Source organism: Oncorhynchus clarkii, chromosome 28 (assembly GCF_045791955.1).
Source record: "Oncorhynchus clarkii lewisi isolate Uvic-CL-2024 chromosome 28, UVic_Ocla_1.0, whole genome shotgun sequence".
NCBI classification, from domain to species: domain Eukaryota; kingdom Metazoa; phylum Chordata; class Actinopteri; order Salmoniformes; family Salmonidae; genus Oncorhynchus; species Oncorhynchus clarkii.
The window spans coordinates 34165708-34237796 of NC_092174.1; the positions used below are offsets into that span (position 1 = coordinate 34165708).

Here is a 72089-nt window from a genome sequence, read left to right on the forward strand (position 1 = left end):
TGAGGGTAAATTGATGAAGAATTCCACATGATTCATGGACATGAGAGTAATTGGAGTGTAACTAGAGGGACTTTGTCTGCTGTCAGGAGGAAGCTGTACCACATTTTCACACTCATTTGAACAAAGAACAACATAGCAATTTAGATGTGGAGTAAAAATTACCTTAGACTTATTTGAGCTCTCAATCTGAAGCACTTTTCACACAAAACAGTTTACAGACTGTGAATTAGTGCAGTTTGGGTTCAGATTTCTTCGCAGTGCTGTAAGTAAAATGACGCTTGTACTTATCACATGAAACACACCCACTGTATCCCAGAAAGCAGATCAACTTGATAATAATTGACATGGAATGTATTTTCACTTTAGAGACTGACAATCTAACATCAAAGAGGACAGGTGATGAATGCCGGGTGTCATAAGTAAAAAATGCATCGTTACCGCCTTCCTGCTCCACAAACCCTTATCTAAATCTTGATCTCGATCTGTCACATTGTGTTGAGTCACATTTGAGAAGTAGAGCATGACACGGGTAGTCTGACTGACATCTAACTTGAAATCCTCCTGACTTCAGAGTCTGGAAAGGCTATTTACAGTTGAAGTCGGAAGTTTACATACAGTGGGGAGAACAAGTATTTGTCTTAGGTCAGTCAGGATCACCACTTTATTTTAAGAATGTGAAATGTCAGAATAATAGTAGAGAGAATGATTTATTTCAGCTTTTTTTATTTCTTTCATCACATTCCCAGTGGGTCAAAAGTTTACATACACTCAATTAGTATTTGGTAGCATTGCCTTTAAATTGTTTAACTTGGGTCAAATGTTTTGAATAGCCTTCCATAATAGGTTGGGTGAATTTTGGCCCATTCCTCCTGACAGAGCTGGTGTAACTGAGTCAGGTTTGTAGGATCCTTGCTTGCAAACGCTTTTTCAGTTCTGCCCACAAATTTTCTATAGGATTGAGGTCAGGGCTTTGTGATTACCACTCCAATACCTTGACTTTGTTGTCCTTAAGCCATTTTGCCACAACTTTGGAAGTATGCTTGGGGTCATTGTCCATTTGGAAGACCCATTTGTGACGAAGCTTTAAATTCATGACTGATGGCTTGAGATGTTGCTTCAATATATCCACATAATTTTCCATCCTCATGAAGCCATCTATTTTGTGAAGTGTGCCAGTCCCTCCTGCAGCAAAGCACCCGCACAACATGATGCTGCAATCCCCGAGCTTCACGGATGGGATGGTGTTCTTCGGTTTGCAAGACTCCCCATTTTTCCTCCGAGCATAACGATGGTCATTATAGCCAAACAGTTCTATTTTTGTTTCATCAGACCAGAGGACATTTCTCCAAAAAGTACAAGCTTTGTCCGCATGTGCAGTTGCAAACCGTAGTCTGGCTTTTTTTAATGGCAGTTTTGGAGCTGTGGCTTCTTCCTTGCTGAGCGGCCTTTCAGGTTATGTCCATACAGAACTCGTTTTAATGTGGATATAGATAATTTTGTACCTGTTTCCTCCAGCATCTTCACAAGGTCCTTTGCTGTTGTTCTGGAATTGATTTGCACTTTTCACACCAAAGTACGTTCATCTCTAGGAGACATAACGCATCTCCTTCCTGAGAGGTGTGATGGCTGCGTGGTCCCATGGTGGTTGTACTTGCATAATATTGTTTGTACAGATGAATGTGGTAAAGTCAGGTGTTTGGAAATTGCTCCCAAGGATGAACCAGACTTGTGGAGGTCTACAATTTTTTTAGAGGTCTTGGCTTATTTCTTTTGGTTTTCCCATGATGTCAAGCAAAGAGGGCACTGCGTTAGAAGGTAGGCCTTGAAATACATCCACAGGTACACCTCCAATTGGCTCAAATGATGTCAATTAGCCTATCAGAAGCTTCTAGAGCCATGACATCATTTTCTGGAATTTTCCAAGCTGTTTAAAGGCACAGTAAACTTAGTGTATGTAAACTTCTGACCCACTGGAATTGCGATACAGTGAATTATAAGTGAAATAATCAGTCTGTAAACAATTGTTGGAAAAATTACTTGAGTCATGCCCAAAGTAGATGTCCTGACCGACTTGCAAAAACCATTTAGTTTGTTAACAAGAATTTTGTGGAGTGGTTGAAAAGCGAGTTTTAATGATACCAACTTAAGTGTATGTAAACTGGCGTGGCAGGCACCCCCTTCCAATACAACTGTTGGATTTTCAAATCCAAACGAGAGGTCAATACCCCAGGAAAATGTTTTTACATTTGAGAAAACCATTCAAAGCTCAAGCCAACTTCCGCATGAATACTGCACTAACAAGGGACTCTTGTCCAGACCAGTGTGTCACAGCTCTCCCTCACTGTGTATCGAGTCAGCCAGGCTACAACACAGGCACACAAAAAGTCACTGTAGCCAACAGAATAACACAACTACATTGAATTTATCAATCATACCTCTCAAGTACGGTGACATCGTTCTTTGGTTTATTTGACAGCCATCTTTGTTACTTGTGAGGATTCTGTGTTATGCACTATAGCCCGTTACCATATATGTGATTGAATATTATCTGCTGTTGGCTTGTGTGGATGTATGTGTTATGCAACATAGCTGACTTGAGACATTGTTAACAGTTTCAGGGCCATGGGCCTTTCTCGTGATGGAAAAATACAGAATAACATGAAGACAGGACCTGTGCAATGAGTTGTGGGGGCACATTCAGAATGTAGTGTTGCGGGAACAAACGGTATTTTGTTAGATAACAGGAACCAGGTGTGAGATAACTGTATTGAGTGTGTGAAGCATAGACATTCTACACAACTACAACGACTGACCGCTGAAGCGCTTAGGGGGCTGGGACCAGCTCGGGCGCCAACAATCAGGCTGAGTGAGTTTAAACCACGCCCAGTCTCTACTCTGATAGGCCGGCTCGGAAGCAGGAACTACTTCTGTCAAGAGTATATTATAATATCTTTGTCAGGAACAAGTCAGTTCTCTGTTTTGCCCTGCGAGGTGTGATAATTTTTGCATTTACAAAAAAATTGCATTTACCACTTATTGCTTAACTAATAAAAAATACATAGCATACAATGCGGTGACTCATTGTCATATTTATCCTGATACCAGATTCGATTGACAGAACCCTAACATATTAAACGTCGTATTTTTAAACCAATGATTAAAAACTGTAGTAAATTTGAGTTACAGCTAATTAGTCACTGACACCTTGTTAGTAGTCTGAAAATAATGACCAACAAGGGAGCCAAAATGTCCTTTAAATCAGGGAATTTGGAAAGTGGGTGACTGATGCATCTGCATTGCTTAGAGATTATAAAGTTTAATAGTCACATGTACAGGGTTGCAGATGTAATTACAGTGTACAGTGAAATTCTTAATCTCAGAACTCCAACATTGCAGGACAATGTGAATAAAAATAATAACTAAAATGTAAATCGTATATACATATTAACAACTGTAGCAATGAAAAATGACCATTGGGTTGGGTGAAGGGTAAATGTCTGATGACAGAGAGAGGGGGGCGGGGGTCCATAGAAAGAGCAGTAGAGGGGAGGGGGGGTGTAGGAAGGGGGTCCCTGATGATCTTCTTGGCCTTCCTGCAACAACCTGGTGCGACATAGGTGTCAGAGCTACAGTGGCTTGCAAAAGTATTCACCCCCTTGGCATTTTTCCTATTTTGTTGCAACCTGTAATTTAAATGGCTTTTATTTGGATTTCATGTAATGGCAATACACAAAAAAGTCAAAATTGGTGAAGTGAAATGAAAACAATTCATCATTCTCTCATTCACAGGTTAGCGTTTTTCGTCATGATTCTTGTTCTGGAGGTAGCTCTGCATAGTGGTCACTAGCTGACCAAGCCAAAAAGTCCAAAAAATCTAACCCAATCCTAACCTTTACCCCAACTTTTACCACACTGCTAATACCTAACCCTAATGTTAAATTAAGTCCCAAAAGCTCATTTTTGTTTACATGCATCTTTACAATATAGCCAATTTTGACTTTGCAGCTGGACCAACTAGCGTAAATCGCTAGATTCTGCCTCCAGAGCAAGATTCATCACAATAAACATTGACCTGCGTCTTTTTCTGTCTTTTCAATAACCCTCTTTACCTCTTTTCATTTTAAAGGCTAGCTGGTGATCACAAAATAAAAAAAAGGTTCCTTGGGATGTCCCCACCATAAACCCTAACCCTAATCTTAAATAACCCCTAGCCTAAACCCAACCCCAACATGAACCCTTACCAAACCTTACCGTTACCTTAACCTTTTATATTTCAATTTCATTGAGATGACGTCAGAGGTGGGACGTCCCAAGAAGTTTGAAAATCAAATCTAATTGTTCTATTTAATTGTTCTTTGTCACGCCCAGAATAATTTCCAAAGGCCAGACTGCAATCAGTGTGTACCTTACCAGAAACATGTTAATGTGATGATTCCTTACCTGAAATAAGTTAATGTGATGACATTGAATCAACATGAAAACTGATTGGATTTGCAGAAAGTAATCAACAAGGGAATTTAGTATTTTTTTCATGACATTTTAACCTAAATTCAATTACATGTTGACATTTTGTTTATTTCATGTTAAATTCATGTTAGTTGACAAATCAGCCAAATGTGAATGAAAACTAGACGTTGAACTGATGTCTGCACCCTGTGGGCTTAGACCATTCCTCCATACAGAATCTTTTTAGATCTTTGATATAATTTCTCTGCGTTTATGAACTGCCCTATTCAATTCAAACCACAGGTTTTCAATGGGGTTCATGTCTGGAGACTGAGATGGCCATTGCAAAATGTTGATTTTTAGTGACTTAATAAACTACTTTTAAATTTGGTGGTGGATCTTTGATTTCATGGGGCTATTTTGGATCCACTGGTCCTGGGCACATTAAGGTCAACGGCAATTGGGCGGCAAATGGGGTTTCAGTTGGGTGTTGTTTTCAAGGTACCACTCAACTTTGAACCCACAACTTGATCCACCCCCAGGCAAATGTGGCACCACAGATCTCAGAGTTCTGGGGCAATTCATTTATTATTTGATGGTAAACAGGTAAAACCTAGCTGTAGCAAGGACCTGAAGGGTTGAGCCTGCTCTAAATGCTCCAATGAGGGTAAATTGATAAAGAATTCCTCCTGATTCATGGACATGAGAGTAATTGGAGTGATTTGGTGTAACTAGAGGGACTTTGTCTGCTGTCAGGAGGAAGCTGTACCAAATTTTCACACTCATTTGAACAAAGAACAACATAGCAATTTAGATGTGGAGTAAAAATTACCTTAGACTTATTTGAGCTCTCAATCTGAAGCACTTGTCATTCACACAAAGCAGTTTACAGACTGGGAACAAGTGTAACATACTGTACAGTGCAGTTTGACTGCACAGCCTTGCATTGATGCTACTGCAGCTTGTGTTCAGATTTCTTGGCAGTGCTGTAAGTTAAATTATGTTTGGGTTGGCCGTGGCGGAGATCTTTGTGGGCTATACTCGGCCTTGTCTCAGGATGGTAAGTTGGTGGTTGAAGATATCCCTCTAGTGGTGTGAGGGTTGTGCTTTGGCAAAGTGGGTGGGGTTATATCCTTCCTGTTTGGCCCTGTCCGGGGGTGTCCTCGGATGGGGCCACAGTGTCTCCTGACCCCTCCTGTCTCAGCCTCCAGTATTTATGCTGCAGTAGTTTATGTGTCGGGACCTAGGGTCAGTTTGTTATATCTGGAGTACTTCTCCTGTCCTATCCGGTGTCCTGTGTGAATTTAAGTATGCTCTCTCTAATTCTCTCTTTCTCTCTTTTTTTCTCTCTCTTGGAGGACCTGAGCCCTAGGACCATGCCTCAAGACTACCGGGCATGATGACTCCTTGCTGTCCCCAGTCCACCTGGCCGTGCTGCTGCTCCAGTTTCAACTGTTCTGCCTGTGATTATTATTATTTGACCATGCGGGTCATTTATGAACATTTGAACATCTTGGCCATGTTCTGTTATAATCTCCACCCGGCACAGCCAGAAGAGGACTGGCCACCCCACATAGCCTGGTTCCTCTCTAGGTTTCTTCCTAGGTTCTGGCCTTTCTAGGGAGGTTTTCCTAGAGACTGTGCTTCTACACCTGCATTGCTTGCTGTTTGGGTTTTAGGCTGGGTTTCTGTACAGCAGTTTGAGATATCAGCTGATGTATGAAGGGCTATATAAATACAATTGATTTGATTTTGTACTTATCACATGAAACACACCCACAGTCTCCTAGAAAGCAGATAAACTTGATAATAATTGACATGGAATGTATTTTCACTTTAGAGACTGACAATCTAACATCAAAGAGGACAGGTGTTGACGAATGCCGGTTGTCATAAGTTTAAAAAATGCATCGTTACCGCCTTCCTGCTCCACAAACCCTTATCTAAATCTTGATCTCGATCTGCCACATTGTGTTGAGTCACATTTGAGAAGTAGAGCATGACACGAGTAGTCTGACTGACATCTAACTTGAAATCCTCCTGACTTCAGAGATTGGAATGGCTATTTACAGCTGAAGTCGGAAGTTTACATACAGTGGGGAGAACAAGTATTTGGGTCGTTGTCATGCTGGAAGACCCAGCCACGACCCATCTTCAATGCTCTTACTGAGGGAAGGAGGTTGTTGGCCAAGATCTCAGGATACATAGCCTAATCCATCTTCCCCTCAATACGGTGCAGTCGTCCTGTCCCCTTTGCAGAAAAGCATCCACAAAGAATGATGTTTCCACCTCTATTCTTCACGGTTGGGATGGTGTTCTTGGGGTTGTACTCATCCTTCTTCTTCCTCCAAAAACCTCTATTGTTGTCTCATCAGACCACATGACCTTCTCCCATTCCTCCTCTGGATCATCCAGATGGTCATTGGCAAACTTCAGCAGGGCCTGGACATGCGCTGGCTTGAGCAGGGGGACCTTGCGTGCGCTGCAGGATTTTAATCCATGACTGTGTAGTGTGTTACTAATGGTTTTCTTTGAGACTGTGGTCCCAGCTCTCTTCGGGTCATTGACCAGGTCCTGCCGTGTAGTTCTGGGCTGATCCCTCACCTTCCTCATGATCATTGATGCCCCACGAGGTGAGATCTTGCATGGAGCCCTAGACCGAGGGTGATGGACCGTCATCTTGAACTTCTTCCATTTTCTAATAATTGTGCCAACAGTTGTTGCCTTCTCACCAAGCTGCTTACCTCTTGTCCTGTAGCCCATCCCAGCCTTGTGCAGGTCTACAATTTTATCCCTGATGTCCTTACACAGCTCTCTGGTCTTGGCCATTGGGTTGGGTTGGGTGAAGGGTAAATGTCCGTTGACAGAGAGAGGGGGGGCGGGGGTCCATAGAAAGAGCAGTAGAGGGGAGGGGGGTGTAGGAAGGGGGTCCCTGAAGATCTTCTTGGCCTTCCTGCAACAACCAGGTGCGACATAGGTGTCAGAGCTACAGTGCCTTGCAAAAGTATTCACCCCCTTGGCATTTTTCATTTCATGTAATGGCAATACACAAAATAATCCAAATTGGTGAAGGGAAATGAAAAAATTACTTGTTTCAATTATAATTTTTTTATGTAAAAGTGGTGGGTGAATATGTATCCACCCCTTTGCTATGAAGCCCCCAAATAAGATCTGGTGGAACCAATTACCTTCAGAAGTGACATAATTAGTTAAATAAAGTAATCTGTGTGCAATCTAAATGTCACATGATCTGTTACATGATCTCAGTATACATCCACCTGTTCTGAACGGCCCCAGAGTCTGCAACACTACTAAGCAAGGGGCACCAAGAAACTTTGAACATCCCACGGAGCACCATTAAATCCATGATAAAAAAATTGAAAGAATATGGCACCACAACAAACCTCAAGGACCAGGCATGGAGGGCATTAATCAGAGGCAACAAAGAGACCAAAGATAACCCTGAAGGAGCTTCAAAGCTCCACAGCGGAGATTGAATAATCTGTCCATAGTACCACTTTAAGCTGTACACTCCATAGAGCTGGACTTTATGGAAGTATGGCCAGAAAAAAGCCAATGCTTAAAGAAAAAATATAAGAAAACCCATTTGTTGTTTGCCAAAAGTCATGTGGGAGGCTCCCCAAATATATGAAAGAATGTACTCTAGTCAGATGAGACTAAATCTGAGCATTTTGGCCATCAAGGAAAATGCAATGTCTGGCGCAAACCCAACACCTCTCATCACCCTGAGAACACAAATCCCACAGTGAAGAATGGTGGTGGCAGCATCATGATGTGGGGATGTTTTTCATCGGCAGGGACTGGGAAACTGGTCAGAATTGAAGGAATGATGGATGGCGCTAAATACAAGGACATTCTTGAGGGAAACCTGTTTCAGTCTTCCAGAGATTTGAGACTGGGACGGAGGTTCACCTTCCAGCAGGACAATGACCCTAAGCATACTGCTAAAGCAACACTCGAGTGGTTTAAGGGGAAACATTTAAATGTCTTGGAATGGCCAAGTCAAAGCCCAGACCTCAAACCAATTGAGAATCTGTGGTGTGACTTAAAGATTGCTGTACACCAGTGGAACCCATCAAACTTGAGGGAGCTGGAGCAGTTTTGACATGAAGAATGGGCAAAACTCCCAGTGGCTAGATGTGCCAAGCTTATAGAGACATACGCCAAGAGACTTGCAGCTGTAATTACTGCAAAAGGTGGTTCTACAAAGTATTGAGTTTGGGGGGATAAATAGTTATGCAAATTTCTTCAGCATCCTGAGGTTGAAGAGTCGCTGTCAATCCTTCTTCGCCAAGGTGTTCGTGTGTTTTGACCATTTTAGCTCTTCAGAGATTTGTACGCCGAGCAACTTGACGTTTTTAACCATCTTCACACTGACCCCGTTGATGAGGATGGGGGGTGTGCCTAGCCTGGTTCCTCTTGAAGTGCACATTCAGCTCCTATGTTTTGCTGATGTTGAAGGAGAGGTTGTTTACTGTACCTGGCACAACGCCGTGAGAGTGCCTACCTCCTCCGTGCAGGCCGTTGAGCTCGTTGTTGGTAATCAGTCATACTACTGTTGTGTCGTCAGTGAACTTGATGACGGAGTTGGAACTGTGAGGCCACACATTAGTAGCTATGCAGGGAGTACAGGAGGCGACATAACAATGCACTTTGTTTTGTTTCTAACACACTGTATTGGAGGGGTTGACTCTCTGCCCTGACGACGACTCAAATTATTACAATGGATCTTAAATAATATGATGAATTACCAGTATGCATCGACATGCATCTTCAATAGAATCTACAAATCTCAGCCGATATATTTTTCTCATGAAAACCTCAGGGATGATTGATTCACTTGGCATATAATGGTGTCCGCCTGGGTTTCCTTGTTTCTATCTCAACATGTTCTTTCAATTCTCCCCACAGTTCATAACAGTGAGTTGTGCAGGTTGTACTTCAATGGGAAAGGTGGAGAGACTACCCAGCTAGCGCATAACATTCTGAGAACCATATATTTATCAGAGCTTGGTGAGAGCGTGTTCGTCCTGTAGTTATTTTGAGTACAACCTTCCAACAAATATCTTGGAACGGTGCAGGATAGATGCTTGGCTTTGGAACATTCTCAGCACAAGATAAATACATTTTTTGGGGGTATTTCATGACTTTAACAGAAGGTTTCATAAAAGTTCACATTTAAATTTTATTTCAATTTTGGTAGTATTCTATGAACGTTCTGCAACTGGTTCGACATTGGGAATGTCCTAAAATAGTTCTGAGAACGTTAAGAAACAATGTTCTTCTGTGGGACTTTCAGTACTTCAGCATAATATTTTCTACAGGCAGAGACGTAACCAGGGTTTGAGTTCTAGTGAGGGCCGGAAAGAATGCTTCTTTTGAAGCTGGATAGTTTTTCTTCTGAAGAAAGAACATGCTTTTATCCAGATTCCCCCAATCTATATTTGCATCTATTCAGTCAGGTTGCAAATAAAGTGCCATTTTAGATGTATTTTGTCTGGAGCAATTGTACTGTTTAAAACACTATGATGAACTGTATTCCAAATAGCCTACTGTTAAATCATGTCACTTTATCTAGGTTGACTGGTTGTGTCACTATGAGGGGCGGCAGGTAGCCTAGTGGTTAGAGCGTTGGAGTAGTTCTGCCCCTGAACAAGACAGTTAACCTGCTGTTCCTAGGCCGCCCCTGTAAATAAGAATTTGTTCTGAACTGACTTGCCTAGTAAAATAAAAATAAATGAGGTCCAAGTTAGTCTTTCATTAGGTACTGCATATCTTTCCTGGCAAACCTCACCTAACTTTCTGCTTTTCAAATGGGTGTTCTTTTTACAGTATTACACAACTTGAAAGCCCCCAAGCCTATTGAAAAAAGGAGGCGTGTTTATCGTTTCTAGTTGAGGTGTACGACTGAATAAAATGAGGGAGGATGGGAGGCTGAGTGCACAGGACGGAGAGGTGAAGACAGGTGCAGCTTCAAGGTAAGAGGAGTCTGGCATTCATGCAAACAGACATTTATGGCACAATATACCCTGCTTTTAAGATATGACATGTTTGAAGTGGCACACACCTCATTGACTAGGCTGGGCTAAGAAGTAACATCTGTTTTAATGCATTTATGCCATTTAGAGTCACATCAGGGAAAACAGTCAAACAAAAAAAAATGTCTATTTACTCACGTTTGCTGCTGGGACACACGAAGGAAACTAAAACAATTCATTGAGTTTTGCACTAGAAGCTGGAAGATACCCAACAACAGGTGAAGGTGGAGTTTTAATGCCAGCCTTTCCCGACAAACATTGTGGCCATGTTCCACTGTTAAGACGTGGCATGCATCAACCAATGATTGGGTACCACATCTACTGTGTCATCGATGTGGATAGCTGATACATAAAATACCTATCAAGGCGTTGTAAGAGCTGGCATGCGTCAGCAATGCCTGGGCGGAGGTACAGTACATGCCGATTAAGTCATAGGAGCATTAGCAGCTCTTAAAGTGCCAGAACCACATTTTGGCCTTTGTAACACAGGCTCTGCTGAGTTATACCTACTATAATACGCTTAACTTGCTATAATAACTAAATCATTTTAATTGATTGCATTTATATATTGTCTTTCCAGCTGCTCAAAGTGCTGTAATGGGGGGCAAACTCACCTCATCCACTATAAATGTGTAGCACCCACTTGGGTGATGCATGGTAACCATCTGTGCCAGAACGCGCACCGCACATCAGCTATCAGGTGGAGAGGTGAGGAGGGTTATTTGCCAATATGGAATGAGGGGCATGATTAGGTGGCCATGATGGAAATGGGGCCATGATGTGATTTTACAGACAGGATCTACATTTGATCACCCTGTTGCAGGAGATTGAAACCTTTGTAGTGTATTTGAGGTTTAAAAAGGCTTCTAAAGTTTGGAATTTCCACTTTGAATGTTTCATTTATATTTTTGTTCGGTATATACTGAAAACATACTACCGTTCAAAAGCTTGGGGTCACATAGAAATGTCCTTGTTTTTGAAAGAAAAGCAATTTTTTTTGTCCGTTTAAAATAACATCAAATTGATCAGAAATACAGTGTAGACATTGTTACTGTTGTAAATGACTATTGTAGCTGGAAACGGCTGATTTGTTTATGGAATATCTACATAGACGAACCAAGGCTCATTATCAGCAACCATCACTCCTGTGTTCCAATGTACGCTGTGTTAGCTAATCCAAGTTGATCATTTTTATAAGGCCTTTCGCAATTACGTTAGCACATCTGAAAACTGTCGTTCTGATTAAAGAAGCAATACAACTGGCCTCCATTACACTAGTTGAGTATCTAGAGCGTCAGCATTTGTGGGTTCAGTTACAGGCTCAAAATGGCCAGAAACAAAGACCTTTCTTCTGAAACTCGTCAGTCTATTCTTGTTCCGAGAAATTGCCAAGAAACTGAAGATCTCATTCAACGCTGTGTACTACTCCCTTCACAGAACAGTGCAAACTGGATCTAACCAGAATAGAAAGAGTGGTGGAAGGCCCCGGTGCACAACTGAGCAAGAGGACAGGTATATTAGAGTGTCTAGTTTGAGAAACAGACGCCTCACAAGTCCTCAACAGGCAGCTTCATTAAATAGTAACCTCCAAAACACCAGTCTCAACATCAACAGTGAAGAGGCGAATCCGGGATGCTGGCAGCAGGGGTTCAAACTCTAGAACCCAGTTCCTACATTTGAATATAAACATTTATTTTATCTAACAAAACTATGCTACAATTTATCTCTGGGACCCTCAGGATGACAAATCAGAGTAAGATTACTGAATGTAAGTACATTATTTACTTTCAGAGGTGAATGTATCAAACCAGTTGCCGTGATAAATGTTTTTTGTTGTTGTGCACTCTCCTGAAAAAATAGCATGGTATATTTTCACTGTAATAGCTACTGTAAATTGGACAGTGCTGTTAGATTAAAAACCTCTTTAAGGATCGGACCCTTTGTTTCAACATTCACCTAAAATGACATACCCAAATTTAACTGCCTGTAGCTCAGGACCTGAAGCAAGGATATGCATATTCTTGATACCGTTTTAAAGGAAACACTTTGAACTTTATGCAAATTTGAAACGAATGTAGGAAAATACAACACATTAGATCTGGTAAAAGATCTGGTATAATACAAAGGGAAAAAAATGTTTTTTTATCAGATTTTTTCTATCCTCTTTGAAATGCAAGAGAAAGGCCACAATGTATTATTCCAGTTTAGGCACCATTTAGATTTTGGCCACTAGATGGCAGTAGTGTATGTGCAACGTTTTAGACTAATCCAATGAACCATTGAATTTCTGCCCAAATGTGCCTAATTCGTTATTTAATACATTTTTAAGTTCATAACTGTGCACTCTCCTCAAACAATAGCATGATATTATTTCACTGTATTATCTACTGTAAATTGGAAAGTGTAGTTAGATTAACAATAATTTAAGCTTTCTGCCCATATCAGATGCTTCTTACAACCTCATGCTAATCACGTTAGCTCATGTTAGCTCAACCGTCCCATGGAGAGAATTGTAAAAGTTTCTAGCAATGATTGTATCTAAGGAAGGAAATATATCTATTCCCAAATACAGTATTTAAAGTAGAAATTTAGTCCTCCATCTGGGTCTTATTAAGAGGCAGTAGGGCAGATTTGGTTGGATTTATTTTATAACTTGAGATGGAACTGAATTTGAACCAGCGTTTGGGTGGGATTGAGATATATTGTATAGATAAAGTAAGATATCATCGCTGTATAATGAGATAATGTGATCTGCAGAATTGAGAGATATTAGTGTAATTTCTTTCGATTGTCAAATTTGCCTAGGCCAGCGGTTCCATAGACAATAAAAAAACAGTGGTGAGATGGGATGACCTTTCCTGCTACTTCTAGTTATTTGGAACCGAACAGAGCAGGTATTGCCTGTTATTACTATGGCTGAGGGATTGGCATACAGTATTGTAATCATATCAATGAAATTGGAGCCAAGTCCCATACTGTACGTTCCAAAACTGACCAAAGATGTGACCATTCTAATTCATCAAAAGCTTTTTCTGCGTTGAGAGAGAGAACTGCCCAGGGAGCTTTGGTTTCTGATGAAGCATGTTAGATATGTAATAGACAACAGAGGTTATCGGGGATAATCGTTTTTTACAAACCCGCTTTGGTTCGGATGTACCAATTTGGGTTTTGAGTTTTGAGACGGGACGGCATGACTTTAGAAAATAGTTTAATATCTGTTAAAGGGAGATAGTGAGAGCACTTGTTGGCCTCCTTACCTTTTTTTATGAAAGCGAAATTAGTGCTGTATTTACATCCCTTTGTGAACGGCTATGTTAATCATTTCAACTAACATTGGACCTAATTGGTTCCAAGATTTTAAATAGACCTCAGGAGGAATACCATCCAAACCAGGTGATTTGCCTTTATTCATGTTATCCAATGCCCTTTTGAGTTCAAGGTGAGAGGTTCAGGCTCCCAGCAAGCCGTTAAAATGTGGTTGTTTATCTACCTTACTTGAATGCAATGACTGTAAGTCACTTTGGATAACGTGTCTGCTAAATTACCAAGATGGAAATGTAAAAATGAACACTTGCAAAGCAAACTGGGTATTATACTAATGAGCTTCACCACTAAACAAGACCAAATTTGGTCAGTCTGGACCAAATCTGAACCAATCATAGACGTCCATGTTTCACAAGTTTAGAAAGCATAGTACAGCACAGTACAGTACAGTAGAGCCTAGTAAAGTATAGTGGAGTACGGTAGATTCCGAACATGTGAAATGTAGACGTCTACTTTTAGGTCAAATCAAGGCCGGTTGGACCGGGACAGATCTGAACCAATCATAAACATCTATCTTTGTGGACGTTGTGACGTTGAAGTCAAGGCCGGTCCGTACCGGACCAAAAATCTGCCTTTGAAGATGTTCAAATCAAAGCCAGGGCGGACTGACCAAATTTCAACAACTTTTTAACATCCATGGACATCCAGCGTCAGTCGCTGCTCAGTGGGCTCTCCATTCATAATTGCCTTCATCTCGCTTTCAGATGAATCGACTTGTGGTTATCATTGCGACTATCCTTGTCCCCACTGGATACAGTGCTGCAGAAGTTTGTAAGTGATTATTTTGTTATTTTGTTGGCCTGTGACTGTCTTCTGCTATACATTTTGTGACTCTGCATAACTTTTCCCCTTTTCAATTTGAACAGTGTGGTGTTACCATGATCCTAGTTGTAGTAAGTATTGATTTTAACCCCATGGTTACAGTGTACACTGAGTATACCAAACATTAGGAACACCTTCTTAATATTGAGTTGGACAGCCTCAATTCATCGGGGCATGGACTCTACAAGGTGTCGAAAGCATTCCACAGGGATGCTGGCCCATGTTGACTCAGTTGTGTCAAGTTGGCTGGATGTCCTTTGGGTGGTGGAACATTCTTGATACACATGGAAAACTGTTGAGCATGAAAACAAATCAGCTTTGCAGTTCTTGACACAAGCCGGTGCTCCTGTCACGTACTACCATACCCTGTTTGAAGGCACCTCAAACTTTTGTCTTGCCGATTCACCCGCTGAATGATACACAATCTCAATTGTCACAAGGCATAATAAACCTTCTTTAACCTGTATCTTCCTTCTTTAACCTGTCTCTTCCCCCCATCTACACTGATTGAAGCGATTTTAACAAGTGCTATAAATAAGCTTTCACCTGGATTCACCTGGTCAGTCTTTGTCATGGAAAAAGCAAGTGTTAATGTTTTGTATACTCAGTGTAATTTTTATTCACAAATTGTACATTAAGCATTTGCTTGAAGTGATTGTAATGGCAGTGGATAAGAGACTATAGAATGTATGTATTAGCATATTATATGACCCTTATAAAACGATGGTACATTGACACCATGGTATGATTGATTCCATGTTAAGATGACACCACCTGGTCCACCATTGCCAGTGAACATTGCAACGGATCCCGTCAGTCTCCCATCAACATCATCTCCGCGTCGGCAGTGGGCGACGCAAACCTGGCTGAATTCAACTTCACCAAATACGTAGACAAGTCTACAATGAAGAATATCAAGAACACTGGCGAAACTGGTGAGGAGATTGAATGGATGCCTTGCCTTCTCAATCCATCAGTGGTGGAAAAAGTACCCAATTTTCATAGTTGAGTAAAAGTAAAGATACCTTAAAAGAAAATGACACAAGTAAAAGTGAAAGTCACCCAGTAAAATACTACTTGAGTAAAGTAAAGTCTACAAGTATTTAGTTTTAAAGTATAAATCATTTAAAATGTCTTATATTAAGAACCAGACAACACAATTATTATTATTTTTTTAATTTACGGATTGCCAGGGGAACAGTTCAACACTCAGACAAAATTCATAAAGGAAACATTTGTGTTTAGTGAAGTGCTTGAATTAGACAATTTTCCTGTCCTGCTAAGTATACAAAATGTAACAAGTACTTTTGGGTGTCAGGGAAAATGTAAAAGTAAAAGTACATTATTTTCATTAGGAATGTAGTGGAGTAAAAGTTTAAAAAATACATAAATAGTAAAGTTAAATACAGACTTTACAGACCCAAAAAACAGACCCCAAAAAACTACTAAAGCAGTACTTAAAAGTATTTTTTATTTAAGTACTTTACACCACTGCAATCCATACACAGTCCCACTTGAGGATAATGTACAGTACCAATCAAAAGTTTGGACACACCTACTCATTCAAGGGTTTTTCTTTATTTTTACTATTTTCTATATTGTAGAATACGTGTTGACCTCATAACTATGAAATAAACCATATGGAATCATGTTCTTACCAAAAAAAGTGATAATCAAAGAAAAATATAATTTATGTTTAAGATTCTTCACAGAAGCCACTCTTTGACTTGATGACAGCTTTGCACACTCTTGGCATTATCTCAACCAGCTTCATGAAGTAGTCACCTGGAATGCTTTTCCAGCAGTCTTGAAGGAGTTCCCACATATGCTGATCACTTGTTGGCTGCTTTCCTCCACTCTGCAGTCCAACTGATCCCAAACCATCTCAATTGGGTTGAGGTTGGGTGATTGTGAAGGCCAGGTCATCTGATGCAGCACTCCATCACTCTACTTCTTGGACAAATAGCCCTTACACAGCCTGGAGGTGTGTTTTGGGTCATTGTCCTGTTGAAAAACAAGTGATAGTCCCACTAAGTGCAAACCAAATGGGATGGCATATTGCTGCAGAATGCCGTGGTAGACGTGCTGGTTAAGTGTGCCTTAAATCACAGACAGTGTCACCCGCAAAGCACCCCCACACCATAACAACTCCTCCTCCGTGCTTCACGGTGGGAACAACACATGAAGAGACCATCTCTTCACCTACTCTGCGTCTCACAAAGACACGGCGGTTGGAACCAACTGCACTTGAAGAAAACTTCAAAATTATTTTCTTAAAGTAATGATGGACTGACATTTCTCTTTGCTTATTTGAGCTGTTCTTGCCACAATATGGACTTCGTATTTTACCAAATATTGCTATCTTTTGTATTGCACCTCTACCCGGTCTGTCACGGTCATCCTCCTCTTCATCTGAAGAGGAGAGGCGAGATGGATCGGAAGACCAAAATGTGGTATGTGTCCATGGTAAATCTTTAATCAAGAAAATACTGACACTGCATACAAAACAATAAACAAATGACGACCGTGAAGCTACAAAATGAGACCTGTGCTGACACAAGCCACTGACATAGACAATCACCCACAAACAAACAGTGCAACCCAGGCTACCTAAGTATGATTCTCAATCAGAGACAACTACTGACACCTGCCTCTGATTGAGAACCATACTAGGCCGAAACATAGAAATGCCCCAAAACATAGAAAAACAAACATAGACTGCCCACCCAACTCACGCCCTGACCATACTAACTAAATACAAAACAAAGGAAATAAAGGTCAGAACCCAACCGATTGGCTCAAATGCATTAAGAAGGAAATAAAGTCCACAAATGAACTTTTAAGAAGGCCCACCTGTTCAATGAAATACATTCCAGGTGACAACCTCATGAAGCAGTTTGAAAAAAGGCCAAGAGTGGGCAAAGCTGTCATCAAGGCAAAGGGTGGCTACTTTGAAGAATCTCAAATATTAAATATATTTTGATTTGTTTATCCCTTTTTTGGTTACTACATGATTGTGTTATTTCATAGTTTTCATGTCTTTACTATTATCCAACAATGTAGAAAATAAAATAAAAACTGGAATGAGTAAGTGTGTTCAAACTTTTGACTTGTACTGTATGTACCAAACCAGGAACCTTAATGTTCGAAATGTAACCAATTCCTCTCTTTTTGTTCCTCCTCTCTTTCTTTCAGTCAAAGTGACGCTCACGAGTGGTGTCCAGGTTACAGGTGGGGCACTGTCTGAGGCCTATGACAGCCTGCAGTTTCACCTCCACTGGGGGAATGGTACCTCAGTACCTGGGTCGGAGCACACAGTGGATGGAACCCGCTACCCCATGGAGGTATGGAAAGGTTCAACGCAACCCACCCCACCACCCTTCATGGATTGGAGCATGCATGGCTGGAGGGAGTTTCCACCATATTCCAAACACTAGTCCATTACATTTGTTTGTTTATTTGAGTCACCATTAGCTTTTCCTGAAGCAGCAGCTACTCTTCCTGTGGTCCTTTTAAATTCACAAGGAGAAATGTATGAGTGTACTTCATGCGAAAAGTAGAGAATCTGAATGTAGCCCATGTTACATGTGGTGAATTTGTATACTGATGCAAATATACCACACTGCAATGGGTCAATATCAAGGTCTTAGTGACCTTTGAAGAGCTGTATATTATGGTCGATTAAGTCTACCTTTTTAAATGTATTATTACAACGTTTGAATTTCCCAGTGGATTCAGATAACTTTTTATATCAACTGTTATGCTCCACCTTTCAGTTGCACATAGTAAATACCAAGTCTTCGCTCAATGGTAACACGACTGCGGCCGTTGCAGACAGCACGGGACTCGCTGCTCTTGGCTTCTTCATAGAGGTGAGAGGATGCTTTAACCTTCATATAAATGGCATTCATTTTTCCACAGTAGATTAGGCATTTAAATGTTTTATTTTTTTAAGTTTTTTATGACTAAAGTCTTTGTTTTTCAAACAGGCCATGCCGGGTAATGCAACTGGTTCACCAGCAGCCTGGAATACTCTGACATCCTACTTGGCCAACATCACACTAAAAGGTGAGAGGAGAGATTTAACTGGTTCAGATTTGATCAAGAACTACTTTCTCAAAATAAAGTTTGTAAGGATTTTTTTCTCTATGAATTCAAAATTAGTCATTTTCTTGTTCAATAGCATATGATTTTAGAATACGTTTTTTCTTTCTCTCTTCCTCAAGATGATATTGTAAACATTACTCATGCTATTTCATTGGATGAGCTCCTGGAAGGGGTGGACCGTAGCAAATACTACCGTTACCTTGGCTCCCTGACCACTCCAAATTGCAACGAGGCTGTGGTTTGGACCGTGTTCAAGGACCCTATCAAAGTCAGCCAGGACTTGGTGAGTTTGTACAATAATTATACCATAAACTCAACACCATGGACTATAATCCCATATCAGTAACACTTTAAAATAAGGTAGGTTCCATTTGTAAAGAGTTTAGAAAGGGGTTATAATTATGTTATTAACAATTGTTGAATAATTTGTAAATACATCATAAACCAATAAAAAGTTATATCGAATTGGTCAAAATAGTGCAATAACTGGTCAGTGTTTGCAAAATATTGAGCCAGTATTTACATCCAGTTATTAACCATTAATAAATGCACTTAGAAAATGCTTATAAGATTAACCCTTATGTGTTATCATATAACCTCATTTTCAATATTTGCACAGTTGAACAGTGATTTTCTAACTTTTGGGTGTGATGCATAGGTGCTCTGTCCAAGGAACATAAGAGGTTTCTTTTAATGATGTGTCTAGACCACAAGGTTCCCTCGGGGACTGCTGCCCAGAAGAAATATCAGCATGTGCAGAGAAGCACGAGATTGAACTTCACTCAACTTTCTAGAATTTTCCCTTTAGTTAACACTATCAACGTTTCCCTTTACTGTGGGAATTGTGATAGAATCAACGCAATATTAGCCACTTTCAATGCAACATACCGAAACATAACGAACTATGCAAGACTTAGTATGGAAAATAAACTATGCAAAATATTTTGTTGTAGGCAGAAGGCAGAAGGCATCGGAGTAGAATTCTATTGCATTGACAGGCACGACTCAGGCCCATACTCTAGGTGTGGTCTGGTGCGCCATAACCAATCAAAGCTGCAGTAGGCCTACATGAAAATGGACCAATGCCATTTACTTTGAACGGGACTGTTTTTACAGCATGAGCGGTTGTGAGTCGATGTGCTTGTTTTGAGATCAAAGTGAGAGCAACATGTAGCAACCTGTGCACATTTGTTAATATCCTTTGTTAGTTAGTGAGTTATTAGCCCATTTATAGATAGTTTGTAGTCAGCAATGGGGGAGTGATTGCTTCTTAGAAGAGCACACATGTCTGCATTTCTAGACATCTTTGAAAAGAGAGTCAGGTAAAGAGCATTTTTTTTGCCTTAACATTCTCTGAATTATTTGAGAACATTCCGAATGTCAAACCAGTTGGAGAACATTCCTAGCACATGACCAACATTTAAATGACATGTAACCATGTTTGAACTTTTAACAAACATTCTGTTAAAGTAATGAAATACCTAGAAAATAAAGGTTCCTTAAATGTGCTGAGAATGTTCCAAATGCACTATTCCCAGAACGTTGTGGGAAGTTTGTATGTAAAATAATCATAGGACAACCACACTCATGCTGTCAGAGTCATGTGTATAGGTGGCAGGGAAGTCAGGCGCAGGAGAGTCAAACGGAGTGTCTTTTAATATAAGTCCACTTAACATGCTCCAAACACTAAATATGTACATACACAAACGAACATGGGTACGAGGACCCGTCGCGCACCTCAAAATCAAATCAAATCAAATGTATTTATATAGCCCTTCGTACATCAGCTGATATCTCAAAGTGCTGTACAGAAACCCAGCCTAAAACCCCAAACAGCAAGCAATGCAGGTGTAGAAGCACGGTGACTAGGAAAAACTCCCTAGAAAGGCCAAAACCTAGGAAGAAACCTAGAGAGGAACCAGGCTATGTGGGGTGGCCAGTCCTCTTCTGGCTGTGCCGGGTGGAGATTATAACAGAACATGGCCAAGATGTTCAAATGTTCATAAATGACCAGCATGGTCGAATAATAATAAGGCAGAACAGTTGAAACTGTAGCAGCAGCACTGCCAGGTGGACTGGGGACAGCAAGGAGTCATCATGTCAGGTAGTCCTGGGGCATGGTCCTAGGGCTCAGGTCCTCCGAGAGAGAGAAAGAAAGAGAGAAAGAAAGAATTAGAGAAAGCACACTTAAATTCACACAGGACACCGAATAGGACAGGAGAAGTACTACAGATATAACAAACTGACCCTAGCCCCCCGAAACATAAACTACTGCAGCATAAATACTGGAGGCTGAGACAGGAGGGGTCAGGAGACACTGTGGCCCCATCCGAGGACACCCCCGGACAGGGCCAAACAGGAAGGATATAACCCCACCCACTTTGCCAAAGCACAGCCCCCACACCACTAGAGGGATATCTTCAACCATCAACTTACCATCCTGAGACAAGGCTGAGTATAGCCCACAAAGATCTCCGCCATGGCACAACCCAAGGGGGGGCGCCAACCCAGACAGGACGACCACATCGACCACAATCAACCCACTCAGGTGACGCACCCCTTCCAGGGACGGCATGAGAGAGCCCCAGTAAGCCAGTGACTCAGCCCCTGTAATAGGGTTAGAGGCAGATAATCCCAGTGGAAAGAGGGGAACCGGCCAGGCAGAGACAGCAAGGGCGGTTCGTTGCTCCAGAGCCTTTCCGTTCACCTTCCCACTCCTGGGCCAGACTACACTCAATCATATGACCCACTGAAGAGATGAGTCTTCAGTAAAGACTTAAAGGTTGAGACTGAGTTTGCGTCTCTGACATGGGTAGGCAGACCATTCCATAAAAATCGAGCTCTATAGGAGAAAGCCCTGCCCTCCAGTTGTTTGCTTAGAAATTCTAGGGACAATTAGGAGGCCTGCGTCTGGCAGGACCAAATCAGAGAGATAGGTAGGAGCAAGCCCATGTAATGCTTTGTAGGTTAGCAGTGGGAAGACAAGACAAAACCAATGGAAAATGAAAAATGGATCAATGATGGCTAAAAGGCCGGTGACGTCGACCGCCGAGCACCGCCCGAACAAGGAGAGGCAACGACTTCGTAGAAGTCGTGACACTTGCCAAGATCTAAGAAACATATGGTTATCAGAACGTTATGCCCTAGCTGGGTTGTAACGGATTACACAGTAAGGGAGAAGATGTAATATCCACTGGGGTAGTACAAAAAAATATAATTCATATGTGATGTACTAACTGGCTCTGCAAAAACTCATGAATATACAGTTTAAGTCGAAAGTGTACATACACCACAGATAAATACATTTAAGCTCAGTTTTTTCACAATTCCTGACATTTAGTCTGAGTAAAAATTCCCTTTTTTTTAGGTCAGTTAGGATCACCACTTTATGTTAAGAATGTGAAATGTCAGAATAATAGTAGAGAGAATGATTTATTTCAGCTTTTATTTCTTTCATCACATTCCCAGTGGGTCAATTAGTACTTGGTAGCCTTGCCTTTAAATTGTTTAACTTGGGTCAAATTTTTCTGGTAGCCTTCCACAAGCTTCCCACAATAAGTTGGGTGAATTTTGGCCCATTCCTCCTGACAGAGCCGGCGTAACGGAGTCAGGTTTGTAGTCCTCCTTGCTCGCACATGCTTTTTCAGTTCTGCCCACAAATGTTCTGTAGGATTGAGGTCAGGGCTTTGTGATGGCCACTCCAATACCTTGAAGTTGTTGTCCTTAAGCCATATATCGATACTTTTGTATTGGTTTCCTCCAGCATCTTCACAAGGTCCTTTGCTGTTGTTCTGGGATTGGTTTGCACTTTTTGCAATAAAGTACATTCATCTCTAGGAGACAGAACGCGTCTCCTTCCTGAGTGGTTTGACAGCTGCGTGGTCCCATGGTGTTTATACTTGCATACTATTGTTTGTACAGATGAACGTGGTACCTTCAGGAGTTTGAAAGGGTGAACCAGACTCGTGGGGGTCTACGATTTTTTTAAATGATTTTGATTTTCTCATGATGTGGGATTTTCCCATGTTGTCAAGCAACTAGGCATTTTGTTTGAAGGTCGGCCTAATACATCCACAGCTACACCTCTAATTGACTCAAATGATGTCAATTAGCCTATCAGAAGCTTCTAAATACATGATATAATTTTCAGGAATTTTCCAAGCTGTTTAAAGGCACAGTCAACTTAGTGTATGTAAACTTCTGACCAACCGGAATTGTGATACAGTGAATTATAAGTGAAATAATCTGTCTGTAAACAATTGTTGGAAAAATTACGTGTGTCATGCACAAAGTAGATGTCCTAACCGTCTTGCCAAAACTATAATTTGTTAAAACTTCTCTTCCTGTTAAAACTCCTCTTCCTGTCTGCATGACGTGCCCAAGTAAACTGCATGTAGCTCAGGCCCTGAAGCCAGGATATGCATATAATTGGAAAGAAAACCCTTTGAAGATTGTGGAAATGTTATAATAATGTAAGAGAATATAACATAGCAGATATGGTAGGAGAAAATCCAAAGAAAAACCAACCAGACATTTTTTTTGAGAGACCATCCTCTTAGAAAGGCAAGAGAATGAATTGTCGTGGAAATGTCCTTAATTACCAAATGATGAGAGATCAAATCACACACCAGTCAGAGTTATGCTTAATCTTCATCTTTAATAATAATTAAGCTTTTGCAATAGCATTTTGACTTTCAACATTTCAGTATCTCTAATGAAAAGTTGAGAGTCGTCAACATAATGGCAACTGGGATCTTTTATAGCAAAGATCCACCCCCCCTAGACGACATGACAAACCACAGGTCTTAGGAACTTACACAAAGAAAGACTTTACTTCAGAGAGGAGTACCCCCTAGCCAGACAGCATTGGCTATAAATTATCGTTCAGTTTGGTCTCCTAAAAAAAGCTCTTATCTCATCCTTGGTACAAAATTGGTACCAAGACATTACCCCCACCCAATGATATATATCAATTGTCATCTTAGACACCCCCATCCCAAATACAACCAATTCTGTACAAGCTCACGGAGAGGAAAGTGAGCCTTTAGGTCAAGATAAGGGCAACGAGAGAGGGAACATAGAATGGTTCCAGACACTGCCATCCTCCTCTCCCCGATGAGAAAAGTAGGCACACAGACATTGTGGAGCCAAGTGATAGTTGGTTCCCCATCAATCATCCCTTCACATGGTTTAAGATATATGTACAAGAATTTAGTCTTTCAGCCGATATAAGACACATATGTACATAAATGTTTAATACCCATAATATTCATGATTATTTTTTGAATTGAAATGAATATGAATATTGTTGTTAATTTACATGTGTATAGATATAGATATATAATAAAGAGTTTCAACGGAAGTTGTCCCACTAGAAGAAATTTGTGGAGTGGTTGAAAAATGAGTTTTAATGACTCCAATCTAAGTGTATGTAAACTTCCGACTTCAACTGTACACACATTTCAGGAATTTGTCTGGTTTTAATCTAACTTTTAATCAAAATGCAATTACATGCCTCAAAGTTTTTTGGGGGTGATTTATTTATTTACTTGGAGAGCAATTTGCCACAAAGTTTAGTTGATTTCACGTTACTACCATTGGGCCAACCTGATGTCACACTTATGTCTATGATCCAATCTGCAATTAATTAAGCTTCTCCCCTCAGATTGATCTCTTCAGCACAACATTGCACATTGACCACAACTCCACCTCTGCCTTGATGACCAATGTCTTCAGGAACATCCAGCCTGTCAACGGCAGGATGGTGACGACCCAGAGCAGCCCAACCACAGCCCCGCCAGTGTCAGGAGCCTCCACAAAGTGCTCCCCTCTGGGCCTTATGGCCCTGGCCTGGATGCTGCTGAGGGTTTAGTGTCGGCAAGTAATGCCTCACCTGAAGCGCACTTCCATGTCTCCATTAACCCTAAAGCTAAATACTGTACATTGATTACCACATGGGTCATTTTGACCCCATGGAGAAACTATTGGAAAAAACAACAATCATAGCAAAATATAAACTTATTTCATGTCAAAACATCATTATTTAGACGTGTAATTAGTATTATCTAAAAAAATATATTTAAATACCAAAACAGAAGTACAGTCAATTTGCAGACACTAACAAACTAACATACAGTGCCTTCGGAAAGTGTTCAGAAATCCTTGACTTGTTCCTCATTTTGTTACATTACAGCCTTATTCTAAAATGTATTACATTGTTTTTTTCCCTCATCAATCTACACATAATACCCCATAATAACATAGCAAAAGTAGGTTTTTAGAAATGTTTGATAATATATTACAAATTAAAAATGGAAATATGACATTTACATAAGTATTCAGACCCTTTACTCCGTATTTTGTTGAATCACCTGGCAGCGATAACAGAATTGAGTCTTCTTGGGTATGACACTACAAGCTTGGCATACTGTATTTTAGGAGTTGCTTCAATTCTTCTCTTTATTTCATAGTTTTGATGTCTCAGTATTATTCTACAATGTAGAAAATAGTAAATATAAATAAAAACCCTTCAATGAGTAGGTGTGTCCAAACGTTTGACTGGTACTGTATATCCAAACATATTTTATTGCTCCATTCTGCTTTTGAAATTTTTTTAAAGCAATGATTCAGAAATATAGTACCCAACATGAGCTTTGTAAGGGATTACACAAGAAGGGAAATGACAACATAGAAATATTTTTAAACAATTCCTGCAACAGCAGGATGATCAAAAGATACGGCGTGTGTACACACATTTCAGAAATGTGCTTTGTTTTAAGGTAAGGGTAGATGTTGTTTTCACTTAATATGTTCACCACAAGGTGTCACTGTTAGAAAGGCCAAGATGAATTACTTGTATGGATAAAGAGGTGATGCAATGCAGACTGGGAGAATGATAAGTTGGATGTGAGTAAAGCCATGTTAAAACTTACCTCTATGCCTGGACCTTTTGTTACTAAGTAAAGTCTTTAGTTACTATACACAACAGCTAGCAAACTATTTAACTGTAGAGTCTGACCTGCATATCCATTGATTATGATTCATCATGGCAGACTGACACACTTTCATCATATCCTTCCCACTGGGCATCAACCAGATGATGAATTCTTTCCACAGTGAAAGTTCACATGTTCAAGAAGGCATTTCTACCAAAAAAAGATGCATTTTGATTAAAATATATATATAGACTGACAATTGAATTACTGTAACTGCTAGTAGAGCAACTGACTTTCTCCAAACAATTACTTCTTACGTCAAAGAAAGACGTAATCACTATATGTAATGAAAATAACAATGAGTTTGAGAATGTGTATAAAATAGTGTGAAAACTATTTGAACAAACAATGTACCTCTATGATGAGATTAAAGAAAGTGAGGGGAAGAAATGGATGGGTGAACACAGAGAGAGCAAGATAACTGCATTTGGAGGTTTCATTATGTATTTAACCTTTATTTAGCCAGGCAAGTCAATTAAGAATACAGTCTTATTTGCAATGGCAGCCTGGCCAGAGACAAAAGGCCTCCTCTGGGGTCAGGGGGCTGGAATAAAAATAAAGAAGAAAAAAAACATTTTAAGGCTAAATGGCCAACACAGACAGAAGACACTGGCAACAGCACAAATACAACAGCAAACAAATAGTGGATGTGTGTGTGCATGTAGGCTATTGAACGATGGAGGGGTTATGAACATTGGAAATGTATGAAATGTATTTGTAGCATTGTGTATTTGTGTTGTTGTTTAAATGATCCAATCACCTCCAATACAATAAGCCAAGAAAAAATATTGCTTTCAAAAACTAAAACAGCCAATACATGGAATTTTGAAAATCAAATCTAATTCTTGTTTTGATTGTCCTTTGTCATCCCCAGATTTATTTTCAAATTATTATTTATTTTTAAAGGGTAGACTGCAATCTGTATACTGAAATAAATGATACTATGGTGGATTATGTAATTATTTTGTATGGTATAATAATAATCATTATCATCATCCATTGGATTTATATTTCCAGTCCTGATAACTAGAGGGACTTGGTCTGCAGGAGGAAGATGTACCAAATGTGGAATTGTGGTGTAGATATTGGGGTGGAGGAACAGTAGATGGTGGTCCGGGGAGTCATCCGCAGATTTGTTTTTTTCCATTTTATAACGCATTTCCTGCAATTCTATTACATTTCGCCGTGGGGCAAAGAGAAAATGTTGCAGTTTTAAAGTAACTGCCGTTTTTATAATGCTATTCTACACTTTTTATCATGAATCTGAGAAGAATTTTAGCAGTTTTAAAGCAAATTTCCTGCAATTCTGCAAATAAAAAATAGCTGTTTTATAGCTCATCTCATGCTATTCTTTACATGTTGTGATGAGGATGAGAGAAGGTTCTGTGGTATTAAAGCACATTTCCTATTACTCTACACATTTGCCATGAGGCTGAGAGAAAATGTTGCAGTTTCAAAGTAACTGTCCAGTGAAAATCTCACTTTTAAAGTTAATATTCTGTTAATTAATTCCCAAATAATATTATTGACTCATGCTATACTTGGATTTGTGACCAAAGCAAATATTGGAGAGAAAAAACACTTAAAAAAACGCACCTTAAACTTGAAACAAAAGTGCTTGCTAGTTCCTCATTGAGGATGATATCATCCTCCTGAGAAGGATGAGTTGGCCAAACAGAAGTCTACCGCATATTTTTTTTAGTGACCGGTATACGCCCACACCATTCTGTTGTTGGGGTACTCCCGCATAAAAAAATGTAATGACCGGTATACACCCACACCATTCTGTTGATGGGGTACTCCCACATACATTTTTTAATGACCGGTATACACCCACACCATTCGGTTGTTGGGGTACTCCCGCATAAAAAAATGTAATGACCGGTATACACCCACACCATTCTGTTGATGGGGTACTCCCACATACATTTTTTAATGACCGGTATACACCCACACCATTCGGTTGTTGGGGTACTCCCACATACATTTTTTAATGATCGGTATACGCCCACACCATTCTGTTGTTGGGGTACTCCCGCATACATTTTTTAATGACCGGTATACGCCCACACCATTCTGTTGTTGGGGTACTCCCGCATACATTTTTTAATGACCGGTATACGCCCACACCATTCTGTTGTTGGGGTACTCCCGCATACATTTTCTAATGACCGGTATACACCCACACCATTCTGTTGTTGGGGTACTCCCGCATACATTTTTTTAATGACTGGTATAAAAAAGCTGTTTTTTTAACATAATTAATTTGCTTTTTTCGAAAGAAAACTATTCATATTGTTATTAATTGTAGGTCCTATTTAATAGAAATCTGGAAACACTGGACAGTAAGTTTAAATGTCGACATTAGGCAAAAACACAAAAATAACAGCTTTAAACTGTATAAAATGTAATGCAATATATATATATAAATAAGATTTATATAAGATAAATATGATTTTGGGCTTCAGAAGTGCCATTTCTTACCAATCTTTACAGCTTCCGTACAAAAACAAATCCTGTGAAATGACGTTGTCAACACATTCTGGAGGAGTAACTGTCTAGCTACAAGTGGCTAGCTTAGCTAATGAACTATCTACGTCGGTCGTGGCGCGCATTACCAGAATGACACATCGATAAACCACCAAAGGCACACACCATTTCTGTGTGAAAATTGAGAAAGAAGAGAAGTTGGACCGTTTTTTGTGCCTAAAGTCGACCGTTAAAGTAAACTTCCTGCAATTCTACACATTTTGCCATGGTGTCATGCCCTGACCTTAAATATCTCTGTTTTTCTATATATTTTGGTTAGGTCAGGGTGTGACTAGGATGGGTACTCTAGTTTTTGTATGTCTAGGGTTTTTGTATGTCTATGTTTGCCTGATATGGTTCCCAATCAGAGACAGCTGTTTATCGTTGTCTCTGATTGGGGATCATATTTAGGTAGCCATTTTCCTCATTTTTGTTCTGGGATCTTGACTATGTGTAGTTGCCTGTCAGCACGATTTTGTATAGTGTTTTGTTGGTTTGTTCAGTGAGTTTTGATTTATTAAAATTATGTGGAACTCTACTCACGCTGCGCCTTGGTCTCCTTCCGACAACAAATGTGACACATTGCTTATGACATCTGGGTCCCCACCATTGACATGCATCTTCATTAGGATCTACAAATTTTAGCCGAGAACCATTTTTTTTTAAACCTCAGGGATGATTGATTCACTTGGCATATAATGGTGTCTGCCTGAGTTTCCTTGTTTCTATTTCAATATGTTATTTCAATTCTCCCCACAGTTTATATCAGTGAGTGGTGTAGGTTGTAATGGAAAAGGTGGAGAGACAACCCAGCTAGCACCTAATGTTCTGAGAACCATGTTTCTTACAGCTTATTTAGCATAGAACCTTCCCAGGACATTCTGGGAATAGTGCAGAATAGTTGCTTGGGTTGCTTGGGTTTGGAAAATTCTCAGCGTACATTTTTTTTGTGGTGTTTCATTACTTTAACAGAAGGTTTCCCAGAAGTTGAAACAGTTACATTTGTTTCAATTGTTGTAATTTTCTAGGAATGTTCTCCAACTGGTTTGTCATTGGGAATGTTCTCATATAGTTCAGAGAACGTTAACCTCTTGGGGCTAGGGGGCAGAATTTTCACTTTTGGATAAATAGTGTGCCCAATTTCAACTTCCTGCTACTCATGGCAAGAATATAAGATATGCATATTATTCATATATTTGGATAGAAAACCCTCTAAAGTTTCTAAAACTGTTTGAATCATGTATGTAAGTATAACAGAACTTATGCAGAAGGCAAAACCACGAGGACTAACTGTTCAGAATTCTTTTTTTGCCTCTCTCTGTTCCCTGACATGTCATTGCCAAGGGATATTTCTTAGGAACCTGTTTTCAGTTCCTACCGCTTCCACTGGATGTCACCAGTCTTTGGAATTTGGTTGAGGTTATTCCTTTGTGCAATGAAGAAGTAGGCCAACTAGGAACTGGGTACACTTTCTGAGTTGCGCAAGACGTGAAAAGTGGCGCTGGTTTGTTTTCATTCCTGTATTGAATACAGATTGCCCCGTCTACAATTTGATTGATTATTAACGTTTAAATATACCTAAAGTTGTATTACAAAAGTAGTTTGAAATATCTTGGCAAAGTTCATAGGCAACTTTTGAAATATTTTGTAGTGACGTTGCGTTTTTTGTATGCTGTTTTGTTTCTGGATCAAAAAGCGCTTTATAAATGGACATTTTGGATATACTGTATATCGACGGAATTAATCGAACAAAATTACCAATTGTGATGTTTATGGGACATATTGGAGTGCCAACAAAAGAAGCTCGTCAAAGGTAAGGCATGTTTTATTTTTTATTTCAGCGTTTTGTGTAGCGCCTGCAGGGTTGAAATATGCTAACCCCTTTGTTTACTGCTGGTGCAGATGGTGCAGGCTATCAGAAAATAGCTTGTCTTGCTTTCGCCGAAAAGCATTTTTTAAATCTGACATGTTGGCTGGATTCACAACGAGTGTATCTTTAATTGAGTATCTTACATGTGTGATTTAATGAAAGTTTGAATTTTATAGTATTTTATTTGTATCTGGAGCTCTGCATTTTCCCTGGCTATTGGCCAGTTGAGACATTTGCGTCCCGCCTATCCCTAACTAGTTTTAAAGTCACTCATTAGTAAGGAACTCCCATCACCTGGTTGTCTAGGGCTTAATTGAAAGGAAAAAACAAAAACTAGTAAGCATTATATAACGACACAGGGCGAGACCCAGATGCAGACACAGGAGGCAGATGGTTTGAGTCTCTGATATTTATTCAAATACAAGGGGGTGGCAATAGGCAGGTCGATGGCAGGCAGAAGTTCATTATTAAAACCTCTTAAGTCTACCCCCTCCTTTTTCGAACATTCTGTTAAAAATCGCGCAACTTTTCAGCGTCCTGCTACTCATGCCAGGAATATAGTATATGCATATGATTAGTATGTGTGGATAGAAAACACTCTGAAGTTTCTAAAACTGGTTAAATCACGGCTGTGACTATAACAGATCGTTTGTTTCATCAAAAAACGCAAGAAAAACTGCTCTCTGAAAGCTTTCATGGGTTGTTAAAAGGGCACAAAATTAATTATCGATCTGCATGCAATTCCTACAGATTCCACACGATGTCGCCATTGTCATCATTTTCAAGGGAGTTTTTTCTTGGTAAATCCAACTAACTGGATTCCATTTCTTCCGGTCTCCACCAGGATGTTTTGAATGTGCACATTGGCAGCCATTGATTTGAAAACGAGGAGCTATTGAATATACATCGCCCTGTAATCATTTTGATAGATTATAAACGTTTACTAATACCTAAAGTTGGATTACAAAAGTATTTCGAAGTGTTTTGTGAAAGTTTATCGTCTACTTTTTTAATTTTAAAAAATGACGCAGCGTTTAAAAACAATGTTTTTTTCTGAATGACACAGCTTCCATAGAAAGCTATTTTGGGTATATATGGACCGATTTAAACGAAAAAAAGACCCAATAGTGATGTTTATGGGGAATATAGGAGTGCCAAGAAAGAAGCTCGTCAAAGGTAATGAATGTTTTATATTTTATTTCTGCGTTTTGTGTAGCGCCGGCTAAGCTATATCTTTGTTTACATCGCATTCAGGCATTTTGGGGTGTTGCATGCTATCAGATAATAGCTTCTCATGCTTTTGCCGAAAAGCATTTTAAAAATCTGACTTGTTGGCTAGGTTCACAACGAGTGTAGCTTTAATTCAATACCCTGCATGTGAATTTTGATGAACGTTTGAGTTTTGACGAGTACATTTAGCATTTAGCGTAGCGCATTTGCATTTCCAGGTGTCTACTTGAGACATCTGCGTCTCAAGTAGGAGCAAGAAGTTAACCAGATCAGAGTCTGAAAGGTACAGGGGGGCAGGCAGGCTCAATGTCAGGGCATTCTGAAATGTCAGGCAGGCGGGCTCAGTGTCAGGGCAGGCAGAACAGATCAGAACCAGGAGGGCTAGAAAACAGAGACTAGGCAAACAGGAGCATGGAAAACCACACCGATAAGTTTGACAAGACAAACTGGCAACAGACAAACAGAGAACACAGCTATAAATACATTGAGGATAATGGGGAAGATGGGTGACACCTGGAGGGGGGTGGAGACAAGCACAATGACAGGTGAAACAGATCAGGGTGTAACACATTAGGCCCTCCATGGAATGTGTTTGATGCCCCTGCTCTATATTGTTCAGTTGTATTCACCGCGCCTCCTAATTGGCCACACCTAATCATAATCATTGCTGGGAAAAGTACCCAATTGTCGTACTTGAGTAAAAGTAAAGATACCTTAATAGAAAATGACGCAAGTAAAAGTGAAAGTCACCCAGTAAAAAGTATTTGGTTTTAAATATAGTTTAATATCAAAAGTAAAAGTATAAATAATTTCTAATTCCTCATATTAAGCAAACCAGACAGCACCGTTTTCTTGTTTTTTAAATTTACGGATAGCCAGGGGCACGCTCCAACACTCAGACATCATTTACAAATGACGCATGTGCTTAGAGAGTCTGCAAGATCAGAGGCAGTAGGGATGACCAGGGATGTTCTCTTGATACGTGTGTGAATTTGACCATTTTCCTATCCTGCTAAGCATTCAAAATGTAACTAGTACTTTTGGGTGTCAGGGTAAATGTATGGAGTAAAAAGTACATAGTGTTCTTTAGGAATGTAGTGAAGTAAAAGTAAAAGTTGTCAAAAAATATAAATAGTAAAGTACAGATACCCCAAAAAACTACTTAAGTAGTACATTCAAGTATTTTTACTTAAGTACTTTACACCACTGATCATAATGAGTGCTTGTTACCTTTGAAATGGGGTCTGTTTGAATAGAATAAAATGAAATGCTTTGTATGAGTAGAATAACATAGCATAATAGCTCCATCCTGACAAATTTTCATGGATAGAGAACAGAAGATTATACAGAATCTCACAGATGCCGTGTCACAATAAAACAGACATGTGTTTGCATGAGTAATGCCAAGGAAATTCATTCCATGTGTCCTATCTATGCTTGGAGTTCAAGAAAGTTTCATCCACAATAAGCTAACAGTGTTATTAAGTCTTATTGAAACATTCAGTGAAGGTTTTAAGGAAGTTTTCAAAAACCTCAAAATAACCTATCATTTCCATTCTGAGTGTTAATTAAACCTCCCAGGAAAACTTTGAAAGAACCAGAATAAAATGTTCTCCCTGCAACCTAAAAATAAATGTTCCCAGTACAGGTGAAATATTCACTTTTGTTCTCAGAACGTTTATAAAAAACTTCCCAGTTTTACTAACTTCATTCCCCACAACCAATGTGAAATCCAAAAATACACGATCGCACAACTTCCAAGGAATCAAATGGTTTAGCTGGGAAGGAAAGAAAATCTAATTAAATGATCAAATAAATGATTCTATTGATTGCATGCAACAGTGCGGGCAAGACACAGAATGTGGTCATCGTTTACCATAGAATGTGAAAGAAGAATTAACAACACTTTTTCTTGTGTAGAGCGCAAACATGCTTTTATCCAATAGGGAGTCAAAGATGTGAAGATATTCCCCTAATCTATATTCATCTATTTAGTTTGTCTCTAAGTCAGGTTGGAAATAAAGTACCATTATGGATGTATTTAGTCTGGAGCAGCTGTATTGTTTAAAATACTGTTATGAACTTCAGCCCAAATAGCCTACTGTCAAATCATGCCACTTTATTTAGGTTGACCTGGTCACTATGAGGAGTACTCTGAAGTCAAGATTTTAGAGTTCGCTAAAGCTGCACTGTTTCACTTTTCTTAAGGTCCCATTTAGTCTTGAAATACTGTTATTGCCATAGGAACTGAAAAACGTTCCTGGCAAAAGTCACGTAACTTTCTGTCTTGTCAAATGGGCGTTCTTGTTACAGTACTACACAACTTTGAACCTACAACTTGAAACCCTCCATCCGGGAGAATAAAGGAGGCGTGTTTAGCTTACCTTGTTGAGGTGTGCAACTAAATAAATAGAGTGAGAGCATCAGAGGCTGAGCGTACAGGACGGAGAAGTGAAGACAGGTGCAACTTCAAGGTAAGATGATTCTGGCATTGACGCAAACAGACATTCATGGCACTATATGCCCTGCTTTTAAGATATGACATGTTTGAAGTCGCGCACATCTCATTGATTAGGCTGGGCTAATGTGGTAGATCTGTTTCACTGCATTTATGCCAAATCATGTGATGGGAAAGTAGTGGCTTGATTAATTTGTTTGTTTTCATGCTGCCTAGTATTTTACCAAGGCATGCATTGCAGAGAGTGTGAGGTTGGGGTCTCGAGTCTAAGGAATTAGTCAACCTTAGCTCTGCAGCAGGGTTTCCCAAACTTGGTCCTGGGGCCCCCCCTGGGTGCACGAGATAGTGCTAGGACAAAAAACAAAACGTGCACCCAGGGGAAGCCCTGCTCTAGAGAACCCAAGGGGGCTTACACCCGGTCCTGGTCTTGGGTTCTCAACTGATGGTATGGAGGAAAGCTGGCTACATGTCAACTACAATCCCAACGCTCTCTTTTAGCGTTTTGAAACGAGATACACTTACTGTATGATGTTTGGCAAAGTTTCATCCTGGTTGCACCCGCAGGAGAAAGAAAATCACTCCCCACAGCCGAGGTACAAAGCTTCCCATCCAGTTATGCTCCATTGGAGACGTTTGAAGCAGAAATTGGAGGGGATGAAGTAAAGTTTCAGTTGGAGGCAGTGTTCTTGAGAATACAGCGGGGTGCAACTTTCCTAAACTGTGTATAGTAATTGTATCTTTCGTATTAGAACAATTATTTCTCATTTACATGAAAGTTAAGTTCCAAATGTTTTCAATACTGTATAGTGTGGGAGACGTATTCACATTTAGACAGCTTTTGGGCAGTCTGAGTGTCAAAGTGTGTTTCTTACAAGGCTAAAGGGGACATCCAATGGCTCAATGTAATGCAATGGAATTGGAATAATGAATAAGGGTTAGCATACCTTTTTCACACCTTCATTCATTGCTTTATGGTCACATTAGGAATGGCATTTCCAGTGGTGTAAAGTACTTGTGTAAAAATTCTTTAAAGTACCACTTAAGTCTTTTTTGGGGGGTATCTGTACTTTCCTATTTATATTATTGACAACTTTTACTTTTATTTCACATTTTCCCTGACACCCAAAATCAAATCAAATCAAATGTATTTGTCACATAGACATGGTTAGTAGGTGTTAATGCAAGCGTAGCGAAATGCTTGTGCTTCTAGTTCCGACCATGCAGTAATATCTAACAAGTAATATAACTTAACAATTACACAACAACTACCTTATACACACAAGTGTAAAGGAATGAATACGAAATTACTCGTTACTTAACTGCTTAGCAGGGCAGGAAAATGGTCTAATTCACACACTTATCAAGAGAACATCTCTGATCATCCCTACTGCCTCTGATCTGGCGGACTCACTAAACACATGCTTCGTTTGTAAATTATGTCTGAGCTGTCAATTAAAAATGAAATTGCGCAATCTGGTTTGCTTAATAATTGCTTAATTACATTTACTTTTGATACTTAAGTATATTTGAAACCAAATACTTTTAGACTTTTACTCAAGTAGTACTTTACTGGGTGACTCACGTTTACTTGAGTCATTTTCTATTAAAGTATATTTAACTCAAGTATGACAATTAGGTACTTTTTCCACCACTGGGCATTTCCCACCCCTTGTTGTAGCTACTCATACAGTCGTATATACCCTTGATAAATTATGGAGTCTGGAATTATTTTTGCCTATATAGACAATTATGTTGCTTTGCATTTTCATCATCTCCCAGGGAGCCAAATTATGTTGAAAATATCTATTTTCTAGACATAAAATCACGTACATGTTCAGTTCTGAATTACATTTTAAAAGGCGTCTATTCCGAATGTTGAAAAAACATTGTTTTTGGACATTTAAAATACTTTTCCTGATGTTAAAAATACTTATTTTGGGGGGATTAATTGTGTCTATGGCCTATTTTTTGCCTTAAATAAATTTCCTTTCGCTACTTTCACCTTAAAAAACTTATGTCACATTCAAAAGTTGTATTTCCAATTCAAATAATATTGCAGAATGGAATTACAAACAAGATTGCAGTAGAACTTTTTGAAATATTTGTGATTGCTATCTGCCACTTGCCTTTTTCAAATAGCATCAACTGGAAGTGGTCATTTTCTGACACAAAAAAACAGAACAATTTAACTACAACCACATTCTCAGTAACAGTTACAGAATCATTTTTGAAAATGAGTGTGGGCACTTGGGTGACTGGTTAGGCCAGGAGGAGAAAATTGGTGAACAGGTGAACCACGGTAAGATGTTTTGGCAGAAGGAAGGACACTGAGAGTTGGCTATTCCTTAGCCTCACCCTTGGTGAGTAAATTTATTCAGCATGTGCTGGAATGAAAATCAGAGAACAAACAATCAATAAAATATCATAATGCATAAATCAAATGATCATGGACCCTCTCTTCACATTTCAATGCCACATTAAGATATTGACTCAGATACAGACCAAGCCCCTCTCAGGTAATACCTCCCATCCTTTCTAAGTGTTATCGTCGTACTGTTGTCTATACTGACAGGGGTGTTGTCATTTGAGTTGGAGACAACATGTAACTTGGTAAAGAACTTGGGTTGATACATCTGAACATTAGGGGCTTACTTGCTAAAGTGAAATACATCAAGATCTGGGCTATGCAGACAAAACCGCACATTCTTCTATTGACTGAAACTTGGATCTCAGGGGACATTCTGGAATCATATCAATATTGAGGGTTATAATGTGTTCAGAGCTAACAGACAGGGTAGAAGTGGTGGAGTGTTCCATTCTTATTCAAAATGTTTTATCTGTCACTTTACTGAAATGAATTTCCCTTATCAATATGTTGGCTATATTATGTAACAGCAACACTTAGGAGTGACAGACAGACAGACAGACAGACAGACAGACAGACAGACAGACAGACAGACAGACAGACAGACAGACAGACAGACAGACAGACAGACGAGCACAAGAAAAAGCAAAGCCAGACAGTGACAGAGAAGAGCAAGGAGAAGGACAGACAAACAGACAGAGTGAAAGCAGAGAAGATTCAGACAAACAGACAGAGTGAAAGCAGAGAAGATTCAGACAAACAGACAGAGTGAAAGCAGAGAAGATTCAGACAAACAGACAGAGTGAAAGCAGAGAAGATTCAGACAAACAGACAGAGTGAAAGCAGAGAAGATTCAGACTGCACAACAAGGAGGCAACAAAGGCCCAGTTATAGTGGTGAGTTGTATCTCCAGTGGTGTTTTTACATGTTGTATTAGTCTTAAACATGAGAAGGTTGAAAAGAGGACTATGTTTCACCGGTCACTGGTAACATGTTATAAACGCATTATTATAGTTGTTAATGTTATGTGTCATTAGCATTACTTCATGTGTGTGTAAGTAACAGGGGGCCTTCAATTACTTTTTTGTGATGATAAATTAGAGCAGATGGTGCTAACAAACTATAGCCTTCCTGTATTCTGTTTCCATCCAAGCTAAATCTGTCTAGTGACGTGTGCTGTTTTAGTTTTGGCCACATAATTATTTTTTTGGGGGGACTACACAGCTAATCCTCATAAGAAATTACTGATGTGGTGTTTTTGATGTAACAGTAACGTTATACTATGCCACTATGCTATTATATTGGGTTATGTTATATAGAACACTAATTAATCTTTATCTGATCTTCTAAGACAATTGATTCAGCATTGATCTAACTTTACTAAAAGAGCACCATTGTGAGAAGTGGCTGAGTGTCTATAAGCTCCAGCACTACACCCCTACTCCCACGGCACCAAACCAACTAATTGAAGTGCATGTAGCCTACTCTTTTACCTCGCGGAAAATTTGGTCATGCAGAAACAAAAGACCACGTGTGGCTGTTTTATGAAAATCTTGGAATATTTTGCTAAGGAAACATTTCAGGTTGGTCTTTGGGAATGTAAAGCAGTTAGGAAGGGGAATACTTGGCTGAAATGCCAGGGCTGAACTTGTCCCAGTCCGCCCCTGAATATAGCCTAATATGTAATTAGATTAGCTTTTATAACACATAGGTATAGCCATCTACATGACCTTTATACAATGCTTTAAATTAAACAGAAGTCATCATGTATTACAATAAAACACTAAAAGAATGCCCAAATGCTTAAAAATCCTAGTTAATATGCTAAATTAAAAATTGGGGGCTGTCTGTGTATTTTCATTGTTTAATCAATGTTAAATCTATTTGCTTCGCTTCTAAATCTTAGTGTTTCTTCACCCAGTGAGGCAACTAGGGGTTTTGAACTGTAGCGGAGAGGAAGAGTTGTGTATCTGCCCTCTCATTGGTTAGAATATTCAGAACTGATCTCTCCTCCTCCTCCTCGTCTTCCATCTTTGAGGACACGTAGTTCCATTGTTAGAGCGGTCAATCGACATGTCCATATAATACAGTGGTTCCCAAACTTTTTATGGTCAAATGTTGTTTTTTGCCATCATTATAAGCCTGCCACACACACACTATACGATACATTTATAAACATAAGAATGAGTGTGAGTTTTTGTCACAACCCGGCTCGTGGGAAGTGACGAAGAGCTCTTATAGGACCAGGACACAAATAATATAATAATAATAATCAATCATTTTTCTCTTTATTTAGCCATCTTACATATAAAACTTAATTTGCTCATGGAAAATTGTGAAAAACTCACCACAGGTTAATGATAAGGGTGTGCTTGAATGGATGCAAATAACTCTGCAATGTTGGGTTGTATTGGAGAGAGTCTCAGGCTTGAATCATTTCCCACACACAGTCTGTGCCTTTATTTAGTTGTCATGCGAGTGAGGGCTGAGAATCCACTCTCACATAGGTACGTGGTTGCAAAGGGCATCAGTGTCTTAACAGCGCAATTTGCCAACGCAGGATACGCGTTGGGCCAGTAACCGAAAGGTTGCAAGTTCAAACCCCCGAGCTGACAAGGTACAAATCTGTCGTTCTGCCCCTGAACAGGCAGTTAACCCACTGTTCCTAGGCCGTCATTGAAAATAAGAATTTGTTCTTAACTGACTTGCCTAGTTAAATAAAGGTAAAAAGATAGTGTTGTACTTGTTTCCTCCAGGATATTCATGTTGTTCTGCGATTGATTTGCTCTTTTCGCACCAAAGTACGTTCATCTCTAGGAGACAGAACGCGTCTCCTTCCTGAACAGTATGATGTAAATGGGTAATTGCACTGTAATAAGGACCTCTTAAATGAAGCATTACCGTTGAATGCACTGACTGTAAGTCGCTCTCGTTAAGAGAGTCTGCTAAATGCCCAAAATGTAAATGTAAGATAAACATTTGCAAAGAACACTACGTATTATACTACTGAGCTCCACCCCCGAACAAGACCAAATTTGGTTGACCAAATCTGAACCAATCATAAATGTCTGTGTTTAAAGAGTTAGCACAGTACATGGCAGTACAGTAGAGCACAGTACATGGCAGTACAGTAGAGCATAGTTGAGTAGAGACCAAACTTGCCAAGGATGTTAAAAGGTGGTTGAAATTGGGTCAGTCCACCCTGGACTTGATTTCAACATCCACAGATGGCCTTGATTTTAGCATCCATGACAACCACAACGTCCACAAACATAGACGTCTATGTTTGCGTCAAATCAAGGCTGGTCCGGACGGGACCAAATCTGAACCAATCACAGATGTCTATGTTTTTGGACGTTGTGGATATTGTGGACATTGAAATCAAGGCTGGTCCATACTGGATCAAAACTGTACGTCTGTGGATATTGAAATAAAAGTAAAATGGATGTCCGGCTTAATTTATAATTGCCTTTTCCTTGCTTTCAGATGAATGGACTTGTGGTTATCAATGCAGCTCTATTTGTCCTCACTGCAATCAGTGCTGCAGGTGGTTGTAAGTGATTATTATATTATGTTGTTGCCCTGTGACTGTCTTCTACTATTATTTTTGTGACACTTTGCATAACTTTTTCCCTTTTTATCAGCGTGGTGTTACCATGATCCTAGCTGTGGTAAGTATTTGTTTTACCCACTGGTTACAGTGTTTTTATTCACAAATTGTACATGAAGCGTTTGCTTTGAAATGATTGTGATGGTGGTGGATAACAGACTACAGAATTAATGTGTTAGCATATAATGTGACCCTTATAAACATACGATACATTGACACCATGGTATGATTGATTATATGTTAAGATGACACCACCTGGTCCACCATTGCCTCAGAACATTGCAATGGATCGCGACAGTCTCCCATCAACATCGTCTCTGCATCAGCAGTGGGCGATGAAACCCTGACTGCCTTCACCTTCACCAAATACGGAGACAATTATACAATGAACAAGATCAAGAACACTGGCAAAACTGGTGAGGAGAATTGATGGATGCCTTGCCTCTCAATCCATAGACTGAAAGTCCCCACTTGAGGAAAATTCCTGGTTTGGTACAAATAGGGCATTCGGGAAAATATTCAGACCCCTTGACTATTTTTCTTACATTACAGCCTTATTCTAAAACTGATTAAATACTTTTTTACTCTTATCAATCTACACACTATCCCATAATAAACAGACATTTTTTGCAAATGTATTAAAAAAAACAATACGGAAATATCACATTTACATAAGTATTCAGACCATTTACTCAGTACTTTCTTGACGCACCTTTGGCAGCGATTACAGCCTCAAGTCTTCTTGGGTATGACGCTACAAGTTTGGCACACCTGTATTTGTGGAGTTCCTCCCATTCTTCTCTGCAGTTACTCTCAAGCTCTGTCAGGTTGGATGGGGGTGCGTCGCTGCACAGCTATTTTCAGGTATTTCCAGAGATGTTAGATCGGGTAAAGTCTAGGCTCTGGCTGTGCCACTCAAGGACATTCAGAGACTTGTCTACTCCCGCCTTGTCTTGACTGTGTGCTTAGGGTCGTTGTCCTGTTGGAAGGTGAACCATAGCCCCCAGTCTAAGATCCTGATAACTCTCACAGGTTTTCACCAAGGATCTCTCTGTACTTTGCTCCATTAATCTTTCCCACAATCCTGACTATTCTCCCAGTCCCTACCGCATCCCAAAGCATGATGCGGCCACCACCATGCTTCACCATAGGGATGGTGTCAGGTTTCCTCCAGTTGTGACGCTTGGCATTCAGGCCCAAGAGTTCAATCTTGGTTTCATTAGTCCAGAGAATCATATTTCTCATTGTCTGACAGTCTTTAGGTGCCTTTTGGGCTGCCATGTGGCTTTTACTGAGGAGTGACTTCCGTTTGGCCACTCCAACATAAAGGCCTGATTGGTGGAGTGCATCAGAGATGGTTGTCCTTCTGGAAGGTTCTCCCATTTCCATAAAATAACTCTGGAGCTCTGTCAGAGTGACCATCAGATTCTTGGTCACCTCCCTGACCTAGGCCCTTTTCCTCTGATTGCCCAGTTTGGCTGGGCACCCAGCTCTAGGAAGAATCTTGGTGGTTCCAAACGTCTTCCTTTTAAGAACGATGGAGGCCACAGTGTTCTTCGGGACCTTCACTGCTATAGACATTTTTTGGTACCCTTCCTCAGATCTGTGCCTCGACACAATCCTGTCCCGGAGCTCTATGACAATTTCCTTCGACCTCATGGCTTGGTTTGTCAACTGTGCACTGTCAACATGCAACCGTGCACTGTCAACATGCACTGTCAACTGTGGGACCTTATATAGACAGGTGTGTGTGCCTTTCCACATCATGTCCAATCAATTGAAATTACGACAGGTGTACACCATTCAATTTGTAGAAACATCTCAATGATGCTCAATGGAAACAGGATGCACCTGAGCTCAATTTCGAGTCTCATATCAAAGGGTCTGAATACGTATGTAAATAGGGTATTTCAGTTTTACATTTTTAATACATTTGCAAAATTCAAAAAAGCAGTTTTCACTTTGTCATTATGGGTAGTGTGTGTAGCTTGATGAGGACTTTTTAAAAATGTATTATCTTTTAGAATAAGGCTGTAACTAACAAAATGTGGAAAAAGTCAAGGGATCTGAATACTTTCCAAATGCACTGTACCTACCAAACATGACATTTGTTCGAAATTGAACTAATTCCTCTCGTTTTGTTGGTGCTTTCTTTCTTTCAGTCAAAGTCAAGCTGACGAGTGGAGTCCAGGTTACAGGTGGGGCACTGTCTGAGGCCTATGACAGCCTGCACTTTCACCTCCACTGGGGGAATGGTACCTCAGTACCTGGGTCGGAGCACACAGTGGATGGGACCCGCTACCCCATGGAGGTATTTGGAAGGTTCAACACGACATTGCTGCGTTCTGATTCTCTATCTTTCTCCAGAAGTGTCCCCTCATTCACCCCCCACTCTTTCATGGATTGATGCAAGCATGGCTGGAGGGAGTTTCCACTATATTGCAAACTCTAGTCCATTCCTTTTAAATTCATGAAAGGAAGTGTATGAGTACAGTTATGGAGAAGGGTAGAGAATCTGAATGTAGCCCATGTCACATGGGGTGACACTTCTCATACTGATGGTGCCATTTAAGATGAGGGAGGACGATTAACACAAATTATGAGCATGGCCTTATTTCTATTATAGCATATTGGATGACTGTCATTTATTTTCCATTCACCAAGCTCAATGTAACACAATAGGTTTAGGCTACTACATGATACTCTAGCCTATGAATAAAGTGTTTACAACGTACAGTAGGTGCACAGGTTGAGAGAAAATGTTGAGATGTGACAGACAGTGACACATTCAATACTGCCTTGCACACTCTTGCCTGCATATAGCTGATCTAGGGTGTAATCCTTAGTCCAAAAATTGCAAACGAGAGTTTCTATTGGACAAATTCAGGTATTTTTAGCCCTGTTTCATTCTGTTTGCTTCTGTTTAATTAAGAAGCATTTTTTTCAACAGAATCAGCAGTATAAATACACCCCTGATCACACACAAACACAGTTCACTTTCAAAGCAGCCACATAAACAGCATGACTCATTTGCTCATTGTATAATTCCTTCGCACATCTAAGTGCTCTCCCCCACTCACCTTTTCTATTCGCTAGTGGACTTCAGTGGACAACACATCAGCTGTCTGTAACCAGGCGAAAAAACCTTTCCAAGAAAAACCTTCATATCATAACCGCTAAACCACTACACACAGCCTACATCGTTGTCACCATATTAGCTAATGTCATAGTCAGCATAGCTACTAGAACTAAAGCATTAGTAAACCTGCTGCAATCATGCAATCATGCAGTACAGTGTACAGTCAGAAAGCAGTTTAGCAGTTACAATAAATTAATAAAACCAAAAGCTTACCTTGACTTGGAAGAGTTCCAGTGTTGGATAGCCTTAGCCAGCTAGCTAACATTACATCCCTCTCTGTTTGAGTAGATTTAACGAGCTAGCTGCATTTGCTAGCTAAGTAAGTGACAGTGAATGTGATTTTTTTTTTAAATAGCTAGCTTGCTCGCTCTCAGACCCCTCTCTTTCTTCTCCTTCATTTTTGAAGAAATAAATATTTTCAAAGCTGTTCAACTATTGTCTTTCTCTCTCTTTGAGTAAACTACTCCCCACATGTTATGCACTGCAGCGTTAGCTAGATGTAGCGTATGCTTTCAGTACGAGATTAATTCTCTGATCCATTTATTGGGTGGACAACATGTCAGAGCAAGAGCTCTGATAGGTTGGAGGACATCATCCAGGAGATGTCATAATTACTGTGTATGTCTATAGAAGGAGGTGAGAACCGGAGGAGGAGGAAATCTAGCTGTCCTTTGGCTGTCCTTTGGCTACAACCCCCCCCCCCCCCCCCCCCCCCCCCCCCCCCCCACGCAACTTGGTTTACTAGAAAACTGACTAATGGGTAAATGTAACCACTCTCAGATTTTCATAGATAGTGCAATAGTCTGACGGTTGACCTGAACTTATGAGGCATTTATACGTTTTATTCCTCCTCCTACCTTTTTAAATGTATCATTACAACGTTTTAATTTTCCAGTGGATTCAGATAACTTTTTAGATCAACTGTTATGCTTCACCTTTCAGTTGCACATAGTAAATGCAAAGTCTTCGCACAACGGTAACACGACCACGGCCTTTACAGACAGCACGGGACTCGCTGCTCTTGGCTTCTTCATAGAGGTGAGAGGATGCTTTATCCTTCCTAGAAATGGCATCCATTTTTCCATTTTAGATTGGGCATTCCAATGTTTTATTGCTGTGTTTTGTTATTAAAGTAATGTTTTTGCAACAGCCCGTACCAGGTAATGTGACTGGTTCACCAGCAGCCTGGAATACTCTGACATCCTACTTGGCCAACATCACACTAAAAGGTGAGAGGAGAGATTTGACTGGTTATGATTTGATCAAGAACTAATTCCTCTAAATAAAGTTTGGAAGAGGGATTTGTTTTTCTCTTTGAATTCAAAATGAGTGATTTTATTGTTCAATTTCAGTAGCATATGATTTTATTTACGTTTTTTCGTTCTCTCTTCCTCAAGATGATATTGTGAACATTACTCATGCTATTTCATTGGATGAGCTCCTGGAAGGGGTGGACCGTACCAAATACTACCGTTACAATGGATCACTGACTACACCAAATTGCAACGAGGCTGTGGTTTGGACCGTGTTCAAGGACCCTATCAAAGTCAGCCAGGACTTGGTGAGTTTGTGAAACAATTTCACAATAAACTGAATAACATTTACACATCCTAGAATTGTTTTAAAAAAATATATATATATATATATATATGGTGCCTTTGGAAAGTATTCAGACCCCTTGACTTTTGTTAAGTTACAGACTTACATTTTGAAATTGTTTTTTCCTCTCATCAATCTACACAATACAAAAATATATATTTTTAAATAATTAGAAAAACGGAAATATCACATTTACTCAGTACTTTGTTAAAGCACCTTTGGCAGTGATTACAGGATCGAGTCTTCTTAGGCATGAAGCTACAAGCTCGTCACACCTGTATTTGGGGAGTTTCTCCCATTCTTCTCTGCAGATCCTCTCAAGCTTTTTCAGGTTGGATGGGGATCGTTGCTGCACAGCTATTTTCAGGTCTCTCCAGAGATGTTCGATCGGGTTCGAGTCCGGACTCTGGCTGGGCCACTCAAGGACATTCAGAGACATGTCCCAAAGTCTTTCCTGCATTGTCTTGGCTGTGTGCTTAGGGTTGTTGTCCTGTTGGAAGGTGAACCTTCACCCCATTCTGTGGTCCTGAGCGCTATGGAGCAGGTTATCATCAAGAATCTCTCTGTACATTGCTTCGTTCATCTTTGTCTCAATCCTGACTATATATCAGTCCCTGCCGCTGAAAAACATCCACACACTATGATGCTGCCACCACCATGCTTCACCTTAGGGGTGGTGCCAGGTTTCCTCCGGACGTGACACTTGGCATTCAGGCCAAAGTCTTTAGGTGCCTTGTGGCAAACTCCAAGCAGGCTGTCATGTACCTTTTACTGGGGATTGGCTTCGATCTGACCACTCTACCATAAAGGCCTGATTGGTGGAGTGCTGCAGAGATGGTTATCCTTCTGGAAGGTTCTGTGTTCTTGGGGACCGTCAATATTGCAGAAATGTTTTGGTTTTGGTACTCTTCCCCCAGATCTGTGCCTCGACACAATCCTATGCCAGAGCTCTACAGACAATTCCTTCGACCTCATGGCTTGGTTTTGCTCTGACATGCATTGTCAACTCTGGGACCTAATATAGACAGGTGTGTGCCTTTCCAAATCACTCCAATCAAGTTGTAGGAACATCTCAAGGATTATGTTTTTAAGGCTGTAATGTAACAAAATGTGTAAAAAGTCAAGGGGTCTGAATACTTTCTGAAGGAACTGTGTATACATATACTGTATATAGACACTATATATAAAAAAGTATTTGGACACCCCTTCGGCTACTTCAGCCACACCCGTTGCTGACAGGTGTATAAAATCGAGCACACAGCCATGCAATCTCCAAAAACAAACATTGGCAGTAGAAGGGCCTTACTGTACAGCTCAGTGACTTTTAAAGTGGCACCGTCATAGGATGCCACCTTTCCAACAAGTCAGTTCCTCAATTTTCTGCCCTGCTAGAGATGCCTGGTCAACTGTAAGTGCAATTATTGTGAAGTGGAAATGTCTAGGAGCAACAATGGCTCAGCCACCCAAGGTCACAGAACAGGACCGCCGAGTGCTGCAGCGAGTAGCAGGAAAAAATAATCTGGTTGTAACACTCACTACCGAGTTCCAAACTGTCTCTGAAAGCAACGTCAGCACAATAACTTTTCATCTGGAGCTTCATAAAATGGGTTTCCATTCGAGCAGCCACACACAAACCTAAGATCACCATGCGCAATGCCAAGCGTCGGCTGTAGTGGGGTAAAGCTTTCCGCCATTGGACTCTTGAGCAGCGGAAAAGTGTTCTCCGGAGTCATGAATCATGGTTCACCATCTGTCATTCCGATAGACTAATCTAGGTTTGGCGATGCCAGGAGAACGCTACTTTCCCCAATGCATTGTACTAAATGTAAAGGTTGGTGATGGAGGAATATCAAATCAAAATCAAATCAAATTTATTTATATAGCCCTTGTTACATCAGCTGATATCTCAAAGTGCTGTACAGAAACCCAGCCTAAAACCCAAACAGCAAGCAAAGCAGTTGTAGAAGCAAGGTGGCTAGGAAAAACTCCCTAGAAAGGCCAAAACCTAGGAAGAAACCTAGAGAGGAACCAGGCTATGTGGGGTGGCCAGTCTCTTCTGGCTGTGCCGGGTGGAGATTATAACAGAACATGGCCAAGATGTTCACATGTTTATAAATGACCAGCATGGTCAAATAATAATAATCACAGGCAGAACAGTTGAAACTGGAGCAGCAGCACGGCCAGGTGGACTGGGGACAGCAAGGAGTCATCATGCCAGGTAGTCCTGAGGCATGGTCCTAGGGCTCAGGTCCCTCCGAGAGAGAGAAAGAAAGAGAGAAAGAGAGAATTAGAGAGAGCATACTTAAATTCACACAGGACACCGGATAGGACAGGAGAAGTACTCCTGATATAACAAACTGACCCTAGGCCCGACACATAAACTACTGCAGCATAAATACTGGAGGCTGAGACAGGAGGGGTCAGGAGACACTGTGGCCCCATCCGATGATACTGTTTGGACAAAGCCAAACAGGAAGGATATAGTGGTCTGAGGCTGTTTTTCATGGTAAGGGCTAGGCCCCTTAGTTCCAGCGACGGGAAGTTTTAACGCTACTGGTCCTTTGTACTGTAAATCAGTTGGTAGAACATGGTTCTTGTAATATTAGGGTAGTGGGTTCATGTCCCTTGACCACTCATATGTAAAATGTATGCTTTCATGACTGTACAGTGCCTTGCAAAAGTGTTCACCCCCTTGGCGTTTTTCCTATTTTCTTCCATTACAGCCTGTAATTTAAATAGATTTTTTATTTGGATTTCATGTAATGGACATGCACAAAATAATCCAAATTGGTGAAGTGAAATGAAAAAAATTACCTATTTTTACGGAAAAGTGGTGGGGCTGAATACATATGCACCCTTTACTAAAAATCCCCTAAATAAGATCTGGTGCAACCAATTACCATCAGAAGTCACATAGTTCAACATTAGTTAAATAAAGTCCACCTGTGTGTCACATGATCTGTCACATGATCTCAGTATATATACACCTGTTCTGAAAGGCTCCAGAGACTGCAACACAACTAAGCAAGGGGCACCACCAAGCAAGCAGCACTATGAAGACCATGGAGCTCTCCAAAAAGGTCAGGGACAAAGTTGTGGAGTGTGGCGGAAGAATCAGAATAAGTTGTGTAACAGAAAATGAAGATGTCTTATCTGCATAATATGCTTGTTACTAGAATGTATCCCTTCGGACTCTGGTGTTGGCAGTTGCACGTCTTCCCTCAGCTGGGGCTCAGTCACCTGGGGCCCAGAGAGGGGAGAGGTCAGACTTATCTTTCACATGTCCCTGGTGCAGAATATCAGAAAGGGAAGAGGACAGGAGGGAACATTGTCTTCATATGTGAATGTGTCTACATATTTGTAAACCATGTGAAGGGATGGCGTGTTGGGGAACCAATTACTTGTCTCCACAATGTCTGTGTGCCAGTCACTCCCTCCTTTGGCATTGGGGATGTGTGTGGTAGTGTCTGGAACCATTGTATGTCATCTCTGATGTTGCACTTATCCTGGGATAGTGTATGACCTAGAGGCTCACTACCCTCAGTGAGCTTGTCCAGGAGTAGGGTCAAGAAGTAGTTTTACTTGAGATGGGAGTATCTGGAGTTGACAATTGATTTATGCCATTGGATGAGTTGGTGTTTTTGTGCAATTAAGTACCAGGAACGAGTTTGGAACCTCGTCTTAGGGGCCAAACTGAATGATAATTTATAGCGAATGCTGTCTGGCTACGGGATACTCAATTCTCATTTAAAACGTCTTACCTTGTGACCCGTTCAAAACATCTGTGGTTTGTTATGTTGACTAGGGGGTGGATCTTGGCTATGAAAGACCTTTGTACTTTTGTCTCGCCTCTCTCAACGAATCATCAAAAAGACGGTGTTTCGTTGACAAGCCATTGCTATTGCAAAGCTCTCACTATTAAAGATTTAGTTTAAGTGTAACTCTGGCTTGTGTGATAAGTTTGTCTCTCCTCATTTGATAGTAAAGAAATGAACCACCACAGGAGAAGTACAGATCATGGTTGGGCTTTAAAAAAATATCTGAAACTTTGAACATCCCACGGAGCACCATTAAATCCATTATTACATTTTTTAAAGAATATAGCACCACAGCAAACCTGCCAAGAGAGGACCACCCACCAAACTCCCGGACCAGGCAAGGAGGGCATTATTAATCAGAGGCAACAAAGAGACCAACGATAACCCTGAAGGAGCTGCAAAGCTCCATAGCGGAGATTGGAGTATCTGTCCATTGGATCACTTTAAGCCATACACTCCACAGAGCTGGGCTTTACAGAAGAGTGGCCAGAAAAAAAAGCCATTGCTTCAAGAAAAAAATAAGAAAACACGTTTGGTGTTCACCAAAAGGCATGTGGGAGACTCCCCAAACATATGGAAGAAGGTACTCCCGTCAGATGAGACTAAAATTTAGCTTTTTGGCAGTCAAGGAAAATATTATTTCTGACGCAAACCCAACATCTCATCACCCCGAGAACACATCCCCACAGTGAAGCATGGTGGCGGCAGCATCATGCTGTGGGGATGTTAATCATCGTCAGGATCTGGGAAACTGGTCAGAATTGAAGGAAAGATGGATGGCGCTAAAAACAGGGAAATTATTGAGGGAAACCTGTTTCAGTCTTCCAGAAATTTTAGACTGGAATGGAGGTTCACCCTCCAGCAGAACAATGACCTTAGGCATACTGCTAAAGCAACACTGAAGTTGTTTAAGGGGAAACATTTAAATGTCTTGTTAGGGCCTAGTCAAATCCCAGACCTCAATCCAATTGAGAATCTGTGGCATGACTTAAAGATTGCTGTACACCTGCGGAACCCATCCAACTAGACGGATCTGAAGCACTTTTGCCCTGAATAATGGGCAAAAATCACAGTGGCTAGATGTGCCAAGCTTATAGAGACATACCCCAAGAGACTTGCAGCTGTATTTGCTGCAAAAGGTGGCTCTGCAAAGTATTGACTTTGGGGGGGTGAGTAGTTATGCATACTCAAGTTTAATTTTTTTGGTCTTATATCTTGTTTGTTTCACAATAAAATATATTTTGCATCCTCAAAGTGGTAGGCATTTTGTGTAAATCAAATGATCCAACAAAATAGGAAAAATGCCAAGAGGGGTGAATACTTTCGCAAGCCACTATAAGTCACTTTGGATAAAAGCATCTGCTAAATGGCATATACTATTATACAGTATATTATAATGACATTCTAGACAATTCTGTGCTTCCAACTTTGTGACAACAGTTTGGGTAAGGTAATGTTAAGCCATGAATCGACCTAGAAGGTCTATTTGTCATGTCTGATGAGGGAGAAGTGGGTCTTTTTTTAACGATAAAAAAAACAATGTCCAAAATGACCAGACGCGTCCCCAATTGGATGGGCACAGGTGGGGGGTTTTTCCTACCCAGCCGTGGACCCCTTGCACCCTCCTAAAGGCATTCAAAATTGTTTCAAAATTTGCTCCTGGTAGCCCGTTCCATTCACCAGGCTCACGGCTGTCCATTTGCAATATGTTTCAATGGCCATTACCATCACGAATTTGACATGCTCAAAAATACTGCAGAAATGCTAAATTGACTGGCCCGATGAACTCGGGATGGCCGGGCAGTGATAGTGGTTCCTCTCCATCGCTTGTTGTGTTGATTTCATCATGTCCATTTGGTGATGTTTTGTCACTGTTTAAACTTATTGCAAATGTACAAAAGTCAGCCAGCAAGTCAGCGTCCATCAGTCAATAAGATATCATTCTGACACCAAACTAACACCAAACCCACTTTGTCCAACCTGGTTAGAAGCCAACTATCACATATTTCAGGGCAAGCCCAAAATTCACAGTGCCTGCCTTCTGTGTAAACCATAATAAAACATAACACACATAGTTACGTTTTAGCTGTGAATCCAGTTCTGACATTATGTGTAGGCGTAGCTGTGGCGACCCCGAATCCCGAGTTTCGGCTCGATAGGTCATTCGGTACCCGAGTAGACACCTTAATCCACTTTTTCCGGGCTTTGCTACGAGGGCCTTGAATGAGCTGTCGGATAGAAATGTTAGGGTCCGTCTCTATGGGCCGAGGCGGTTTCGATGCACCTAGTCTTGCGACTCTGGGACTTTTCTAAATGTTGTCTAAATTAAGTTATTGCAAATGTACGAGGCTGTTTCTCCGTCTGAGAACCTTCTAGAGCCACATAATTCACCGTGCACTATCGACTAGAACAAGTTTGTCAAGTTTTAGAGCTCTAACGGTGCTTTGATGGTTCGAACGAAGGTAACCATTGCAGGCTCTGTGTGTCTGTAAGCCCCACACTGTGTCACTCCATCCTTGCTGTGTTGTGTGGGAGTTTTTCTTGGAAATATAATTGGAGAAATGACTGATTTACAGTTCATGAGGGTTGCCTAATCACACATATGAAGTTTTGGAAAGATCTGACCTTTTTAACCCTTCGAAACAGCCTCTATGACCACAATTAAGGCACTTCCGGTTGTCACAGGAAGCTGAAAGCAAACGCATATCCTCATTGGGGTAGACTTTTACAGAATCCTTAAAGTCTTTACGTTAAGAATTGACTGATTTACACAGGTTTGAATGCAGTGTTTTTCACAAACTGCAGGTTGGGTATATCAAAACACATTTAGGGTGAATTTAACCACTTCCGGTTGATCCAGGAAGCTTAGAATCAAAACAGGTAGACCTCGTAGTGGCCTGATGGATTGTCATCGAAGACAGTTTGATATGGCATTCATAACCCAGATAGGCTTCAGGTTGAATTTAGGAATACATTGCCTGCTCCCCTATGGGGAGAGAAGTCAAACCAAACTGTTTGATGTAAACACCCTGTTTTCACTGTTAAGGGTTAATGCCACACGGTCAAGGATAGGCTTGCACAGATCGGGAGGACCTTAGGAATGTTCCTGAGGTTGAATTGTGCTGCTAACCCTAATACTTCTGCCGCTGTCACCCAAACACCTGAAATGACTGATTTACAGTTCATGAGGGTTTCCTAATCACACATATGACGTTTAGGAAAGATCTGACCTTTTTAACCCTTCGAAACAGCCCCTATTACCCCAATTTAAGGCACTTCCGGTTGACACAGGAAGCTGAAAGTGGACACATCCTCCTTGGGGTAGGCTCTTACAGAATTTTGAATTTTAAGTCTTTACGTTAAGAACTGACTGACTGAGGGTGTGTGATTTCAGAAAATCACAGAAAGCTCGTAGAGCTCCGAAATCCACCTTAACGGTTTCGTCTAAACACACCGCAACTGGATCTGTAACTTTTTTGGTTAAACACATTACTTTGACCATCACCAATTGTACGATTTCTCGTAAATTACGATAGATAAATGTCCTTAACTCAAAAAGTGATGTTTCTTGGCTAATAGCCCATTAGGCCAAACCTATGCTCACCAAGTTTGTCTTCGAAGTCTTTTGGCCATCATCTTCAAGAAATGGCCATGGTCATGATTGGTGATGTTTTGTACATTTGCAGTAAGAAGTCATTCACCATCTGGTGGAATTAACTGGGACAGAGGAACAATGACCAATTTGAACATTTTATCAAATGGAAACCAAATGTCCAAGAGACTTGATTTGATGACTTTCCGGAAAATTTGACCATGGGGCACGGCCGGAGGCCGTCGGCGAATTTTAAAACATTTGCGGATGTCTAGTAAGGGACCGTACATTTGCAATATGGAGATCCTCATCAATCATACAGCAAATGTCATTTGCGTCCCTTATGTAGGGAAGGCCCTTTCCTGTTTCATCATGTCAATGCCCCCATGCACAAAGTGAGGTCCATACAGGGATGGTTTTCCAAGATCGGTGTGGAAGAACTTGACTGGCCTGCACAGAGCCCTGACCTCAACCCCATCAAACACCTTTGGGACGAATTGGAACCCTTTTTGCCAATCGCAGAGGTCAGACGTTTCTTGTAGATGGCCACCAGGTTGGCACACATCTCAGGAGGGATTTTGTCCCACTCCTCTTTGCAGATCTTCTCCAAGTCATTAAGGTTTCGAGGCTGATGTTTGGCAACTCGAACCTTCAGCTCCCTCCACAGATTTTCTATGGGATTAAGGTCTGGATACTGGCTAGGCCACTCCAGGACCTTATTGTGCTTCTTCTTGAGCCACTCCTTTGTTGCCTTGGCCGTGTGTTTGGGGTCATTGTCATGATGGAATACCCATCCACGACCCATAATTCAATGCCCTGGCTGAGGGAAGGAGGTTCTCACCCAATATTTGACAGTACATGAGCCCCGTCCATCGTCCCTTTGATGCGGTGAAGTTGTCCTGTCCCCTTAGCAGAAAAAGACCCCCAAAGCATAATGTTTCCACCTCCATGCTTGACTGTGGCGATGGTGTTCTTGGGGTCATAGGCAGCATTACTCCTCCTCCAAACACGGTGAGTTGAGTTGATGCCAAAGAGCTCCATTTTGGTCTCATCTGACCACAACACTTTCCCCCAGTTGTCCTCTGAATCATTCAGATGTTCATTGGCAAACTTCAGACGGGCATGTATATGTGCTTTCTTGAGCAGGGGGACCTTGCAGGTGCTGCAGGATTTCAGTCCTTCACGGTGTAATGTGTTACCAATTGTTTCTTGATGACTACGGTCCCAGCTGACTTGAGATCATTGACAAGATCCTCCCGTGTAGTTCTGGACTGATTCCTCACCGTTCTCATGATCATTGCAACTCCACAAGGTGAGATCTTGCATGGAGCCCCAGGCCGAGGGAGATCGACAGTTCTTTTGTGTTTCTTCCATTTGCGAATAATCGCACTAACTGTTGTCACCTTCTCACCAAGCTGCTTGGCAATGGTCTTGTAGCCCATTCCAGCTTTGTTTAGGTCTACAATCTTGTCCCTGATATCCTTGGGGAGCTCTTTGGTCTTGGCCATGGTGGAGAGTTTGAAATCTGATTGATTGCTTCTATGGACAGGTGTCTTTTATACAAGTAACAAACTGAGATTAGGAGCACTCCCTTTAAGAGTGTGCTCCTAATCTCAGCTCGTTACCTGCATAAAAGACACCTGGGAGCCAGAAATATTTCTGATTGAGAGGGGTTCAAATACTTATTTCCCTCATTAATAAGCAAATCAATTCATAACATTTTTGACATGCGTTTTTCTGGATTTTGTTGTTGTTATTCTGTCTCTCACTGTTCAAATAAACCTAACATTAAAATTATAGACTGATAATTTCTTTGTCAGTGGGCAAACGTACAAAATCAGCAGGGGATTAAATACCTTTTCCCCTCACTGTGTGTATATATATATATATATATATATATATATATATTACACTATCTTTCAAAAGTTTGGGGTCACTGAGAAATGTCCATGTTTTGAAAAAAAAATCACAACATTTTGTCCATTAAAATAACATCAAATTGATCAGAAATAGAGTGTAGACATTGTTAATGTTGTAAATGACAATTGTAGCTGGAAATGGCTGATTTTGAATGGAATATCCACATAGGAGTACAGAGGCCCATTATCAGCAACCATCACTCCTGTCATCCAATGGAACGTTGTGTTAGCTAATCCAAGTTTATAATTTTAAAATGCTAATTGATCATTAGAAAACAATTTTTTTATTATGTTAGCACAGCTGAAAACTGTTGTTCTGATTGAAGAAGCAATAAAACAGGCCTTCTTTAGACTAGTGGAGAATCTGGAGCGTCAGCATTTGTGGGCTCGATTACATGCTCAAATAGGCCAGAAATAAGAACTTTCTACTGAAACTCATCAATATATTATTGACTAAGAAATGAAGGCCATTCCATGTGAGATATTGCCAAGAAACTGAAGATTTCGTACAACGCTGTGTACTACTCCATTCACAGAACAGCGCAAACTGGCTCTAACCAGAATATAAAGAGGAGTGGGAAGCCCCAGTGCACAACTGAGCAAGAGGACAAGTAAATTAGAGTGTCTTGTTTGAGAAACCGATGCCTCACAAGTCCTCAATTGGCAGCTTCATTAAATAGTACCTGAAAACACCGGTCTCAACGTAAACAGTGAAGAGGCGACTCTGGGATGCTGGCCTTCTAGGCAGAGTTGCAAAGAAAAATACATATCTCAGACTGGCCAATAAAAGATTAAGATGGGCAAAATAACACAGACACTGGACAGAGGAAGATTGGAAAAAAAGTGTTATGGACAGACAAAGTTTGAGGTGTTCGGATCACGAAGAACATTTGGGAGACACAGAAAAAATGAAAAGATGCAGGAGTTCTTGACGCTATCTGTCAAGCATGGTGGAGGCAATGTGATGGTCTGGGTGTGGTAAAATGGATCTTGAAGAAGGAAGGCTATCACTCCATTTTGCAACGCCATGCCATACCCTATGGACGGTGCTTGATTGGAGCTAATTTCCTCATACAACAAGACAATGAACCAAACCACAGCTCCAAACTATGCCATAACTTTTTAGGGAAGAAGCAGTCAGCTGGTATTCTGTCTATAATGGTGTGGCCAGCACAGTCACCGGATCTCAACTGTATTGAGCTGTTGTGGGGGCAGCTTCACCCTATGGTACATAAGAAGTGCCCAGGAAGCCAATCCAATTTGTGGGAGGTGCTTCAGGAAGCATGGGGTGAAATCTCTCCAGATTACCTCAACAAATTGACAACTGAAATGTCAAAGATCTACTTGGCTGTAATTGTTGCAAATGGAGGATTATTTTACGAAAGCAAGGTTTGGAGGACACACATTTTTTTCAATTATAAATCATTATTTATAACCTTGTCAATATCTTCACTATATTTCCTATTCATTTTGCAACTCATTTCATGTATGTTTTCATGGGAAACAAGGACATTTCAAAATGACCCCAAACTGTTGAATGGTACATTTGGGCAGTCTTGATAAAAAAAAAGAACATACATGCAATGGTTCATTAGATCCGTCTAAAACTTTGCACATACACTGCTGCCGTCTAGTGGCAAAAATCAGAATTGCGCTGGGGTGGAATAATGCATTATGGCCTTTCTCTTGCATTTCGAAGATGGTAGAAAAACATTTACAAAAAAAGGTTTTTCTTTCTATTATCTTTTACCAGATAAAATGTGTTATATTCTCCTACATTACTTTTTACATTTCCACAAACCTCAAAGTGTTTCCTTTTGAAATGGTATCAATAATATGTATATCCCTGCTTCAGGTCCTGAGCTACAGGCAGTTCGATTCATTTTAGGCGAACATTGAAAAAAAATGGAAGATCCTTCAGAGGCAAACATATTATGTTTTGTTGATATTTGGAAAGTTTACTGATCAATTTTTCTGCCTTAAAACATTATATCTGACATGTACTTTAGGTTGGATGGAAACCTGGTCTATGTGATTTACTTTATTAATTGGCTCTGCAAGAAGTCATGAACATACAGATCCTGTATCCTGATTTGAGCCAGTTTCGCACAGCAGGAAAATAGTCCTGCATCAACTGGAAGTATTAATTGTTATCTGAATTATACATTTTATATAGGGGTTGGTACATTTTCTTTAAGGAAAATCAACTCTGAAATGTTTAAGTGGAAATTAAACTTTATAAGCCTTTTAAAATATTGAAGACCGTACAAGTTTGCATGTTTTACTCTGCAGGAAGGATCCTGCAACAACAGGATGATCAAATTAAGATATGACCTATGTACACACATTTCAGAAATGTGTCTTGTTTTGATCCAATGCAATGATATGCATTAAAGTTGTTTTTGTGATCTATTTATTTATTTATTTATTTGGAGAACAATTTGCCTCAAAGTTTAGTTGATTTCACGTTACTTTGCAGATCAACTGAAACTAGATGTTGAACTGACAGTGGGTAAACCATTGGGCCACCCTGATGTCATACTTACGTCTATGATCCAATAATGAATTAACCTTTTCCACTCAGATTGATCTATTCAGCACAACATTGCACATTGACCACAACTCCACCTCTGACTTGATGACCAACGTCTTCAGAAACAAAAAGCCTGTCAACGGCCGGGTGGTGACAACCCAGGGCAGCTCATCCACAGCCCTGCCACCGTCGGGAGCCTCTACAACGAACTCCTCTCTGGGCCTCATGGCCCTGGCCTGGATGCTGCTGATGGTTTAGTGTCTGAGTAACGCCTTACCTGAAGTGCATTGCCATGTCTCCCTTAACCCTCAAGCTACCAATGTATTTTACATACGCCAATTACCAACTTGGGTCAAATTTACCCAAAGGAGAAACTATTGGAAAAAGCAACAATCATAGAAAAATACAATCTTATTAAAACATAATTATTTAGACATGTAATTCATGTTGTCTGAAATAAATTCTACTTATTTTAGCTAGATTTCCTAAAAGAAAATATAAAAATGTTCCTTTATATAAAGTGCAGTTTTTTTCCAAAGTACAATCCATATTATTTCCATGGAAGTACAAGGCTAATTTAACATAATTTGATAAGTATTATTTAGTTTTCAGAATGTAAGTAAATATGAATGTTTTCATATTTATATGGTAAAAACAACTGCCATTTAAAAGGGTAGTACACAAATTCTAAATATACTTAATTTTATTGACACAAAGTCATTCAATTCACTTCAAAAAGTGATCCTGAGAGACATTGACTTAAGAGATTGCTTAGTTTTCTTTCTTTACTTACTCCACAGCCAGCACCAGCATCACTGTTGGTGAAACAATGGGTGTGGTGGGTGCTTTGGCAGCATTTTTCAGAAAGCACCCTCGAATCCTCTAAGTCACTTCAAACCAAATAGCATAGCATCCACAATGCCAAAATATGTTGCACATATACAATATTGGAGGATATTATAGGAATTCTGGTATTTATATAACCTTTTCAGTAGAAACTTACTTTTTCTGAGAATCCACACCAATGCAAACGATGTATCCATTCAGAGGGTAGCTGGTTTGTGTATTACAGTTCTAAGTATTCATAACATTGACAGACATTTATGAGCTGGTTTGACTGCAACTAAGCATACAGTGGGGCAAAAAAGTATTTAGTCAGCCACCTAGTGGTTAGAGCATTGGACTAGTAACCGAAAGGTTGCAAGTTCGAATCCACAAGCTGACAAGGTACAAATCTGTCGTTCTGGCCCTGAACAGGCAGTTAACCCACTGTTCCTAGGCCGTCATTGAAAATAAGAATTTGTTCTTAACTGACTTGCCTAGTAAAATAAAGGTTAAAAAATAAAAAAATAAAAAATAAATGTGCATGTTCTCCCACTTAAAAAGATGAGAGAGGCCTGTAATTTTCATCATAGGTACAATTCAACTATGACAGACAAAATTAGAAAAAAAATCCAGAAACATGACATTGTAGGATTTTTAATGAATTTATTTGCAAATTATGGTGGAAAATAAGTATTTGGTCAATAAAAAGTTTATTTCAATATTTTGTTATATACCCTTTGTTGGCAATGACAGAGGTCAAACGTTTTCTGTAAGTCTTCACAAGGTTTTCACACACTGTTGCTGGTATTTTGGCCCATTCCTCCATGCAGATCTCCTCTAGAGCAGTGATGTTTTGGAGATGTTGCTGGGCAACACGGACTTTCAACTCCCTCCAAAGATTTTCTATTGGGTTGAGATCTGGAGACTGGCTAGGCCACTCCAGGACATTGAAATGCTTCTTACGAAGCCACTCTTTCGTTGCCCGGGCGGTGTGTTTGGAATCATTGTCATGCTGAAAGACCCAGCCACGTTTCATCTTCAATGCCCTTGCTGATGGAAGGATGTTTTCACTCAAAATCTCACGATACATGGCCCCATTCATTCTTTCCTTTACACGGATCAGTCGTCCTGGTCCCTTTGCAGAAAAACAGCCCCAAAGCATGATGTTTCCACCCCCATGCTTCACAGTAGGTATGGTGTTCTTTGGATGCAACTTAGCATTCTTTGCCCTCCAAACACGACGAGTTGAGTTTTTACCAAAAAGTTATATTTTGGTTTCATCTGACCATATGACATTCTCCCAATCTTCTTCTGGATCATCCAAATGCTCTCTAGCAAACTTCAGACGGGCCTGGACATGTACTGGCTTAAGCAGGGGGACACGTCTGGCACTGCAGGATTTGAGTCCCTGGCGGCGTAGTGTGTTACTGATGGTAGGCTTTGTTACTTTGGTCCCAGCTCTCTGCAGGTCATTCACTAGGTCCCCCCGTGTGGTTCTGGGATTTTTGCTCACCGTTCTTGTAATCATTTTGACCCCACGGGGTGAGATCTTCCGTGGAGCCCCAGATCGAGGGAGATTATCAGTGGTCTTGTATGTCTTCCATTTCCTAATAATTGCTCCCACAGTTGATTTCTTCAAACCAAGCTGCTTACCTATTAATTACTTAAAAACCATACAATGTGATTTTCTGGATTTTTGTTTTAGATTCCGTCTCTCACAGTTGAAGTGTACCTATGATAAAAATGACAGACCTCTACATAATTTGTAAGTTGGAAAACCTGCAAAATCGGCAGTGTATCAAATACTTGTTCTCCCTACTGTATATACAAAACAAGATAATGTTGGTTTTGTACTTACGATGAGTGGTATATAAAAGTACAATTTTAGGTAATTACATAGGGAGCTACAGTGTATTCAGAAAGTATTCAGACCCATTCAGTTTTTCCACATTTTGTTATGTTACAATCCTTATTCTAAAATGGATTCAATAGTTTATTCTCCTCATCAATCTACACACAATACCCCATAATGACGAAGCAAAAACAGGTTTGCATGCATTTTAGCAAATTGATAAAAATACAAAACTGAAATATAACATTTGCATAAGTATTCAGACCCTTTATTCAAGTAATTTGTTGAAACACTTTTGGCTGTAATTAAAGCCTTGGGATTTCTTGGGTATGACACGACAAGCTTGGCAAAACTGTATTTGGGAGATTCTCCCTTTCTTCTCTGCAGATCCTCTCAAGTTCTGTCATGTTGGATGGGGAGCATCGCTGCAAAAGTTTGGGGTCACTTAGAAATGTCCTTGTTTTTTTAAATAAAATTTTAAAAATTGTCCATTTTTACAATAACATTAAATTGATCAGATATACAGTGTAGACATTGTTAATGTTGTAAATGATTATTGTAGTTGTAAATTATTATTGTAGCTGGAAACGGCTGATTTTGAATGGAATATCTACAGTTGAAGTCGGAGGTTTACATACACCTCAGCCAAATACATTTAAACTCAGTTTTTAACAATTCATGACATTTAATCCTAGTTAAAAAATCCCTATTTTAGGTCAGTTAGGATCACCACTTCATTTTAAGAATGTGAAAGGTCAGAATAACAGTAGACAGAATCATTTATTTCAGCTTTTATTTCTTTCATCACATTCCCAGTGGGTCAGAAGTTCACACAGACTCAATTAGTATTTGGTAGCATTGTCTTTAAATTGTTTAACTTGGGTCAAACGTTTCGGCTAGCCTTCCACAAGCTTCCCACAATACGTTGGGTGAATTTTGGCCCATTCCTCCTGTCAGAGCTGGTGTGACTGAGTCAGGTTTGTAGGCCTCCTTGCTCACACACCCTTTTTCAGTTCTGCCCACAAGTTTTCCATAGGACTGAGGTCAGGGCTTTGTGATGGCCACTCCAATACCTTGACTTTGTTGTCCTTAAGCCATTTTGCCACAACTTAGTAAGTATGCTTGTGGTCGTTGTCCATTTGGAAGACCCATTTGCGACCAAACTTTAACTTCCTGACTGATGTCTTGAGATGTTGCTTCAATATATCCACATAATTTTCCTACCTCATTGTTAGGAGTGTGTATTGGAGGCGAAGACAGGTGCAGGAGAGCAGAATGTAGTGAACAGGCGCAGTTTTTAATTCCGGTCAAAATGACAGCACAAAATACATAAAATGTGCACAAAACATGGAACATAGCCAATAATACACGTAACACAAATGATCCTACACAAAGAAATGATGGGGAACAGAGGAATGCATTCATGTGAATTGATTGGGGAATGGAAACCAGGTGTGCAGGGAACAAGACAAACCAAATGGATACTTGAAAAATGGAGCGGCTATGGCTAGAAAGCCGGTGACGTCGACCGCCGAACGCTGCCCGAACAAGGAGAGGAGCCGACTTCGGGGGAAGTCGAGACACTCATGATGCCCCACAACATGATGCTGCCACCCCCGTGCTTCACGGTTGGGATGGTGTTCTTGCAAGCCTCCCCCTTTTCCTCCAAACAGTTCTATTTTTGTTTCATCAGACCAGAGGACAATTCTCCAAAAAGTACAATCTTTGTCCCCATTTGCAGTTGCAAACCGTAAGTCTGGCTTTTTGCTCCCAAGGATGAACCAGACTTGTGTAGGTCTCAATTTTTTTCCTGAGGTCTTGGCTGATTTCATTTGATTTTCCCATGATGTCAAGCAAAGAGGCACTGAGTTTGAAGGTAGGCCTTGAAATACATCCACATGTACACCTCCAATTAACTGATGTCAATTAGCCTATCAGAAGCTTCTAAAGCCATTTTCCAAGCTGTTTAAAGGCACAGTCAACTTAGTGTATGTAAACTTCTGACCCACTGGAATTGTGATACAGTGAAATAATCTGTCTGTAAACAATTGTTGGAAAAATTACTTGTCATGCACAAAGTAGATGTCCTAACCGACTTGCCAAAACTATAGTTTGTTAACAAGATATTTGTGGAGTGGTTGAAAAACGACTTTTGATGACTCCAATGTAAGTGAAGAGGCAACTCCGGAATGTTGGCCTTCTAGGCAGAGTTCCTCTATCCAGGGTCTGTTATTTTGCCCATCTTAATCTTTTATTTTTATTGGCCAGTCTGAGATATGGCTTTTTCTTTGCAACTCTGCCTAGAAGGCCAACATCCCAGAGTAGCCTCTTCACTGTTGACGTTGAGACTGGTGGTTGCGAGGACTATTTAATGATGCTGCCAGTTGAGGACTTGTGAAGCATCTGTTTCTCAAACTAGACACAATAATGTACTTGCCAGGTGGCAATGCCTGTGAGCCTGCCAGAGGCAGGTTGGTGCTGATGTTGATTTGTTTTTATCTTTCTTACCGAACCAGCACTACTTGTTTATTGTATTTTATTGTGTATTCAATTACTATGCTGGACAAACAAGTGAAAAGTATTAAATATTTTTGAATAATTATGTAATTGATTGTTGATTCTTGTCTCGAGTAATCTGTCCCAGGTACTAAATGAAAGTGGTCCTTTTAGACAAGTTTACGGTTGACCCTCCTTGTTTTGTTCAATTTGTATTCCGTTTGGTGCCTACAGTAGTAGTGAATACGACCCAAATGCTTCTGAAAGTAGTGTTGGGTGGCTAGCAGGGAGCACTCTGATCTAAATGTTATCTGACAGGGAGCACTGCCCTGCAAAGAGAGTCCTCATTTGACATTAAACTGAGTTCCTGTCTCTGGCCTTTCTACATCCCATGACACTTGTACCAAGACTGGGGCTCTTAACCCTGGTTTCTAACATGGCTGCTCATCATAAAATACCATTGTGGTGAAAAAATTCCCCTCTGGTTCTATCTGGTTGGATCCCCAACTTCAATGGTTGGCATTGTTAATCTGAATGGTATTGTTAATGTGAATGCATTATTTAATCTATTCAAGCCAGTATCAGCATCAGGTCAGGATGACCCAGATACTTGCTATAAGCTTTTCAAAGAAGGGATTTTAAATGTTCATGAAACACTGCCTCAACAAAAGCTCCCATGACAACCAGCTAAATATTGTGAAGAAAAAGGTGTTCAATTTCAAACCATGAAAACAAATTCCTGTCTGCTGTTATAGTGACAATAGTGGGTGGTTCATTTGTCCTTGTTGTTTTTGTTTGCTTGGAAAGGGACTTTTTTTCATGCACTTGATCCATTTGATGTAATTAATAAGAATGGATTCCATGTTAAGAACAGTTATTAATAGTCTTGCACCTCAAAGAGAAGAGCTGGGCTTCGTGCTTGGCAATACAATATATTGTTTTAGGATTAGAATCATTCCACATTGTGCAATTTTTAAAATGTATTCTTGATTCATGAGAAAATGTGGTTTGGCATTTGAAATTAAACTGTTTAAAAAATATATGGAATGAAAATGGACATGAATGAACAAAATGTCAGTATATCATTTGGGTGAACTATCAAGTGCATTTCTTTAATCGCAAAACTTAGTTACAAAATTAGCAGTTGTTGAGAACATTTTCAGACGCAACGAGGGAGGCCGGATATTCTACCCTCCTTTGATCAGCACTGTAGAACAATGTTAAGAATGTGAATTTCCTTGTTGTCTGGGCAGTTTTGTTATCTTTGACATTTGAGGAGGCTGCAGGCAACAACTATTGTACAACACTGATATGTGTAACACAATGGGGAGTTTGTCTGCACAAAAAAATGGACACATAGATCTTCAGGAATAGTAAACATGAGGGAGAGCTTTATCAAGTGGAGACAGTCACTGTAAATTCATATTGTTGTTTATTTATTTTTTTATTTAAATTGGCAAATCAGTTGAACAAATTGTTATTTTATAATGACGGCCTTCCCCGGCCAAACCTTCCCCTAACCCAGACCATGCTGGCCAATTGTGCGCAGCCCTATGGGACTCCCAATCACAGTCAGTTGTGATACAGCCCGGGATCAAACCAGGGTTTGTAGTGACACCTCTAGCACTGAGATGCAGTGCCTTAGACCGCTGTGCCACTCAGGAGCCCCTGTTACATTATTGCATATGTTTTATACTATAGCTCATTTTCTATCGAACATTTCTAACAGGAAAAGTCAGCAAGAACAATGATGTTCAGCTAAATTAAATGGTTTCGACACCATTCAATATCATTCACCTTTAAATGAATTCACGAATTTCAGCCCATCTAACATCCTGACAAAATAATTGGGAGCTCAAAGTTAAATTGCAATTGAAGGCAAAAAGCCCTGGAGCAGATACAGATATACACTGATGTTATTGACAAACTTATCAGTGAGTGAATGATGATCATGAAAACACACAATATTGATGGCTATAGCTATGCTCAACAAGTATCCCACTGGGCACAGATGGCAATTCAACACCTATTCCATGTTGGTTCAACTTAATTTAAATTCAATTATGTGGAAACAATGTTGATTCAACCAATGTGTGCCTAGTGGGATATTATTATTCTGGTTTATTCTATCAAGCTCTTTTTGTGATATTTTACATTGCCTCACTGGCTCGCTAAGTAATCAAGCCTACAATGATATCTACGATGACGTAGACAATAACAATTTGATTACGTGTTGCATCTGAAGTAGGATTCTTAAATGGAAAGAAGCCTTTTTCTGGTGCGAACAACTTTTCATGATGTGGTTGGGAAATGAGTGTTCAACAGTGCACTACTTGTGACCAGAGCACTATTAGGCCCTGGTCAAAAGTGGTCCTCTAAATAGGGAATAGGGTGTTATTTGGGACAGGCCCTCTGTCTGGGTATTCCTCACTGTATTCAGACATGTCTTGAATCAAAAGGCTGCAATTTGAACACACACAATCAATTAACTCGGTTATCAAAGTCCAATATCCCTTGAGGAAATGGAGGCCAGGCTTGGGTAGGTTACTTTCTAAATGTATATATGTTTTATTGTCACATACACCATATAGGTGATTTGAAATGTGTTGTTTTATGCCAGATGCCAGATTTTTCACCTTGTTGGCCCGGTTATTCAATCCAGTGACTTTCAATTTACTGGCCCAATGCTCTAACCGCTAGGTTACCTGACACCCGTACAGTTACATTACCTGTCCAGAATTGTAATCCGTAACGTTTGGAATATCCAAACGCAGTAATGTAATCTGATTACTTTCCAAACTAAATCAAAAGGATCCATCAAACACATTTGGTGTTTCAATATAGTGGTCTCTGACTTGTCAGACTCGCTCAGGTGGAACAAACTTAAACTTGCGCGTATTTTCACTGCTGATTTTGAATCTCATTGATAAAACAGAAATGTGTACAAATGTATTTTTCGCAAACATCCTTTATTTTTGTGACCTTTTTTGTCCTTTATTTTCATTGGAGATGGGGGGCTACAGGTACAATATACTGTCACTTCGGTATGAATAATCCAGGAGACAGATGCAGGAATGCGTAATAGTTTTTTTTATTGTACCCAAATTACAGCGTGCCATGTAAAGGCACGGGACGAAGACCAAACAAACACGTCTACAAAAACACAGGGTTGAAGACCAAACAAACACTATACAAAACACAGGGTTGAAGCCCAAACAAAAGAGAGAGGAGGACCTCGAAAAAATAACACATGCGCACGATGATTAACACATGGGACGGGACCTGTAATCATCTGCACAAATCCTCAATGGCACGAAAGCCAAAACACACAGCACAGGCACTCACACACACCAACGGACATAGTAACAATAATCGACAGCAACATGGTCAACAAAGGGCACACTTATACAATTACTAATCAGTGGGAATAGGGGACAAGTGTGCGTAATGAAAGTTCCGGAGGGATCCGTGATATATACAAATTCATATAATTATATAATCACTTAATATTTACCTGTGGGCTGCCACTCACAAAGAAAAAAAAGGCAGATAAATACAGTACATAAATACAGTACGTTAGAGTTTATAATTGTTTTAGAATATATTTAGTATGTAAAAGAAAATAAACTAAAAGGATTACGTGTTGCATATCAAGTAAGATTCTTAAATATAAAGAAGCCTCATTCTGGTGCCCATCCCATTCCCCCAGAAAACCCTCCCCATACCACCCCTTCCCTGTGGATCTGAAATCAAAGAAGGTAAAAAATATGAATATATACAGTACTGTCAAAAGTTAGGACACACCTACTCATTCCAAGGTTTTTCTTAATTTGTACTATTTTCTACATTGAAGAATAATAGTGAAGACATCAAAACTATGAAAGACTATGAAAGAACACATATTGAATCATGTACTAACCAAAACAGTCCCCCACTGTTTTGGTTAGTACATGATTAGTACAGTAGCCACCCTTTGCATTGATGACAGCTTTCCACACTCTTTGCATTCTCTCAAAGCAGCTTCATGAGGAATGCTTTTCCAACAGTCTTAAAAGTGTTCCCACATATGCCGAGCACTTGTTGGCTGCTTTTCCTTCACTCTGCAGTCCAACTGATCCCAAACCATCTCAATTGGGGTGAGGTTGGGGGATTGTGGAGGCCAGGGCACCTGATGCAGCACTTCATCACCCTCCTTCTTGGTCAAATAGCCCTTACACGGCCTGGAGGTGTGTTTTGGGTCATTGTCCTGCTGATATACAAATCCAGATGGGATGGCGTATCACTGCAGAATGTCGTGGTTGCCATGCTGGTTAAGTGTGCCTTGAATTCTAAATAAATTACAGACAGTGTCACCAGTAAAACACCCCCACACCATCACACCTCCTCCTCCATGCTTCACAGTGGGAACCACACGTACAGAGATCATCCCGTCACCTACTCTGCGTCTCACAAAGACACAACGGATGGAACCAAAAATCTCACATTTGGAAGCATCAGACCAAAGGACAGATTTCCACTGGTCTAATGTCCATTGCTCGTGTTTCTTGGCCCAAGCAAGTCTCTTATTATTATTGGTGTCCTTTAGTAGTGGTTGCTTTGCAGCAATTTGACCATGAAGGCTTATTCACGCAGTGTCCTCTGAATAGTTGATGTTGGGATGTGTCTGTGAAGCATTTATATGGACTGCAACCTGAGTCTGGTAACGCTAATTAATTTATCCTCTGCAGCAGAGGTAACTCTGGGTCTTCCTTTCCTGTGGCGGTCCTCATGAGAGCCAGTTTCATGATAGCGCTTGATGGTTTTTGCGACTGCACTTGAAGAAACATTCAAAGTTCTTGACATTTTCCGGACTGACTGTCCTTCATGTCTTAAAGTAATGATGGACTGTCATTTCTCATTGCTTATTTGAGCTGTTCTTGCCATAATATGGACTTTGTCTTTTACCAAATAGGGCTGTCTTCTGTATACCACCCCTACCTTGTCACAACACAACTGAATGGCCCAAACGCATTAAGAAGGAAAGAAATTTCACAAATTAACTTTTAACAAGACACAGCTGTCAATTGAAATTCATTCCAGTTGACTACCTCATGAAGCTGATTTGGAGAATGCCAAGAGTGTGCAAAGCTGTCATCAAGGCAAAGGATGGCTACTTTGAAGAGTCTCACATTTGTTTAACACTTATTTGGTTACTACATGATTATTGTGTTATTTCATAGTTTTTGTGTTTTCACTATTATTCTACAATGTAGAAAATAGTAAAAATAATGAAAAACCCTTGGATGAGTAGGTATGTCCAAACTTTTGGCTGGTACTGAATATCTACTCCCAAATACTTCAAATGGGAAACAAGATGGGAAGTAGATCGGGGTCTTGAGAGAAAGTAGGGCTGATTTGGTTAGATACATTTTATAACTTGCGATAAAGCTGAATTCATATATGATCTTCAATGCATTTGGAAGTGATTGAGATATATTGTCCGCGTATAATGAGACTAAATGATCAGTATATTGGGAAATTTGTGTCATTTATTTTGATTCACGGATTGCCTGGGCTCGCTTTGTCTGCTTTGTCTTCTAGTGATTCTGAACGGAGCAGATCAGATATCGCTTGTTATAATTATGGCTATAACTATAGGCATATAGTATGTTAATAAATATTAATGAAATTGAAACCAATTCCCATATGTTCCAAGACAGACCCGAGATATGACCATTTTAGTCTATCAAAATACTTTTCTGCATTAGGAGATAAAACAGCCCAAGGAGCTAATGTTTCTGATGAATCATTTCAGATATCTACTAGTCGATGGAGGTTATCCGATGATAAAAGTTTTATCAGCAAACCTGCTTTGGTCCGTGTGGACCAAAAGGGTAAGAAAGCCTCGAGACGGGATGGCAACATTTTGGAAACAGTTTAATATCTTTGTTTATCAACGCCAGGGGGCGACAGTGAGGACACTGGGTCAAATCAAATCAAAGTTTATTTGTCACGTGTGCCAAATACAACAGTTGTAGACCTTACATTGAAATGCTTACTTACAGGCTCTAACCAATAGTGCAAAAAAGGTATTAGGTGAACTATAGGTCGGTAAAGAAAAAAAACCCAGTAAAAATACAGACTATATACAGTAGCGAGGCTATAAAAGTAGCAAGGCTACATACAGACACCGGTTAGTCAGGCTGATTGAGGTGGGAATCCTTGCCTTTTTGTTTTATATAGAACCGTAACTCTTTCTGTATTCACATCTCCCCAAATGAACCTTTGTGAATGGCTGTGTTAGTAATTTTGAGCAATAGTGGACCTAATTGATTCCAAAATCAGGGGGAATACCATCCCATTCAGGTGATTTGCCTTTTTTTGTATTTGTTAAGGTTCCCCATGAGCTGCCAATGCAGCAACTACTCTTCCTGGGGTCTCTTCCAGCAACATTAAGGCAGTTATATACAAATTAAAATATTAAATTACATTACAAAATATTACATGACATTACATTTCACAACACACTAAGTGTGCTCCCTCAGGCCACTACTCTACTACCACATATCTACAATAGAAAATCCATGTGTAAGTGTGTGTAGGGTTGTCTTATCATGTGTAAGTGTGTGTAGAGTTGTCTTATCATGTGTATGTGTGTCTGTGTGTTTGTCTCTTCACAGTCCCTGCTATTCCATAAGGTGTATTTTAATCTGATTCTACTGCTTGTATCAGTTACCTGATGTGGAACAGAGTTCCATTTAACCATTGCTCTACATAGTACTGTGCGCCTCCCATAGTCTGTTCTTGACTTGGGGATAGTGAAGAGACCTCTGGTGGCATGTCTTGTGGGGTATGTATGGGTGTACGAGCTGTGTGCTAGTAGTTTAAACAGACACCTCGGTGCATTCAGGATGTCAACACTTCTTGCGAAAACAAATAGCAATGAAGTCAATCTCTCCACCACTTTCAGCCATAAGAGATTTACATGCATATTATTAATGTTAGCTCTCCCTGTACATTTAAGGCCCAGCCGTGTTGCCCTGTTCTGGGCCAATTGTAATTTCCTTCTGTCCCTATTTGTGGCACCTGTCCACACGACTGAAGAGTAGTCCAGGTGCGATAGGCCTGTAGGACCTATCTTAGCTTCTGTTGTATCAACATGTTTTGACCATGACAGTTCACAATCGAGGATTACTCCAAGCAATTTACTCACCTGAAATTGCTCAATTTCCACATTATTTATTAGAATAAGGTTTAGGGTTTAGTGAATGATTTGTCCCAAATACAATGCTTTTAGTTTTTGAAATATTTAGGACTAACTTATTCATTGCCACCCATTCTGACACTAAATGCAGCTCTTTGTTAAGTGTTGCAGTGATTTCACTCACTGTAGTAGCTGACATGTATAGTCATCCGTATTCATAGACACACTGACATTGCTCAAAGCATGTCATTAGTAAAGATTGAAATAAGTAAGGGGCCTAGACAGCTTCCATTAGACAGCTTCGGTTAGACAGGTAACTATTGATCCACAATATAGCAGGGGGTATAAAGCCATAACACATACATTTTTCTAGCGGCAGACTATGATCGATCATTTCAAAAGTGCCACTGAAGTCGAACAAAACATCTCCCACAAACTTACCATCAATTATTCTCAGCCAATCATCAGTCATTTATGGAAGTGCCGTGCTTGTTGAATATCCTTCCCTATAAACATGCTGAAAGTGTCTTCAATATTGGTATTACTAGAGAAATTCAAACCTTTTTGTAAGAACATAGTATATGGGTTTGATTTTAAGATATTTAGCTTAATTAATTTGATTAATATTATGGTGTTTCTATTCCAAGAAAAACGAAAAACAAAACCCTCAGGGTTCCCATTAGGATGGAAAGGAAAATATGGCATTATACAATGTGACAGTAGGCTATAGTACTAAAAGCATAAGAGGTTTGGAGGATTCTAAATTAATATTTAAAGGGCATTTTTTTGTTAGGGCAAATCTGATCTGTGAGAGGGGCTTTTATATAATTCACAATAATAATAATGATAATCGCTATGTTAAAAAATGAACAATATTTTGGAGATGATTTCATTTTCATGTTAACCTAGAGTGAGCAAGAAAAAGGCCATTCTTGAACATGGCGTGAGACATTCTCACACATTTGTAAATAAAGCCAGTTGATATTTAGAATGATTTATTTATGTTTTTAGAGGGAGAGAAACCAAAAGCCGCCTTATGGATCTCCCAGTGGCAGCTGGCACGGGTATCGTACCAGCATCTGTAGCACCACTCGGGAGGCCCCATCCAAAAAGTTTTTAATGCTGATCAATTGCCTTGCACAAAATGTCAAAACACAGAGAGGTGTTGGTAAACGTACATTGTCCTGCTAATAGCCCATTATGGGCTATTATAATACTTTACACTACCGTTCAAAACTTTGGGGTGACTGAGAAATGACCGTGTTTTGAAAGAAAAGCCATTTTTTTTGTCCATTAAAATAACATCAAATTGACCAGAAATACAGCATAGACATTGTTAATGTTGTAAATTAATATTGTAGCTGGAAACAGCTGATTTTTAAAATCGAATATCTACGTACAGTGGGGAGAACAAGTATTTGATACACTGCCGATTCCTACTTAAAAAGCATGTAGAGATCTGTAATTTTTATCATAGGTAAACTTCAACTGTGAGAAAATCCAGAAATTCACATTGTATGATTTTTAAGTAATTAATTTGCATTATATTGCATGACATAAGTATTTGATCACCTACCAACCAGTAAGAATTCCGGCTCTCACAGACCTGTTAGTTTTACTTTAAGAAGCCCTCCTGTTCTCCACTCATTACCTGTATTAACTGCACCTGTTTGAACTCGTTACCTGTATAAAAGACACCTGTCCACACACTCAATCAAACAGACTCCAACCTCTCCACAATGGCCAAGTCCAGAGAGCTGTGTAAGGACATCAGGAATAAAATTGTAGACCTGCACAAGGCTGGGATGGGCAACAGGACAATAGGCAAGCAGCTTGGTGAGAAGGCAACAACTGTTGGCACAATTATTAGAAAATGGAAGAAGTTCAAGATGACGGTCAATCACCCTCGGTCTGGGGCTCCATGCAAGATCTCACCTCGTGGGGCATCAATGATCATGAGGAAGGTGAGGGATCAGCCCAGAACTACACGGCGGGACCTGGTCAATGACCTGAAGAGAGCTGGGACCACAGTCTCAAAGAAAACCATTAGTAACACACTGCCGTCATGGATTAAAATCCTGCAGCGCACGCCAGGTCCTCCTGCTCAAGCCAGCGCATGTCCAGGCCCGTCTGAAGTTTGCCAATGACCATCTGTATGATCCAGAGGAGGAATGGGAGAAGGTCATGTGGTCTGATGAGACAAAAATAGAGGTTTTTAGTCTAAACTCCACTCGCCGTTTTTGGAGGAAGAAGAAGGATGAGTACAACTCCAAGAACTACAATCCCAACCGTGAAGCATGGAGGTGGAAACATCATTCTTTGGGGATGCTTTTCTGCAAAGGGGACAGGGCAACTGCCCCGTATTGATGGGAGGATGGATGGGGCATTATTTTGTTTGCAAATTACGTGAAGTGAGCGAGAAAAAGGCCCTCTTGAACATGGGGTGAGACATTCTTACTAATTTGTCAATTAAGGCAGTTTGTTATTTAGAATGATTTATTTCTGTTTTTAGAGGGAGAGAAATAAAAAGCCTACCATCACCTCATGGGTCTCCCGGTCACAGTCAGACAGGTATTGAACCAGCATCTGTAGCAATTCAGTTTGCACTGGGATGCAGTGTCTTAGACCGCTGCACTACTCTGGCAATGTACAACATGAGTGGTAGGGAATAGGCTACAGAACTACAGTAAGAGCAAGGTAATCATAATATTCCCACACCCTAATTGTAGTCTAAATTTCTCTTCGAATTAAAACCTTTTAAAAATTGTTTTAGTAAGTAATACTGACAAGTAGTAACAAACAAATATGTGTATTTTTCCGGGTGTGCGCTTACAGGACAGAGGAATTTAAATTAATTGAAATTCAATTTTGAAGTTGTGCTCAATTATCAGTTTCTGTTTGGTTTATGTCGCCCCTTCATTGTCAGTTAGAGACACAGTCATTTTAAAGAATCCAACCGGCCTCACAACCGCAGACCACCTGTAACCACGCCAGCCCAGGACCTCCACTCCCGGCATTTTCACCTGAGGGATCATCTGAGACCAGCCACCCGGACAGCTGATGAAACAGTGGGTTTGCATAACTAAAGAATTTATGCACAAATTGTCAGAAACAGTCTCAGGGAAGCAAGCTTGTCATCCTCAAGGGTCTTGACCTGACTGCAGTTCTGCATTGTAACAGTGGGCACATGCTCACCTTCGATGGCCACTGGCACTCTGGAAAAGTGTGCTCTTCACGGATTAATCCAGGTTTCAACTCTACGCTACAGATGGCGTCGGGTGGGCGAGCGGTTTGCTGATGTCAATATTTTGAACAGAG

At 40.2% G+C, this 72089-nt stretch overlaps 1 protein-coding gene across 1 annotated transcript; it reads left to right on the forward strand.

Moving 5' to 3' along the window:
- The first annotated feature begins 10428 nt into the window (after positions 1-10428).
- Positions 10429-56673, forward strand: LOC139386765 (carbonic anhydrase 12-like). Its single transcript, XM_071132578.1, has 17 exons — positions 10429-10445; positions 14534-14600; positions 14696-14722; positions 15416-15586; positions 17847-17995; positions 18428-18523; positions 18641-18719; positions 18878-19041; positions 24424-24624; positions 39692-39758; positions 39850-39876; positions 40061-40231; positions 41978-42126; positions 43897-43992; positions 44105-44183; positions 44352-44515; positions 56467-56673. The coding sequence occupies exons 2-17, from the start codon at positions 14534-14536 to the stop codon at positions 56671-56673; spliced, it is 1914 nt and encodes a 637-aa protein (XP_070988679.1). The 5' UTR covers positions 10429-10445.
- Positions 56674-72089: the final 15416 nt, after the last annotated feature.

Coding starts and splice junctions, on each gene's coding strand:
- LOC139386765 (XM_071132578.1), top strand. CDS start 14,534: ATGAATCGACTTGTGGTTATCATTGCGACTATCCTTGTCCCCACTGGA. Junction 15,587..17,846: donor CAAGAACACTGGCGAAACTG/GTGAGGAGATTG, acceptor TCTTTCTTTCAG/TCAAAGTGACGCTCACGAGT. Junction 42,127..43,896: donor GGACCCGCTACCCCATGGAG/GTATTTGGAAGG, acceptor TTCACCTTTCAG/TTGCACATAGTAAATGCAAA.